Source organism: Sinohyriopsis cumingii, chromosome 3, assembly GCF_028554795.1.
Source record: "Sinohyriopsis cumingii isolate HCF-2022 chromosome 3, ASM2855479v2, whole genome shotgun sequence".
NCBI classification, from domain to species: domain Eukaryota; kingdom Metazoa; phylum Mollusca; class Bivalvia; order Unionida; family Unionidae; genus Sinohyriopsis; species Sinohyriopsis cumingii.
Window position 1 is genome coordinate 119169806 of NC_142963.1, and position 72089 is coordinate 119241894.

Below are 72089 nucleotides of genomic sequence, written 5' to 3' on the forward strand. Positions count from 1 at the left end.
GATTTCAAAGTAACCATACTTTCGTATAAGCGACCGATTGCCACTTTGTACTTTGGAGGCCTTTACACGGGTTATGCGAAGTGTTTGGGATCGGCTCAAGAAATCATAAATAGTATCATCAAGGTTAATGGTATTTCAAACGTTTTGCTATTGTAAGCAAGCTGAGTTTTGCTATTGGTTTGCATTTCCAGCACGTAATCGTAACTCATTAATTGTTCACTCACTATATCGTGTTCGATTACACTGGTCAACAGTGAAATCATTACTGACTTGAAAAGGCCCCAATCTGTAGTATTTTGGTGTGCCGAACACGAATATAACCGTGAAAAATTTGTATTGGCTCTCGTTTTGAAGATATTCATATACCTCATTTTCTATGTTTCACTGTGTAAATTTCTCCAGTAGGACTGCAGCAACATCCGGAATAATGATGTAACATTGCATAATACCATCATGCTCACATCATCCACAGTTGATTGCATCATTTTCTGATGCAATGCAATACTAATGCCATGCGGCTGCTGAAGTAAGTTGACGTCAGCAGTGTACTATACATGTGTAGGCCTATTATACTAATGCCAGGCGGCTGCTGAAGCTGACGTAAGCAGTGTACTATATAAAGCCCAATCAGATAGGTTCAGCATTTAAAATATTTTAGATGTTGTGCGAGACAGTTCAAGCTACTGTTACATAAAACTTATTATTTTATCCATTTACGTACAATAAAGAACAGTAATGCCTCGAAAGTGTGTTAATACCGCGGACAATTTTTGCTATATTTGTGGGGAAGTGACATTTGCCAACCAGAAGAAAAGTATCAATTCTCAAGTGAAGAAGGCATATCATCTTTACTTCGGATGCAAGGTTGGTGACCAAGACAAGCCTTGGGCTCCGCATATATGCTGTGCTACATGTACAACACAGCTTTCACAGTGGTTGAATTGCAAAAGGTCATCAATGCCGTTTGCAGTCCCAATGGTGTGGAGAGAGCCAAGCAACCACCTAAATGACTGTTACTTCTGCTTGGTTCCTCCTCTTTCCGGCGGAATAACGAAGCGAAAGAAGTCGAGAATAGTCTACCCAAACATTCCGTCTGCATTGAGACCAGTTCCACATGGTGAGGGACTTCCTATTCCAGAACCTCCAGCAGAATATTCTCTTGATTCATCTGACGAAGACAAAGGTGAGTCGACCTGTTCTTCTCCTGGTCCATCAGCATGCAGTGATCCAGATTTTCACTGTGGTGCATCATCAACCCCACACAGAATAACACAGGAAGAACTAAATGACCTGATTCGTGATTTGGACTTATCAAAGAACAAGGCAGAATTGCTAGGATCAAGACTCCAACAATGGAATCTTCTAGAAGAAGATGTCACAATTACTGCATATCGAAAGCGCCACCAGCAATTGGAGCCTTTCTTCAGAAAGGAAAGTAATCTGATATTCTGTTCCGATATTGAGGGCCTCATGAATGCTTTAAAAATCACTCATGACCCACAAGAATGGAGACTATTTGTGGACTCTTCGAAACTGAGTCTCAAGGCTGTGCTTTTGCACAATGGAAACATTCTTCCATCTATTCCAGTAGCGTATGCTGTCCACATGAAAGAGACATACGATAACTTAAGGCAGTTACTGAATTCCATTGAGTATAACAAGTACAGCTGGCACCTCTGTGGTGATTTGAAGGTAGTTGCCCTTTTAATGGGACTGCAGCAAGGATATACAAAATACATGTGTTTCTTATGCGAGTGGGATAGCCGAGCAAGGGAAATGCACTACATGAGGAAGGAATGGACTCACAGGCAGAATGTAGCCATTGGAGAGAAGAATATCCAACACCCAGCTCTGGTTGAGGCTCAGAAAATCTTGCTACCACCCCTTCACATCAAACTAGGTTTGATGAAGAACTTCGTGAAAGCCATTGACCGGACTTTGCCAGCATTCCGATACCTGCATGAAAAATTCCCTCGACTCAGCGAAGCAAAGATTAAAGAGGGAGTTTTTGTGGGTCCTCAGATTCGAGAGCTTTTCAAAGATGACCGGTTCAACAACTTGCTGGAAGGTGACGCGAAACAAGCATGGAATGCTTTTCGCCTAGTTTCTACAAACTTCCTCGGAAATGTTAGGGCAGAAAACTATAAGGAACTAGTAGAAGACATGTTGATGAAGTATAAGAAACTTGGCTGCAATATGTCTCTAAAGATTCACTTCCTTCGTTCCCATTTGGATTTCTTTCCTAGCAACTGTGGTATTGTTAGTGATGAACACGGCGAACGTTTTCATCAAGATATCGCAACAATGGAACAAAGATACCAGGGAAAATGGTCCACTACAATGCTGGCTGACTACTGCTGGACACTCCTCAGAGATGCTCCCGAACAGCTGTACAAGAGACAGGCGAAGAAATCTAAGATGTAGTCAATGACTTGATTTTTTATAGGTAGGCTATTACAGTTGACCTTTTACTATTGGAATGCATTTCGTTATGTAAACATTAATTTCTTGCAGATTACAAAAAAACTAGAGCCAATTGTGCAATTTGACTGTCATATTCGTGTTCAGCACATAAAAATTGATAAGAATTGACTAATTTTATTTCAGTAACATGACTTTTGTAAAAATTTGTTGTCCAGTGTTATATTTGTTCTGTGACAGTCATGCAACAAAACGTCTTTGTATGTCATGAAAATCTTAGTCATCCTAATTGAACAGATCATAGTGTCCGTAAGAAATGGTACCGTCTTTAAAAATACCCATAATGTTAACCATAAAGTTGTTGTTGTATCCTTGAATCTCAAAAGGGACAAAAACAATTATCTCACACAATTAATATATTTGAACTTATCTTTAGAAACAATATCTGTAGAGTGTATATAGTTTTAATGTTGCTAGACGTGTACGTGATACATGATGTGTTTGGCTGAGGTATTTATACTTATTCTTATAATACAGTCGGTCCATTACAAATTCGTCCCATACAGTTTAATTAAGAAATTTCTCAATGACATACTCGGCTCAATAAGGAGTCGGCCTAAAGCAAAATCTCGTCCTACCCTTGATCTTTTAAGGATACGTAACACTTGTTGTTATTGAACAACAAATATCACTTGTTTTGATTTTTCTTGTCAAATGTACATACCCGGAGTTAATTAAAGTATATATCTACATAGTCATGTAGGCACATTTAGACTGACTTGAATACTGATAGTTGTTCTATATATATTGATATTAATATATCTTAATGAAATCAATCCAATCCCTACTGTTGAATATTCGGCATCTAAATGTCATAAAAACCGTCACGACGAAAATTGTTCATCCTTTGGATGTTTTACATTATTAAATTGGGTCAAGAAAAGAGGTTGTTGAACATTTACTGCTGGTAAACAAATAACTATATATAAAATATTCAATTACGTTTTGTATTGAGTGAAGGAATAAGACAGGACAAAGACGGACAAAGGTATAAACGTTTATACTGAAAAATCAAAACATTAAAATTTTAAATGTTTGCTTTGTCTGTAAGCTTAACGTTTTTATTTTAAAAAATGATATATATTTAACTTAACTAACATAGCGACTTTACAAGGACAGATGCTTAAACGGATAGTACCGGAAAATATTTTTACTTTTGATACCAAATTTACGTTATGCATATAGGAAGCGAGATTTTAATAAGATTACTCGTTTCAACACATGTTTCTAATCATAAGAACATTTTATACACATTATTATTATGTAAATCATGGACCGCAAGACCTAGTATATAACGGACCGCGTACATAACGACCCGATTACATTATGTGGACTGAGCACACTGTGAGCCGATTTTGGTAGGCCTAGTTCGTTATGGGGTGAGAATGTTAATGGGGTGACTCTGCTATGATACAAGTAGTCCCCGAACCACTCACGTCATGTATTGTACTCGTGCACCGAATGTAACATTTTATACACAAAAACGTGAAATCAAACAGTATTTAACCTATCAGAAATGAGATTAAAACATTGGTGTGTTTTGCTGGATCTCAAAACCACTAATTTTTGTTTATCTTGGTCTTTAAATTTCAATCTTGCTTTCTGGGTGGGTGGATGTGTCAGAGTGGTTAGAATTACATTTAAAACATCATCCAGGTTGTTTCGTTACTGAATCAGCAAATATCCTTGTTCTCTTAATCCTTCATTGCGGTATTTAATGTCTTACCGCTGTATCATTCAAGTTTTCTCTTCCAATGAGTTTCGTGTTTATTCTTATCTTTTCAGTTTCACCGGAATCAGTTAATTTGAACATAAAGGTACTTCTAAATGCTAGACCGTTAATTACTGCTCCTGCTCCTCCAAAGACAACTTCTGCTGATGACATTTTTTTTTTGTCAAGTAATAAAGAATGGAAGCTTTGTTCCTGAAACACATTCTATATATAAGTAATTCACAACTGTAAAATTGTTTACTTTGATTGTTAAAGGACGACAAAATAAATTACTTGTATAGATTAATTGTATACGTATTGTGATGTCTGTTTACCTTAAAAGTGATATGAAAATATTGATGTAATGGAAAGAAAACAAATCGTAATATACAAGTTCAACGTGTATATAATCCGTATCCTTATTTCCTTATTTGAATTTCATATGCTCTTAATCTTCTATTGCATATAATTTGCTTGTTGTTTTGGAGAAATTGATAGACCTTACACAAACGTATATATAGTTTTATGTCCCCCTTTTGATATACAATTCATTCAATACCATGAGGATATTACTGACTTTGTACAATGCAAAAGATTGTAAATCAATTTATATCCAGTCATTAATCGAACACTCATTTCAAGAATCTTTGTACATGAGTCCCTGCTCATTTAAGTTTGGTTGTATCTATGTTTTAACACTTTCAATTTTATTTAGATATGAATAAGTCTGTTACCGTTGCTTCGGTTTCAAGTCATTGAATTATATCATCTTTCATTTTCTATTTCATCAGTAATACCTGGTAATAGTCCAACATTGGTAATCTTTTCTCATTCAACTTACTCATTTGTACATGTGTTTTGGTTGTAGAAACCCTACAAGGCATGTAACTAGTTAAAAAAATTCAGTAAAACTTGCGGCTTACATCGCTCAGATCAGTAATTGATAAATCATAAATTGTCATCATTGCATTCATGGTGCTTTCACTAAAACAAACGGGATCTATATCCTTTTGATTATCCTTGATAAAGTATTGTCATTATTGTGCTAATATGAAGTACATACCCTCGTACTCGAACTCTTTGTCACATAGAGTGCAATGTCTGTACGAACATAAATAATGTACTTGATCTCTGTATGCGCAGCTTCTGCTCATCTAAGTTCCCCTTTTTCTTCTCATCAATGTATCTTGTTTGATCTCACTGACCAACTCAGTTTAATCTCGTTAATGCTTTGCAGTCTCGGATTAATACTGCTTCAGTTGGCGTTGTCGCGGCGTTTAGCCAACAGACAACAACGGCGTCGGATGTAAAGGTGGAGTAATTTGTGTAATGTCTTTCATTTACAAAAAAATATAAAAAGGACATCTTGGACATTGTTTTGAACAATGTTTAGACTCTCTAAATGTTGATAAGTGCATTTTACATATACTGTTACATTGTGTCTTTGGCACACATTGCATTCATCACCGGAGATTGGGTACACCAAAGGTGCAACAGCACGATCTATAGTTTTAATATTTGCTCTTTGATTTGTTTTTTTAAAACAGAAATTCATCTGTCCTTTGAACCATGGCTGTCTTTATTTTGGAAAAATGGACAGCATAATTTACGCCACCCAAACTGAGGACTCACCGAAGAACACCTAAGGTGCAACCATTTATCTGTAAAAATGGGATGATTAGTTTTGCAATTCCTCGAATATAGAATATTTGTTTGCTTCACTTAAGATGTACAGTATTTAAAAGTATTGCTATTTATTTCACTGCAAAAGCTTTGAATACTCTATTGCGCGGAAAAAGTTTATAGGGATCTGGTTGGACAAAGTCTAGCCTTTGCCGTTATATCTAGACAAAGTCGTATCATGTCGTATCATGGTGTCCTTGAGTAACATTTCGAAGATAGATCACTTGAGATTTCATGTTGAATGTCTGAAAATAGATTTAAAAGAGACATCAAAAGCTAAATAGATCTAAAGTAGCAAAGCGATAACAGTAACTAATTATGCAGCTAACACAACTGGATATTTTTTATTATTTTTTTTTCAAATTGAAAATTCAGTTCAAAAGATCAGGAACCTTATGATTATGTGAAAGAACGAGACAGCTCATTAGAAAAGAGGATGAAACAGTAACTGATATATCCATTGCAATATGTTTGACTGTATATTACTTTGCCTATAACAAATGTAAAATATTTAGTATTGGGTGGAGGAGGAACACGTATCGGTAGTGCTCCATACAAGGAAAATATGGTTCGTCCCATGAGGAAATGAAAAAGGGCAGATAATGGTGCTTATGTAATATAATTTGTGAGAAAAAAAAGCCTCAATATCTTTACCCAGTATTAGATTCAAGATTCAATAATGATATAATATTTGCAAAAGCAAACTCTATCAAGTAAAGCTCACGTATACGTTTTATGATAATATTAATTGTTTTAGTGTCTTTTCTACACATCTAATGGTTGATACATAATGCGACTCCGTGAATAACAAACAGATTGTGTGTTGGCATAAAGTCGTAAGATATTTCATGAGATGCATTAGTATAACAAGGATTGTTTGAATAAATGTCTTTTCGATTTTGATATTTTGCAGATATCATGCGACAAATTACTGAGATGAAAACAATTGCACAACCGATATGACGCAGTGGCACTGTTATGTCTACCAGTCTATAAACAGTTTATAACTTGAATGTCTGAATCCGAGAGAGTATAATCGAAATATGTAGTCCTTTGAAAAGACACTTGCACACTTGCAAGATCAATACAAAGCCAAGCCATAGTTAAATAATAACTTTCTCTCACGCGATGCTCATGTAACTCGTTCGTTATCATTTAATAAGTTAAGAACTTTATATCATTCTGCTGGATACATGCTTCAATTCAAACGTAACAATTTACAACAATATATTTAGCACACCTAACAAACTCCCGCTTTCTTAGAAGCAGTGTTCAAACATGGCCTTTGAAAACTTATAAATACATTGCATCGTTCCTAGATGAAAGTGCTATTATATTTATTTCGAACTAATAACGTTTTGTCCTTTTGGGATGTAAAGTAGTTGAAATTCTGAAGATCGTCAAAGTAGTTGTCGTTCTTCAAAAAGCATCAAAGAAGACGACAAAATAGAGGTTCATTAGCCATCACAGCAAGCAAATAAAACAGCTCCTTCGACTATTCGAATGAATATAAATTTTGTTTATTTATTGGTGCTTTGCTTCAACGGTGCAAGACTGCCATGAGCCAACCCGATTGTATAATGTATAAGGATTAAGGATTGTCTGTTGAGTTGTCTGCATCAAGTTTCTTATTTAAATAGTTATATAGTGATTTAAAATTCCAGTGTCACCAAACAAACCCTGGAAAATAGTTTTCTCTAGTTAAGGAATAAAGTGTAAAGTTGGATAAATCTGAATATGGTTCCAGTAGTAACTATTATCATCTACGACCTCCTCGTGGATTTTCTTACTGCAAACTGGTCAGTACTATGCTTAGTTACATCATGTTTATATAATTATTGATATAATTAAATTTATCAATACCAGGTAGAGGTATCGCACAATCTGATAACATTTTTTCAATCAAAATATTAATGAAACTTGTACGCAGATTTAACCAACCTATGTATATTTTCATTTTTAAAGCCAGTACAATATGTTACAACCTGCGGTTACCACCCACGCCACCAAGTGTAATTGCTTCTGACAAAATCTTATTACTCACTGCTTATCTACTTAGAGAATATAAAAATAATTAAGTTTAGCCGTCAAAAACATTCGTGCGTTTTAATGCTGACAATTGCGCTTTAGTGTTAGACACATTTAACTCTTTAAATAGATGTGCAGCACGCGCGTTACCAATAAAGTTTAACATGGTAGCTGGGCATGGATAAGGTGTTGTTATGCTAGTTTTAAATCTGAAATTCGTTTCAGCTGAAATTGGTTTCAATAAGGGAGGTGGCCAATGAATTTTAAGAGGTTATGTTTTTCTTACCAAAAAATGTTTCTTGCCATTTGTACTAACATCAATGAGTACATTTAGAATGCTGTTACATACACTATCTTCAATATCAATGTAATATCTAAGAGAATACTTGAGTAACAAATGAACGGGAAGCCTTCAATATATGTGCATTAAACATGATGCAAATTGGACTATTCTCGTACAAATACATTTAACCTCCATATACTGTTTCTCATTCACAGTAATTCCTTTGCTACTTCCCCCCTCCACTCTCACATTATTATTTCTCCACTGTAATACTATTTTAATTTCGTTTATTGTATTCATTTTGCATATCTTTTTGCTATGCTATTTTCTCTTATCCTTCTCCTCGCTCAGTTGTTCTATGCTGCATTCATAACATTGTATAAATAACTGCACCATTTATTTGCGTGATTTTTAAAAGCAGTAATTATAAGAAAATGATAAATGGTAGTTCTGACAAGAATTTATCTCTATCATCTATATCTCTTCACAAAGGAAACTGTATTGAATTTGATCCAGGTTTTGTTAAATATCTTCCCAAGTCGGTTCATTTTGGTTGTATTTTTATTAAAGGTAAGTTTTATAAATGTGCTAAACTTGTGCAGGGTACTCTGTTGCATCAATTTATTGATGTTTAAATGTTCCCGTATGTACATCAACATTTATATGATTTTCTTTGCCTATTTATTTGTTCATAATCTAATAGACACGCTTGTAGTATTTAACAATGTATCCTTTATTTGATTTTGCAAAAGTTTCTTGGAATCTGTTTCATACTTTTGAATCGATTTTATTTTATTTCATCATTGAAGTCAACGTTTATCCTCAAAGACAATGTCATGTTTGTCATGTGTATCAGTTCTTTTGCAGTGGTGATGTATTTGATTTTAATTTTAATCTTTAACTCTGGTTTCGTGACCTGTGATCAACACAAACTCCATTTTAGATAGAGATATGGGGTCAACAAATTTAGCTCCAAATGTTAACGTGGAACTAGCAAACTTCCACAGGCCTTGCACACAGTTGGATGCTTCCATGGCGCTCGTTGCAAACAAAATGTTGTTCTAGCAATTACAAAGAAACCATACAAGAGAAAGAGTTATGATGTAATGCTCTCCGTGTGCTGATTACCACATATTATTTCAACTGTTATGGAACCGTTTGCATCCCTTTCCCCCTGCAAAGTATATTTTGCAAACCAAGAAACTGAAGTCGCTTACTCGTATACTTTTCATAGCAACATAAATACATTAACATCTCTTTATTTTTATGTATCTCACCAGTTAAAACTCTCCAAACGTTAGTTATATATTCTGCATAATGTGTCTAATTATTATTTTCTGTCTATGTCTTGCATTATGAGCAGAAATGCGGGTGACTTCATACTATGCCCAGAGCTTTTATCTGATTCTTCATTGTGTCATGTAGCAAAATTATTCATAAGCGTAGAGCAACAAAAAGATCTGCAGAACAAAATGTTGTCAAAGAATGAACATAAAACCACATCGTGATGTTTACAGTCATTGGCATATACAACCCTGTCGAGAGTCCTTACTCCCCTAAAAGTATTATGATCATGATTTGACTGTATAAAAAGTGCTTTCGATAAAAGGTCTTTCTTTCTTTACATCAATGGACTCTTTCACATCTATATGACCCGTATATGGCAATTTGTTTTTAGTCTTGATACAAATGTTAATTAGAGAGCTTTAAATCAGTTTTTAAATGGGCTTGAAAACTTGGTCCTCTGTTAGTAAAGGGTCTTAAAACGGACAATAGGAGGCCATGAAACATGTACAATCAATTTTGTTTCAAATGTGAAAGTAGTTAAAGAATATGCCCGCTAGCAGTTAATTGTAAAGTCCTTACTTCAAATGCACTCTGTGGAGATCAGGGCAAAGGTCATCTTATGTAAAATTCAATTAAATGATTCAATTACACGGTTGAGCTCACCTGTCATCTCCTAAGTCAAGGCAGGGATGATCTATGCGCATTCGACAACGGCATCAAACGGACACAAAGTCTTGAGTTTTCTTAAAAAATTCTGACACTTAGTGTAAATGAACAACTATGAGATGTATATAAAAGTTTGTTCAATTCGTATGTGGTTGACTCTTTAATCAAACATAGTTGTTATTTGACGACAGTATTAATTGAGCTAGTTGAACGTCCAAAAGGGACCACTTAACAGCCATCCTGAGGCTTTTGTAATCGTTAATTTCCCTGAAAGAATTGTCATGATATTAAATGGAAATGGTCTCAGTCTGACTACCTTCAAAGATGGTCATTTTCTATTTGACACAACGGTCCTTTTTCCTGATTATTTTGTGACATCACTTAAGGTTAATACATCTTTAATTTCAAAGATCTGATATACAACGTTATTTTAAAAACGTGATATTCCTTATTTTATACTCCTGATTTATGTATCTCTTTTAATAGCTCTCCTATCGATAGTGTTGATCGTCAGCTTCATGACCTTTACTTCTCAGATAAAACTATACTGTATAAACAAAGAGACGTTAGACAGAACAACCTTAGTTCCGTTCAAGGGATTTTTGTTTAAATTTTAATTATAATCCTTTTTTTATTATTTCTAAATGCTCAGATGGACAACATCTGGATCTTCACTGATCATTCATCCACTAAATAGTACGAGCATCACACATCGACGGTTAGAATGCATATTACTTTGAGAATTCCTTGGGGATGGTATCTTTGAAAAGGCCATTTTATTGTAATTCAGATTATGTGTATCATTGACCTAATGCGTCTTGACAAACATTGGCAAATGGCTGAGTAGCCACCATGACTGTCTATTGCAGAGTATTAAAAAATAATGACTGCGAAATTCTACCTTCTGCATCAAACCATAAGCCAGACTCTCAACATAGGTTCCATGCACGGAACCAAAACCTTGTAGGAAAAGTATTTTCTTATTGTTTATACTTTTTGACCGTAATAAACCTCATAGCGCAGACAAATCAATGCTCGTGAAAGCTATGTAAAATTTGGAGTTTAACTGCGTGGAAATACGTTTAACATTAAAAATGTATCTTTTCGCAAACGCATTTTATTTTTAATGCTGTGTTTTTTAATTGGAATCAACTTCACCTGTATAACAATAATATACGTACAGACAATATGTCGCCTTTAATCCGAGTTTTTAATGATGAACTATTTGTGCTAAATATAATAACATAGACAGAAATTTGTTCACATTTTTAATATCACTGCTTCCAAGAAATATATCTGATAGTTTCTTAATGGGTCGAGACATTGACAAATATTTCCATCAGTTGCATTAAAAGGTTGCATGAACAAGACTATATAACGAAACGAATTTTAAATTTCAAAAAACCAGGATTAAACATAAAGTATTGCTGGTTGTAGTCCATTAAAGAAATCGTCTCAAACCACGTGCGAAATATTCTGCAATTTGAACCATCGGCTAAAGATAATAATATGTCCAACAGCGTCTCGTACTGGAATGCTTTCCTTTGCTTTACTCATACATCATTGTTCAGTCGTAGAATCAAGTAGCATTTTAAATTTTCTGGTTTAATTCTGTGTTCGTGTTGCTTTTGATAGATTTTGTCTTCCAGAAAGGATCCGTAGCACCTACAAGCGCTAAGGCTAGTTTAACAATAGCAATGCATGCCTGTATTCCCCCACCCCTCCCTCTCTGTATCTCTCTAACGGTCACTGTCTCTCGTTAAATAATAATGTGTGTATGTGTGTGTTTTATAAACTCTATACCAAGCCATCATTTACAATAATAAGTACAAAACATTCATCCGCTGAGCGAACGTCGAGCAACTGTGATATAACAGATTGCAAGATCTTGACTTTCCGAATACTTTGGCTTGGAATAGTTCGCTTCAGCTATGTACTGAACATTATATCTCGAGTTAAAATTATACTGAAGTGATAAAAGGTTAAGTCTTTGACTGAATCTGTCACTAATCAAAACATATAAGCTCCATTATGAGAACAAGACCGCGGACATGCGTGCATTTTATTTTACAAGTATATGTCAATAAGGTAATATTCATGAGATTGAGCACTGATCGAAAATAAGACATTAGTAAGAACGTTATGGTCACCTCATAGCCATGAATTAACAAATGGATTAAATAAATTCATCAGAAACAGGTGACTCACAGTTATTACAGTACAAATATCAATATTCTTTTCTCAAGATTTTCAAAGAGAAAATGAATATGTATGCTTCTTACATTTAAAGTGTCAGAGCACATGTATTGTGGAATTGTTCAAACAAAATTCAATACTCGCTCTAGCTGCAGGTACTCAAAAGATGCAATAATGCAAATAAACTGGTAGGAAATTTTGCTGATGGCATTGCTTTGTGAAGACTTGTATAACAAATATATCTCTCTCATTTACACATTTACTACATTGAAATGAAATGTATAACTCAGTTTTTATTTCAGTCGGAATGACAAAAAGTCTTTTTTGTGCAGGTACACAAACTAGAGAATCCATTAGCGGCGGAAGCAGTTAATGGATGTATCAGGTATCTGGATGTTTTGTTCTAGTGATTTCATCGTTAAACTCTGCTTTCCTCGAGAAATGAATAGCATTGTTTATCAGGTACTGACTGGTACAATTTAGCTCTCCCGGAAGACTTCATATAACATGCGCTGTATCATTATGTCATTAGGAAGAAATAGATCAGTTTATATCATTTTTCAGCAAGCAGGTCATACGACCTTTTCGGAACGCAAATTGTATGTAATATCATGTCGTTATACGTATGGATCATTATATTTAAATATATAGTTGGAGAAAAATTCGTTATGTAAATAGCAACAACGAACTTAATCGGGTAGCATAGGACCTTAAAACTATGCAATGGCGTTCATCAGTACTGCCTTCGAATAAGACATATGAACATTTAATATTGACATACGACGAAGGAATTTCTTTTAGTAAGAACAAAGCAATTTAGTACAATTACCATACAAGAGAAAGAGTTATGATGTAATGTTCTCCGTGTGCTGACTACCACATATTATTTCAACTGTTATGGAACCGTTTGCATCCCTTTCCCCCTGCAAAGTATATTTTGCAAACCAAGAGATTGAAGTCGCATACTCCTATACTTTTCATAGCAACGTAACTAAAGTAATATCTCTTTTGTTCTGTATCTCACCAGTTAAAACTCTCCAAACTTTAGTTATATATTCTGCATAATATGTCTAATTATTATTTTCTGTCTATGTCTTGCATTATGAGCAGGAACAAAAATGCGGGTGAATACATGTTATGCCCAGAGCTTTTTTCTGATTCGTCAATGTGTCATATAGCACAATTATTCCTACGCGTAGAGCAAAAAAAGTTCTGTAGAACAAAATGGTGTCAAAGAATGTACATAAAACCACATTGTGATATTTACAGTCATTGGCAAATACAACCCTGTCGAGAGTCCTTACTCTTCTAAAAGTATTATGATCATGGTTTGACTGTGTGAAAATGCTTCCGATAAAAGGTCTTTCTTTTTTACTTCAGTGGACTCTTTTCACATCTATATGACCCGTATATGGCAATTTGTTTTTAGTCTTGATACAAATGTTAATTAGAGAACTTTAAATCAGTTTTTAAATGGGCTTGAAACTTTGGTCCTCTGTTAGTAAAGGGTCTTAAAACGGACAATAGGAGGCCATGAAACATGTACAGTCAATTTTGTTTCAAATGTGAAAGTAGTTAAAGAATATGCCCGCTAGCAGTTAATTGTAAAGTCCTTACTTCAAATGCACCCTGTGGAGATCAGGGCAAAGGTCATCTTATGTAGAATTCAATTAAATGATTCAATTACACGGTTGAGCTCACCTGTCATCTCCTAAGTCAAGGCAGGGATGATCTATGCGCATTCGACAACAGCATCAAAAGAAGGCCCTTCTGTAATGGGATTTGCATTTCACATGCACTTTAAACGATTCTCACGGTGCGATTATTTTTGTTTCAAAAGGACACAAAGTCTTGAAGTTTTCTTCAAAAATTCTGACAGTGTAACTGAACTTCTATGATATATATATGTATATGTGTATATATATATATATGTATATATATATAATTATTTTTACCTCAGACTATCGGCACACATCAATGGTTTAAATACACTCGTAAAATTACAAACTGTCATACACTAAAGGTACTGCTTGATATATGAGGATCAATTTTGAGAATTTGCTAAACTCCATTCTTCAAGGGTTACAAGAGTTACAGGTGTACAGCTTTTAAAACCATGCATGTTTTCTTTGCAACATTTGCAATGAATCAACGTGACAAAAACCCGCAGTAAACGTGTCAAACGCGATATAATGAACAAACGTAAAGCTGATGACAACTCAAGAAACCGGGAGCAAACCTTAAAGGGGACGAAAACCCGGACCTGCATAATTTTATTGTAAATAGAAGGATATATAGTAGTTTGTGTATATAATCTATCCCGACTATTTATTTCTTTGCATCTATTGTATTTGCACAAACATTTCACACAAAATAGTGTCCTGTATTACGAGATCAAACGGAAAGAACCTGCCCCGAATTTGTTAGCTCCCTTCCATGCAAGCAGGATGTGATGTCATTTGAGACGATTAACGTATAAGAGTTGTATTCAATTTGTGCAGCGAAGTGTCAAGTAGAAACAAGATGGTTCAATGTGCAGCTCTAAATTGCGTGAATGATAGCAGTTCTGGAACAATCCTTAATTATTTTGCTCCTTTTTTCCATCTTTGAAAAGTAAGAAATTATCTACCAAATGAAATAACATTAAAGAAATGTTTACGCTTTTTCATTCAATGTTTCCAACATCAATTTATGATGCGCGTTTGATTTTGTATGTAACTGCATCGGATGAATATGAATTTTGTCTTCCACACTTACGTTCAAGACTGTTTTCCACTCGTTGTATAATAAACCCCTCCTTCCCATTCTGCATTCATCTTGTTTGTGTAATGTCGATAATAGAAAAATAAATCTATTATAATTGAAAAATCTGTGTGTTCATATAAACTTGTTATATTTCTTATAACTACACACACCGGAGCACCACGATACAATTTTTTAAACAAATGTTACTCTTAACTTTCTTGATTGATAAATCTATTATAGTAACATTATTCATTAATGTGGTAATTACTCTCAAACTCGGACCCGGCTGATTCGGTACAAATCTCTGACTGATTCGGACCATATATCTGGCTGATTCTCCAAACTTCCAAGCTGATTCGGACCATGTGAAATGTTATTCAGTTTAGTCCATGATTTCAATGTAACATTTAAATTTGTTTTTAAAGATGATCTTCTCATTATGTCCCAAGTTCGTTGAGCAGTTCAAATATGCATTTAAAGTAACAAAATCTCGTTAGTACGCGTGATCATGGTATTGTTATATATAATAAAATAACGTAATCATGTTTACTGTGCATCGGCAATTTAGTAGTGAAATATGTTTTAAACTTCTCGTTCAATTTTAAATAGTTTGTTTTATTGAGAAATAATAAAAATACGAACACTGACAAAAAAGAAGAAATAAACTAAAAGATGGGCGTAGTACATGATAGCTTTCAGAAACTGTCCGAATTATGTGCATTAGCCATGATGTTGAACTCAATAGCGACCGGATTTCTTGAGAAGGCGTCAATGATGGTTTTTATCGAGTTCAAGTAACATTCGTCAATGTTAGCAAATCTCAATGAAAAATCAGATTAAATTGTTCAGTTAAAGAGATGATACTATAATCCTTTGGATTATTGATGGCAAGAATTCAGTCGATTTCGGGTTATAGAGGTCCATGCCATAAAGTCGTCTCAGGATGACATTAGTTATTAGGTTGGAGCCCTTCCATGTATAAAACTGCAGTTGTCACATCATGCTTACACACGCTCTTTTTTTCCCATTTGAAATGCATTTAATGATTTGAACAGCATAGCAAAAGGGATAGATGCCACTTCTTTTTTCGTTAAGTACAGAAGCGGAGTTGATCAAATGGAAAAGTTGAAAAGCTGTAAATTTTATAAATTTAATAAGTTATTTAGTTGAAAAAAAAAATAAAAAACCCAATAAATAAAGCCTTAACAAGCAGGGCGAGTTCTCCATAAGTCATGATCAACAATGCCAGTGTGCAGACAGTGTCTCAAATGACGTCACATCCGATATTTTTACAGGGGGAGGGAAGCACGTTGTTCTATTCAAGACGGACCGGGAGAGATGATCGGTTTTTCATAAATTTCTTCGTAACGAGTAAGAATAAAAGGTAAATATTTTCACAAAATGAACCTTATACATATAGCAAATTATATATGAAGTTTGCGCAAATTTCAATTTTGCATGTTGGTCCCCTTTAAGCAGAAGAAACTCAAGTAACGGATAGTAATGGAAGAAGCTTCCTGTCAAAAATTAATCATTTAGGAATGACTAGTCCTTAATGAACACACACACACACACACACACACACACACACACACACACACATACACACACAAAAACCCTTTTAATGAGAACGGGTTGACTCGATTTTGAATATTATCTATTTTAACAATATTGGGGTTGCTAATTTGTCGAGTCTGTATTATCCAAAATTCGAATACTCTTTAATAAATACACAGGTCTTAAGGAACATATTTTTAAATAGCTGATTCGAAAGTGTTGGTTATACTTGTTCTGAACACACAGTAACCTTACTATAAACTGATACGACGGATTTTAACTAAGTTGTCCATTAGTAAAGAGATATAAACTAGATATTTGGGGGTAAAATTACTAATCACTATGCGAGTTTAGGTGTACATGTTACTCAACCATACGATAAAGAATATACCACGAATCTTGAATTTTTTTAATGTACTAGACTGCATATCGACAATCGCTTCGTGCTTTCAACTGTTATATTATCAGCTGAAATGGAATACAAGTAGAGTTTTAAAAAATAAAATATCGAAATTAATAAGGCTATTTTTATATGCTTTCTGTCGACATGTTTTTGATGATTAACAACGAATCTGCGATAGGCCTATATTTACTACATTAATAATAGCAGAATCATATATTTTATAATTTTATATAATATTAAAGTTTTAATTAGGCATAACCTTCTTACATTTTATCATTCTATATAATTAACATTTATTGTTAGCTCAGTTAAAGTCACCATTTGCATTTATTGTTTTATTCTTTCTTTGCGCACATTAGTCAGTTAGGCAACCTTGAGCCAGGATTACTTGTTTATGTTTTGTTCACTCTGAGCAATTTAGATACCCTGATTACTATTCGTGTTCTTATTATAAGACAAGTAATTAGTAACTTTATTTTGGTCAGTTTAAAATTGTTTGTATAACCAATATACTATGAGCAGCATGATATAATACAACTCACGTAGGTCATGTACGCGCCCTGAGACACTTTTCCAGATATATATGTCATTTTCGAGAAATTGATTACGTATAGCATTACATCTTATTTATTCACTTTAATACGTTTATTGTCCATCAAAATTCAGTTGAATATTAGTGTATAAATTCCTTGAGAAATGCTTAATGGCAAATTCATTGATAACGTAAATCGACACTTTCCGACACAGCCACCCAGGTGGGTAATCCCATTTAAACCGGTTTCTGTCGCGCGCGCTTTGCTGTAACAAGGAAATAGCCCGCTGTTTGGAAGAAGTAGTACGACAAACATAAACAGAGACACGACAAAGTCATTTATCAACAAAAGCATAGGAAACACAGACAGGGGGAAAAAACGGCACACAAGTCCAATGAATTGTATGTAATTATATAACTTAGTATATATCTAAAATATGGTATGTCGTGTCTTATAGTTCAATTAGTACCTAATACCTACTTTTCCAATAAAAAACTTCTTTTATACACGTAAAATACAGCAGAAACGCGGCTGTCAATTCGAATTTATTTTAATTAAAATTTTACATTATGCTAAATTGTCATTTTGAAGAAATATCATATGTACAGGTTAAAACTAAAGTGTAATCACAAGAAAATGTATGTTGATCCTCTATCCCATTCATAGTTGAACATCCAAATAGGAGATGAATGAAATTCGTGCGACCTTTTGTTCACGCAACTGCGCTTTCATTCCCCATGAACCAGTAATTGTTCAATCCAATATCAACTTTCTTGACCAAGTAGGATGTTGAACTGTCATTGTAAAAGTCCATAGCGATCGATAATTTTCGTCTGGAAATTGTGTTGTGACAGTTTTGTACAGATCACTAAAACATTCACAATTGAATAAACCTTCTTAGAACTTTATAACAATTAAATGCTCCTACGTGACCCGTGTGACTTCTATTTTAGTGATTGTTTTTGAACTGAGCTGGTGATAGGATTGTAAAGTTATCTTGTTTCAAGGAATAAATGTGACCTTAACCTTTATCCCACATGACAAGGGTAAAACAATGCAAGAAAAAAATTAAACGTTGTCATGCGTTATTTTATATGCTATTTTATAAGATGTCATGAACCTCCTGCACAATAAACCCAATTTTACCCAAAAAAATAAACCGAACTTATTTTCCTGTTTATGAAGCAGATAATAAGTGCTGTAACATTTGGCGCGCACCGTGGAACAATGACAGTTAATGCTTTTGCACAAGACAATCTTTACTAGAGAAAAAGTGTACCTGATGAGAGCTCTTTGTTTTAAAAAATTGCCAATATCTGTATTGCAGATATTAACGAGATTTATTATATTTAAATCCACCGTGCTCGCTATAAGTGGAGTTCAACTGAAAAATGCACAGATTCCAATCAGCGCCGATAGATCTAGGTCTATTCAGTTTTGCTTAGTAATTAATAATACAAACTACATACACCGTGATATACCGGCTCACTGTGCGACGGCACGTCAGGGTCTGTATTTCATGCAGTTGGACTACGCATTTAAGTGAGCACATACGGTATGTCTTTTCACAAAAGTGCTCAACACAATTTTGAACTAGCGTTTAAAGCTACAAATTCAGTATTATACATTTTTTATTTCCATATGGGACACAGGAAGAGGACATGGCAAATCTTGTGCATGACTTAGATGGTTACAGTGGCCGCATTCTTCGGTACGGAACACGAGGAAACATAAGCAATGTGACAGGTCAGCCATAAGGATATGGCTGTTGTGGACAATCTTTTCCAATAATATCTAAGTACATTTTCTTTTGAATCTTCTAATGACATCTGCTTGAATAATTTCGTAATATTTCTGGCATAATAGAATACGATAAGAAGAGCTTGTTTCATTGAATTGACTTTCATTTATCTCCAGCTGAGTTTGAAACTAAACGTAACAGCTGCCTCATGCTTGGAAATTGGATCTTTAATCTGCACTGTTTAGGGCATTTCCTGCATGCTGTTATTTGAAATAACTTCTTGGAGATAAAAACGAAAACCTGATTATGAAAGACAAGGTAAACTAGCTTGTTGCTATAACAGTCTAACTCATCAATTTTGCGAAGACTATAAAGGGTGGAAAAGTACTTTGTGTGGAGATTTACAAAATATTGCAATGTTTAAAACTTTTGTTTTTCATTAGGATTCACAGCATTTTTATTAAATAACGTACATTAAAAAGACATGCCAACTTTGGAGTTTTGCAGCCCAACACATTTGACAGATGGTGCAAAGATGAACTAATTTCTTATCATTCTTCATTTAAAAGGATTAAAATATTATTAATAAGTATTTATTTCATCTAGAATAAGATGGCGTTGAGATGCAGATCTTTGGAACTATTGCAGGTATAATATGGCGTGATTTAATATGAAATGGCGAAATTTCAAAAATAATAGTGGGATTCTTTACGCCTAAACATGTTGCGCAGATTTGTTTATGTATTGTAAAGTTTGCCCAAAATATCTTCTTTTTTATTCAATGTCAGCTTTACATAATTCGATAAATTTTATGCATGTCTCCGTACATGCCACCATGAATAAAAAAGAAAGTATTCGAATCCCCAGCATAATGACACAATTTATTAGTCATGGTATCATGCGTTTTATACAGTCAACTCAAACACACAATGTATCGGTCATAGTATCATGGGTTTGATACAGTCAACTCAAATACACAATGTATTGGTCATAATATCATTGGTTTGATACAATCAACTAAAATACACAATGTATCGGTCATAGTATCATGGGTTTGATACAATCAACTCAAACACACAATGTATCGGTCATAGTATCATTGGTTTGATACAATCGACTAAAATACACAATGTATCGGTCATAGTATCATGGGTTTGGTACAATCAACTAAAATACACAATGCAATGTTCATATTAGTATGGGTTTTATACAATCAACACAAATACACAATGCAATCTTTATAGAATCACGGATTTTATACAGTTGATATGTATAATTGATTTAATTTATATCTGATATAATTGTTTTTAAGTTTTAAAATCTTTCTATTTTTTTTAAATTGTATTACATGTCAAACTAATGTAGTCCTGTTTACTAGGAACTCATACTTTTTCCAGAAAATAGTTTTGCCTTGACTGTTCATTTCTGTAAACATAAGGCTGACCTGGTTCCTGACCTTAATTCAAATTTAGTAACAGTCACGCCAACAAGTTCTTCTTTTTTAAATTTATTTTATTGTGGGAGTAATAAGAGTGATATCGATGCTGTATTGGATACGTGACCCTAGGCTTGTAAATAGTTTTTATGAAGTAAATAACTTTTTTATTTTATTCTTAGAGTACAATGATTGGTTTTATCAAGGTCATACTGTGGCTACGTACTTTTTTTTACGCAAACATGACCACGTGATCCTCTATTTTGTAATTCAGGCATTTCCGAAATTGCCGTTAGTTAGTGTTAATAAGTGAGGCTTAGAGAGAAGTTAATTAAGTCGTCTTCTTCTGATGAAACCATCTCCTTGTTTTCTTTTTTTTTTTAGCTATATGTGAATTTCCTTCAGATTATTTCGATTGAAAATTATAAATTCTTTGTTCCTGGAAATAAACGTGTGCTCATACATAATTCTTGAACAAAGACATTTCTTAACATTTTTATTTGGATTTCCAAAACCGGAGGATTATTTATTGTGTTTTACAAGGAACTGTAGACAACCACAATGTAATAGATACAGCATACGTCATCGCCTTTCATGTTGGATTCTTCGTCGGGACTCGAACTAGAAATAATTAGAACATTTCATTATTAGGACTTCTAAAAAATATCTCTTGGATTATTCTTGGATTATTTTTGGATTTGATTCTTAAAAATGTAAATTTTCACTATTTCTTGTATTACTGTTTATTCGAGCCTAAATACGTAACATAATCAACTCAAACCCACAATGTACTGGTTGTTATATCATGGAATTTATACACCATCAGCTCAAATACAAAATGTATCGGTCATAGTATCATGGGTTGTATACAATCAACTCACATACAAAATGTATCAGTCATAGTAACACGGGTTTTATACAATCAACTTAAACACACAATGTATCTATCGGTCATATTATCATAGGTTTTATACAATCAACACAATTACACAAAGAAGAAACGTCTTGAAATAGAAAAGATAAAATCTGCTTTAACTTTCAACTTAGCAATCTACAGGGGCGCATTAAAGAAAAAAGCTTCCAGTCACTAACATGTAATTCATAATGCTACTATTATTACTGCTGCTCTCTCTCTCTCTCTCTCTCTCTCTCTCTCTCTCTCTCTCGTACATACACTTCACTACGAACAACTGATTATTAAATCTTGGACAACGAAGTGATTAGAAACAAAATATTTTATTGGAAACCCAATGTTTGCAACGTTTTAATGAATATTACCAGTTTCAGCATGAAAACTTCAAATACGCGAAGAGCGATTTGGTAACAGACAAGATTTTATTACACTCAGTTGTCAAGGTTACAACATATGAGGTGTATAAGGAAAAGAACATAGCATTTGATGTTATTACATAATTCTTAACAGATATTACAATATTCGCAAAATACGATCTAGCAACTTCCAAATATTTTAAGAGTCATACATTAACTGTAGTCACTAACTGTTTATGTTTAGAAAGTAATTACAGTATGAAAACCTCAAACACTTGAAGAGGATTTGGTAACAGTATTTACATTATGAAAACCTCAAGCACATGAAGAGTGATTTGGCAGCAGTAGTCAAGGTATGAAAACCTCAAGCAAGTGAAGAGCGGTTTGGTTGCAGTAGTCATAACCTCAAGCACGAGAAGAGCGATTTGGTAGCAGTAGTCACGGTATGAAAAACCTCAAGTACGTGAAGAGCGATTTGGTAGCAGTAGTCACGGTATGAAAACCTCAAGCACGTGAAGAGCGATTTGGTAGCAGTAGTCATAACATCAGGCAAGAGAAGAGCGATTTGGTAGCAGTAATCACGGTATGAAAACATTAAGCACGTGAAGAGCGTTTTTGGTAACATATCAGAGCAGAAGCTCAATGGAGCGGTAGCTTTTATCTTCAAATCTTGAAGACAGTTGCAAAATAATGCCGTGTGGTATCAGAGGAATATAAACATAAAGATGTCGCAGAAATATATTATCGATTTCATAGACGAAAGTTGGAGGTGTTGATGGTAGGAGATATGATATATATATATATATATATATATATATATATATATATATATATATATATATATATATATATATATATATATATATATATATATATATATATATATATATATATCAACACCTGCTATCGTGCTTTGGTTATCGTTGTCTTGGAGATGATGATCCACTACTATGTTAATGCCCGGTCCGAGTAACACTATGTAGTAATTGTTATTTCGTAATTGCTTATGCCTAAAATGTATAGAAAATGGCTTTTATTCCCCACAAACATTGCTTTTGTGACCAGGACATGGATATTTTGAAATGTACCTATTTCCAATGAGAGAACGGGCGAATTTTGTATTTTCTTTAATATAAAACCAGAAGAAGAAAAAAACATGAATCAAAATCAACATGTATTTATACTAAAGTAATACAAAAATGATCACGATATCCTGGTGGAAGCGCTGACCTGGGTACGCTTCCATGTTCTTCTGTAGCCAGTCATTTCTGTGGTTGTGCGCCTTTGTGTCACTGCTTTCCCAAATGCAAATATATCAGGGAAACTTGGTAAAACCGTCTTGAAGACCCATCAGAAATGTCACCATTCTGAAGATGCAATGACCTGCCAGTCGTACTCATCATACTTCAGGGCATCCATCAAGGTCTTGGTGCTGTTGTAATCCTCTTATAGGCACGCTGAGTGAGCCAGGGGAAGAGACTGGTGCTTGTTCCCATTATGGAGCAGCACGGCTTTGAGGCTTCTGGATGAGCTGTCAACGAAGAGGTGCCACTCATTCTAGTTACAAGCGATTCCGATTGCCTCGAACAGACTGGTCACAATGTGACAGAAGCAGAGCCCATCTTGAAGGGCGAAGAAGCTGGAAAAAGCTTGGAGACGCTTTCTCTGATATGTGACTTGTATACTTACATCCTACATGTTCAACTTCTTGAGCCTAGTCGTCAAATGCTCGGCATTGGACTTGGTGAGACCAAGATCTCTGATCAAATCTTTGATGTCTTTTTTTGTTGGGGTAGTATGGGTTTCTCTACTAAGCTGCACCTCTGAAATTGTCATCTGGATTTACAACATCTTTCTCACTCTCTTACTTGCTACTCTCTTCTAAATATGGCTGCAATCTCTCCTGAGAAGTGGGTACGGGGAGGTCGGATGAAGGAAGGTCCGGATACGTGTTAGCAGGTGCATTCTTGCCAGTCCGACGTTTGGAAGGGTCCACCATACAGAAGTAGCAGTTGCTTGACTGGTTAGTGGGTTTCAGTCTGATTCTCAGGAAATCGAACTTCATGTCTCTTTTCCCTATGTACCATCCAGCAAAAATACATTTATTTCACCCATGACAAATGTGTAAGAGATTATTCGCAACATTTTTCATATATGATATATTTTTTTCAATAACATTGAAAATTGTAAAACATTTTAAAATTAAAACTTTAAAATGAAAAAAAAATTTAAGAAATGTTATAACATAAAATTCCGAGCTACAATTGTCCATCTTACCTTCCCGAGTGTTTTTGCAGTGCTCGCAGGTGAAATGAGGTGCACAGGGTTTGTCTTGATCCCTGGCAGGCATGATGAAATATGCCTTGTAGGCCTCACACATCGTAGCAGATGCTTCCATGGAGTGCATGGTTGCTCTTGTCTTAATAAATTGGCCGCAGACATAGCAAAATGAGCCTGCCGGATACTTGCAGCTTCTTGAAGCCATCTCAGAAAAATGCAGATATGTAGCCACTTAAGCAGCTGGAACTAAACTGAACTGGTGGGCTTAAGGCTCCTGTATTTATACTACTATTTATATTACTTTATATTACGGGACAGTTATAGAAAGTTCTAAAAGTTACTCCAAGTTTACTCCGCACAGAATCTATCTGGACTTTTCTAGAAAATATGTATATTTCAAACTATCACTGATCTGGTCACAAAAGTAACTTTTGTGGGGAATAATAGCCATTTTCTTTACGTTTGAGGCATAATCAGTTAGGAAATAGACTTACTACCCATGAACAAAAGAAATTGTTACACGGTGTAATTAATAACATGAAAATATCGAATTAATGGGTGGAATAACAGAGATCTGAGCAAAGATATTGAATAGAACAACATGAGTCCCTTTTACGTAAAACATAACCATTTAATCGCTTACATATGCATACTGAAGTTGAACATGAAATTTTAATGGCATGATTTCTCTTAGAAATAGAATTGCAATATTTATGTGAAATGCAATTAGCTGTTCTGTTATACCGATCAAATTGCACCATCTAATCGAGTGACTGATCGAATTCAAATTTCTGCATGTCAGCAAAACTTGATTGTTTCTGGTCCTTTCCAAGTCACTGTCCGTGACAGGTCCGTGTTGTCGCATCTCTTTCTCTTCTCTCCCCCTTTTTCTCTCCAACATCTTCAGTCATCAACCGTAACTTGGCTGTCTGCTGTATTTTCGCACGATGTGATGCACAAGTATGGAGCTATTTTTTCTTTGACTAAATATAACACGCGACCCAAATATTTGTCTGGTTTTCTTCTCGTGTGATCGAACTATTATCCCACTCATTTGACGACAGATATGGTCTAATCTTAATTCAACAGAACTAGGCTATGGTCAATTCGCAACTTGATACTGATCCGCAAACAACCTATTATCATAAGAGTAATGTCTTTCTCTAGCAGATAGCCGCATTCCTAACTGGGATCATTACATAACTAGACCTTTTGACAACTATTACTCCCCATTGTGGGCCGTAATTTACCATCTGACTAATATTGACCGAAACATGCCGATTTTTCTCGGATAAGAGAATTCACAACTTCTTTTTAATTTTTTAGAAAATTAATTAATGGACTTCAGGTCTTGTCTTGACTAAATTACTTGCTAATTAGCGCTGTGATTCATTGTCATAGACATAGAAAATCAATTCTTAGCATAATGCTACACATCATCTAAGATACGTAAACTACTCCTCACAATCTGCATCAGAGTAATGCATGAAATTCCTGAAATACAAGATTACTATTACACCTGAATGAGGTAATTGAAACAAATCGATATAATACATGAGTCACGCAACATTCGAGATGAAAGAATGAAAACCATTAGCTTCAGAGCCATCGGAAAAATGACATATGAATTCAAAAGGAATTTATTTAATAAATAATTGCAAACTTAAAATCAACGAGTATTACATGTGATTGAGATAATAACTAGAGGAATTATTTATAAATTCGAATCTCTCTCAGGCTCCGGGTATCTCAAATTCTTCCAGACCCACGTTCATTGGAAGATTTATTTAACGAGAGAAAATACTTACCAATTTTACAAAGCTTTAGCATTAAATTTCGTCTGAAAACAATGCCTACTCGTTTAGCTTAGTCAATCAGTATTACATTTCTCTAACCGGCAAAATGTTAAGACTCCCATCGAAATCAGAATAATTCACTCTAGTCCGCCTTTTGTTAACAACTACTCTGGATAATATTATTTTATGACACCAAGTTCAAATGGCCCTAGATTTCCCAAATTTGTCTCTGACTTATCTCAGCCTTGTCATTTCCTACATTGACATATATGTCGGACTGTTATCCTAGCAGGTCCAAATTAAAACTCAATCGTGCTTCCAAACAAGAGAGGTTAACCAAGCTACTAAATTTATTGTGAGCCTAACATTTACCAGTCTTAATGTTTACGTTTCAGGCTGATCATGACAGAATGTACCGCAAAATATTTATGTAAAATAATTGCTCCATAACAGTGGTAGATTTCGACATAACCTAATATTGGCATGTAAGAACTACAGAAAAATAGAAACATACCAAAGACTTACAGAAATGGTATTAGCAGCTGCCCCGCTAGGCGCTTAGCATTAAGAGGTTAGTGTTAGGACTGGTCGGCCTGATGTCAGGAAAATGTGACTGGGTGGGACATCATTCTAAATGTTTGCGGAATGATGTCCCAATGCTAGTTGTCACTGTAAACTGTCACACTGCAGACATCGTAGCTATATGACTGAAAAATTGTAAAGGCTACGTTAAAAAAAAAATCCAAAAGTACAAACAACGAGACGTTCATGTTTAATTTCAAGTCTTTGGTAAACAATCATCCTGTTTCTTTTTTTTTTTCTTTTTATCTTTCAAGATGGAGAACTTTTCTTGAACTCTTGATTGACAAATACTTAATTTTACGCATTCTCTTGAGGCGCGTGTTACAAAAGAATTAAAGTTCTTTAAAATTCTTTTCCAAATCAAGCCCAAATGGTTTTGTAGGCAACATGTTTAATATATCATGTACACATTCATAAAAATTAGGATCGAAAGGACACACAAAAGAGAAACAGGAAATAAAATCCGGATGGCTTTATAGGTAGCATTTTTAATAAATCACCTATATGTACACTTGGATGAAAAAGTCACAATTGAAACTCTGGAAAGAGGTCATAGTTTGAAATTCCTGGCAATTAGGACATAGAAGATGTAAAGAAAAAGGAATATCATCGTGAAGGCATACAATTGTGGCATATATTTTACAAATGTATACGATTAATACCATACATAGACTTTTGTGAATGTTTGAAAATTACAACAAATGAGTGGAAAATGTTTCCTCGCAAAGTTTAGGGTAATTAAAACATACGTCAATGGAAACTTTGGTTTACGTCATTCCATATTTGCAGCAATGTTTTTCATGGTCTGGTGCTTGCCCCTTGCAAGAGGTCGACAAAGGACACGTATTGGAAAGCCAGAAGCGGAAACCCATGCAAGCTGGAGTACAAAGCGGAAACCCGTGCAATCTAATTTTTAATAGGACCAATAAGTCTCCGTAGTTCACACATATCAATTAGTATGCCTACCTATACTGAAATGCTTAAATTGACCACCGCCGTTTTATTTCTTAGATAAACGCAGTTGAAGGAATTTCAGAGAACAACCTCTCAGTTTTGAATTTTATATCCAACTTAGCACTTTGTGCAAAAATCGGATACTCGACATTTTAATGCCGTAAGCGTTTTTATTCTATAATCGGTATAACGATGTCCTTGTCCATTTTGGTATTACATGCAATAACCCGTATTTGTTTTTGTATCGTTCTCTTTTCTTCCCATCTGCCTTAGCAGTATTCAAAAGCCATTGATATGCAAGAACTAGTGGCATAGAAGTTTCATTTAATTCTCTCTTTTGACAGCTAATTAATAACGTACATCCTTACGGTGCAAAGCCATAGATACATTAAGGTGCCTTTTTGAAAGCTTCACTTGTCAACATCTGCTCGGATAAATCACTCCGACACATTAAAGAAAAGATCCTTAGCTTTTCTATGAAGCATGAAAGGCAGCCATCGAATCGATGCCATTTTCTCATTCAATCTTATGTTCTTTTCTCCGGAGAACTGCTGGGCTGAAAGAATAACCCGGCATATATCAGTATCATAGAGAGAGAGACATGGTGCGTAGTGAAGTTTGTTTCTTTGTTTAAGTTTTTGTATCTGTTTTCTTTCTTTCCAAGGCTTTTCCCATGAGTCAACAAATCAATCGAGATATTTATAGAAATTGTTATGATCCTTCTCTCTGTATTTACATACCCCACAACTATATATATTACATTTTATATTTATCTATTTTACTCTGCGTTTGGTAAGATTTCAAAGCTACTGAGCTAAGAACTAATAACGAAATCTACAGTCATCCCCAGGAAATAAAAAAAACAAAACCTTAAAAAAAAATGAAATTAAAAAAGAAAACATAACATCAACAAAGCAAAAACATTCAAGAAAAAACAAATAGTATGTTCGCTAAAAAGGCAAACAATTGTTTAATCTAATTCTGTATATGCCAGATCCATTAGAAAGAAATAACTGATCATAAGGCGCGTGGGCTGGATTACGTAATAGCCAAGTACAGAGGTCCAGCACATAAAATACTAGTGATCTAAACTTCCTACATTTACTACTGATAATACTTTGTCCATTCCTAATTGTCCTAACCGAATCACATGTATCATAGAGATGGTGTACTTATTTGTTACATAATTATGTATTATCTTTGAATTTATTATATAATATTTATTTAAATCGTTTGAAACTCTGATGTTACATTGTATGTCCTTTAATTCAATGTTAACAATATCGTAAAAGAACTTGTATACTCACTCCGTAATAAGAGTCCCATTCATGATAAGGTAGATCTAAGGTTAAATTAACAACTAAGCAGGTCAGGAATGGCACACAAGTACTGAATGTCGGCCTGCCACTGTATCTGTGTGCAGGGTAAACTTCTTTTTGTGTGCTTATTCATAGAGCATGTAAACTGATGAGTTAAAATTATTTGAATTCAGCGTATTTTCCTTTCTTCTAATTCCGCTTAATTTCTTTTCACAGTATATTGATATACGTTTGTCATTCGCTATTTTCAGGTTGTTAGTAAGAAATATATTAAAAGATGTTCTTTGTCTGCCACTGCAACGACATAAAAATATTCAGATAATTCCATGTGCCTAATAAACTGTTGTTAGGTTTTATCAACAGCCTACGATGTGTGTAAAACAGGTACTGCTTTTTCGGACATTTGCGACTTTTCTTTAATTGTTTTAAATGTTTCAATTATTCATATTTAAAGCAAATATATACATACCTATGTTGATTCTCAAAAGAACTGCTATTTTACGTATTGCGTTGACATATAATATTGTATATCTGATTTATTCTGCATAAATTTCTCCCTTGTTTTGTTCAATCGTTCTAGATTGACATCAAGTTCATAAAGTCATCGACTTATATTTTAAATTTTAACCAAATACCAGCTTGAGTATGTATCGATATCAAATAGGTAATTTATTCTTCTTCAAACTGTACCGTTTTAATGAACTTTTTTAAGCGCTATTACTAGGTTTTAGAATGTCACAATCATTGAAATCTGCTTCGTCTCTGAAACATTAAAGTGTTTCTTTTGATGTTTTAAATCAATAAATTAAAACCGGTAGTCGCGTAAATGTTGATCTTCAACAAAATTAGGTTTGATAGCGAATATGTAAACAAAAGAAATTATTACTAGATATCGACATTTTTGCTTTCGTATTAACTCGCCTGAACTTTCGTGTACTTTACTATTAATATTCCACCCGCTACAGCTGTCAGTCTGCAAAGGGATTACACATTACGAGAAAGTATTTTATTTAGAAATCGCATCATGCACAATATAAAGATGATGAAGCAAGAAAAAAAAATAATACTGGGAAAGGATTTATATTACAGGTTTGTTGAGAATGACAAATAAGAAAAAAAAACATTTAATTTGTGACAGTCAATTTGAATTTTAAAGCCATCTTGCATAATTCAAACCAATTTACTAGTCTTATGGTAGCATGTTCCATGGCATGTCAAGGATGTGCTTTGGAGACTTATTATCTTTTAATGCCAGCTATATCAACATAAGTCAGATACATAGAGTCCGGAGTCCGGCTGTTTCAATGTGTTTGTTAGTTACCAGTTGTCGCGGCCTAGTGGTAAGAGTATCCGCCTCGGATGCGTGAGGTCGCGAGTTCGAACCCGGCGGAGTCATATTAAAGACATAAAATTGGTACATACAGCTGCCTCGCTAGGCGCTAAGCTTTAAGAGCTTAGCGTTAGAACTGGTCGGCCTGGTGTCAGAATAATGTGACTGAATGGGACATCATGCCACATGTCTGCGTCAAAGAAAAGCTTTTTATAGAATATCAGAGAGATTTCTTTTTCTGCTTTCCTTCAAACACATAAGTCAGAGAGAGAGAGAGAGATTGTGGAATATATTATATTTTAGGGTTTTTTTTATTCACCATGTGTGAGTCTCACATTTAAACAAATATGTAGACAGCAATTTACATATTCTTGTAGGAATTTATTATCTTATATAATATGTTCCAGAACCGGGACTGAAATACAGGAGCGGAGGATCTAAGAACAAAATACAAATCACAGTCTTTTCAGTCAAGAACTGTATGCTAACGATATATTACTGAGCAATAATTTTACTTATTATTTTTAATTGAAACAATATTAATGTAACAACTATGTAGGTATGTGCTATTTGTATTTACATCTCTTTTTTTATTGTTATTCTAGATTTTAATAATTATTTTTTGATGATGGGAAATCAGATTTCTCCGACCTTGTAATTAGCCAATAGATTTCATAACACGAAATTAATGCAAAACTGATTATGTTCTATTGCTATGGAGAGATGATGCATCTCTCGTCTTATTCCGAATGATGGCAGGTTTGAATAAACGTGGAAGAAACAAAACTTCATGATTGGATATATTTAAATTATTCGGTAAATGCTGTAGCGCTCCGATGTAGTTGAAACTTATATAAACTAATCTTTTAAGCTTTTTAATAATTTGGGAATCTGAAATATTTCAGTTCTTTTCCATGTGAATAACAATTAACATAGATACAGTCCCGTAGTTGCGCTATCAAGCAAATAGTTCTATATTATGCCTAATTTAAACTAAAACTTTGACTAGGAGTAGAGCATCATACCACCGTATGTACTCGCTTAAAAGACAAGTCAAACCGCAAACAACAAAGATCCTGTAGCATTATGCACCTGCAGACGATTACTCCTAAGAAACTGCACAGACCCAGATCTGCCAGCGCATTATGAGACGTCATATCTGATTCTGAGTAGGTTATATTTGTATTTGTCTTTTAAGCGAGTACATACCATTTTTTTAAAAATATAAAATATTGAATGTCCGCATACAAAACTTTATTAGCAATTACGAATTCGGTATATGATTTGTGGCTTTTATTACCGCTTGATCACATCGATGCATCATGTAGAATGTAATGTTCGCGGTTGTCAAGTAGGAATTATACCTGAGGGTACTGTTTTTCCACCAGACAATGTTAACCCTGTTCAGTGTATGAAGCCTTTACATGTTTGAAAGCGGATCTAATTTCATACTCTAGGCACTGAACTAGATGGACCTCGGCAAAAAGAAATTAAGAGACAGATACTATTTCTGACGAGCCAACCCATCTCTAATTTTGCCAAGCAACGTCCATTAAAATAAATGCAACCATAGACCATGAGTTTCTACCCAAGAATAAAAAAGCCCAGTTAATAAGAGCGTTATCGGATCATTGTCAGTCTGTGGTTCTAGAATAAACTATCTTCCTAAATGTCAAATAATGTTACTTGGAAATATTCCTGCTTTTAAATGTAATGCATTCTACACGAATGAATTTTTATTATGGGAATACATGAACTGGTAATGACTTGTATAAATTGGTATTGATCATGAAGCTGCATTTGCTGATTACTGAAATGCTGTCTTTTCTGAAACGTCAGCATCCATGAATTCAAGACATCATGTCACTCTCATCTTTCTGTTGTGCCATATAACTGGTTCATGTCCTAATGCACAGACTTTCCTTGCTGTAAATAAGCTAATTGCCTTCGTATTAGTTCTCTTATTTATTTTTACATTATCTTGCACAGGCTTTATGAGAGATTGCGGTTTATTCGGAGGAAAAAAAAATAATTATCACAGATATTTTACGTAGAAAATCCAGTATTCACAGTCCAGCATAAAACTGATCAAATTCGTTTCAAGCATTCATTGAAAGAGCAAATGATACCATTTTTATTGTCTTTGCAGGGCGGCATACAATATCATTAATAAATCTGGAACAATTTCATCAGCGGAATACGGCCTGATGCCCCTTATCATTAGGAAGCCAGACAAACAATGATTCAGTTGCGTTTTATAGGTGATTGTTGTTCAATGGCCGGGATTTAATACATTCCATTTTCTCAAGAACAGCTCAAACTAGCTTCATGATCACAACTATTGGCCTGATCGTCAGTACGATCACAACTGAGATCTCGGATATAACGGAGATTGGGCAAGCACTGATACAACTTCATGTTCTAGTGACCTTGAAAGTTCCCTATTTGTTTAATTTTAGTAGCTCACCAGATAAAGCTTTGATGCCTTGCTGGGAGAGTTATCGTAAGCAACGATATGTTCCGAATGACGCTTTTGACTTTCAGGGGTGTGAAAGTTGTAATTTGATTGGTATATCAAAAGATGACCAGAATATGACCAGTGCATGTCAGACTGCATGTACTGACTGACAAGAAGATCTCAGTTTTAATCAGACAACCAGATCGTCAAACTGCTTCCATAAAGGATTCATTTAGTTTTGTTTTCTAATTGCACGCTGTGCCACAAAGCTTTAATGAGCTAGCTTGTCTGTTTGGTATAAGCGGCTTTGGATTAGTCTGCCGCTGGTAAGTTTTAATATGAGCAAATTATTAGGATGACATGAAATGTCAAGTATTAAAGGCGATACGGTCACGATTCTCCTGACTTTTAGTCATAAGTGCAATATGGTCAGGGATTCTTCTGAAGGGCAGTCACAAAATCGATACTGTCACGATTCTCCTCTCCTTTAGCCACAAAGGCGATAAGGTCATGCGTCTCTTGACTTTCAGTCAGAAAGACGAAAAGGCCAAGAGTATCTCCTCTTTTAGTCACAAAGCCGATACGGTCATGAGTCTCCTCTCTTTCAGTCACATAGGCGATACGGTCATGGAGTGTCCTGACTGGTAGTCATGGATATGGGATATATTACATTAAGATTTCGTACATTGAACATACACTCTAGTATAAGAAACATTAATAAAATTAAAGAAATGTTTTCTGTCATCACGGTATCCAAAAATAATCTGCTAATGTTGCTTTTATTCACAAGTAAATGTATTTTTAACGATTTATCAATTTTTTTATATAAAAACATTCATTTAAATTTATTTCATATATTTGTATGTTCACTAATACGACTTTCTCTATGTTTTGAATGCATTTTTCATGTTTAATTGATATATTTGGTTGAAAATAGTTGTCATGTGAATTCACCAATGTCTTGATATATATGCACTCCAAAGTGCAATGCATAGTGACAAACCTTGCTGAGTAAACATTTTCGACTTTAATTGTAGACAGTTTATTGACCTTTTCGAAATGAATAAAGAAACTATATATCGAAAAACATGAAGCTCAAACAAAGATTAAAACATATTTCCTTTGTTCGATCAAAATCCTCGCATCGTCCAGGAAACTACACACAAAACAAGTGTTCAAAAATGTGCAAGTATTGATGAGCTTCGGTGTGCGAAGCTGGCATTATGTCTCAAAAATTTTATAACTTTATTACGATATGTGCAGGTCAACACAGAAGCAATAAATTTCTAGCGCCGACATGCAATTATAATTATTTCCAGTTTGCACCGGGATACACCAATTCATTATTCTATGATGGACCATTTGTGTTTATATGCGTGGTTTTCTACCAAATCCGCTGAGGCGATATTTTTTCTCTTACTAATTAAATGTATTAAACTTGCTGTATATTTACCGTTTACGCACGCATCTGAGAACTCTATGGCTATATACTCATTGGATCCAACGTAATCACCCCAAATACTAAAGTTTAATTGATTATAAACCATTTCCTCCACCACCAGAAACTAGCCTATAATATTCCAGAATCGGATTGATTGTAATGTAATGTGAAGAACTATTTTACAGCCATACAGATTTGTATATTTTTAGCTTTCTTTGAAAAAATCATACTCGTTTTGGGATTTTGTAAATAGCATTCAAATGTTAATTAGATACTGATCAGAAGTTTTCTTTTTCTCCCTCCCTTGATGGCTTAAGTTTTAATTCATACGTGTAGCACAACATGGAAACTATACTACCCTTTATGTGTATCACAAGATGGAAACGATACTAACCTATAAGTGTATCACAGCATGGAAACCATACTAACCTATACATGTATCACAACATGGAAACTATACTAACCTATATGTGTATCACAACATGGACACTAGACTAACCTATAAGTGTATCACAGCATGGAAACCATACTAACCTATACATGTATCACAACATGGAAACTATACTAACCTATACGTTTACCACTCCATGGCATTCATTTTTTATATGGAACTCATTTGCCGTGTTTGTCAATTTCCCAAATGGATTAGCTGGCATCTACTATCGGGTATGACGGCTGAAAATGAAGCTTTAGCATGTGCATGCCAAGCAAATATAATTTGTTTTTTCTTGCACAGACCATTACATCTCATCTGTACATTGAACGAAATCTTTCTTGTTGCTGGAATCCGTTTCTGTGAAAAATATTAACTTAGTTTCTTTACGGACCAATTCATTCATAAACATCAAAATTGTTATTTTCAAAGTAATATGTTTCTTTCAGATTCTTTAAGTTCCTTAATATCTTCCGCTTTTCTTTGGAAGTTCTTACACATAAGACTTTGACTCTCAGATAATCTGAGAAAGTGCATTTTACCAAACAGTTAAGAAAACATTATTAAATGCACAGCTTTTTATAGGTTTAATCATGATAAAACGTGTTTCTAAGCCCATAAAGTAATATACACTCGGTCTCCAGTCACAAATGTCTACATGCTTTTTCAATATATATGAGAACTACATTGGTCAAAAAGCGTGCACCTTTTCAGTTAAAAAATATTTTTTAGATGGTAGCTCACTTTCTTAACTTTCAAACTAATGCGTAATGATTAATAATGACAAATGTAAGTAACACGTTACAAAATCTGCATATTATTAATGGGCATAAATACTTCTTGGAATAAACAAAATCCTAATTTAAAAATCTATAACACCCATCAGTCCGCAAGTTTAGTTGCAGCAAAACGTATGTGTACAGTCAAAACATATGTCGCGTGTGCTATACAAAAAAGTGTAGTCTGCAATCAAAACATATGTGTACAATCAAAATGTATGTGTACGATCTCATATAGCTGGGTACCTTACGTGCATATTCCCTATACGGGCTTTCTAAGGTTAAGGTGTTGCTGGCTACATTCCGTACACATGCCTGCCCCTCTCTCTGTTTCGCTGTCTCTCTCCAAACGTAATAGGCATGCGTCCTATAATTTGCATACACCGAAACTTCTTCCTTGCATTTTCCTACTACTTCTTCTTTGCATTTTCTTATAAAAGACCTGAATTTAATAGCACGATATATGGTCCCGCTTTTTGTCTTAACGACCTTTATTTCCTCCTTAAGTCCTTTAAGATGGACACTGATCCCTTCTGACCGAATTGCATTGTGCATACGAATAAACATCTGCGTGTTTGATGACAAATCCCCTGGAGAAACCAAGATGGAATCACAGGTCGACAATTATAACCAACCGACTAGTGTTGCTATGAGAAACCGATGGAGACTGCTGTCTTTGAAGGAGCTATTTAATTTTCTTTGTGCCTTTTTGTGTATTTGATTTGATCTCACTAGGCAAATACTGGCACAAGCTCTGATCACTTAGTTTGTCGAAACAGTTTATGGTCACACTGTCATTTTGTCTCATCTTTATAACATCAGAGCAAAAGACAAATGAAATATGTATTTTCACCCGTATGAGACAGACCTCCCTTTTAAGAATTAGACAAATTAATTTTTGCAAAGTATCTTGTTTATGCATGCTCGTGAGGTACATAGAGCTGTTGCTAGATATACTCGCAGCATAAATAGAGGATATGTTCCTGAAATAATAATGGAATAAACATGAGACATATTTCTCTTTGAAGTGGATATATTAAGGTAACAGTAAAGAATCCATTGTGACATATATACATATTCCCGTTTCACAACTGAGACCAACGGAGTACGTTTATTTTTGGTTTGTTTGTTTGTTGTTCATTTCGTTTAAATTTTATTTTTGTATTCATATCAGCAACGGATAGCATGTATTTTTGTCTTTTTCTTTATCGTTTACAGCTAGCCTATGTTGACATGAAATTGAGCTTAAATGAAGATGGCAGGAGTTTATGATTTGACTTATTACACGCTAATGTGAAACGACAGTACACGTAGCATATGCAATTATATCAATTTCACATGGTTATACCTTTCACTTCAATAATCTTCTGTATTCTATGACCTCCATTAATACAACTTTAGGTGTTGAAGGGGCAGTTCAAAGTAATTGATAATTTAGAACACACTCGAGATTGAATGTGTGGTTTACACACTTTTACCCTCATGTTTACCTGACCTAGTATTCATGAAAATTCAGAACGTAAGTGTACACTAAAATTCACATTTTGGTAGCAGATAATAAATAGATTGATATACAAGTGATTCGAAATAGTAGTACGTTTAGATACAGATGTATGTTAAATATGCATAATTTATTTAAGTAGTTTAAGATAATGTAAGACTTATGACAAAGATAACCTTGAGTTTGAGTGAACTCTAAGGTTGAGGATCTAAACAATTTCTCCAATAACAATTTTTCATCATTTCTAATAGATGGGACTAGCCTCCCTTTAACTGAATCAGTGGATTCATTTTCATGGCATGATATTAATTAGAACGGTTTAGTTAAGAATCACTTTACGTATGATACATTAGTGGTAGTGACGATAATTATGGTGTTGATGACAACGACGATGACGATAACGCTGCTACTGAAGATAATGAATTCAAAGAGTTTAGCACTACGAAAAAATGTGCACTTGATCAATAATAAACAACATATGGAAATGAATATATTTCTTCAGTTCTTCTGAAACGTGTAAATATATATCGTAACTTTTATTTAATTATTAACGCAGCTTAAATATGTGGCACGTTTTTGAGTAGATGTCATAAGTCGATTTTACTCTGCGGGGAATGGGTTTTACGGTCAATTCATCCAACTAACAAGCACCAAGGACGTCGATATTAGTCTCTGAAAAATCATCAAAGTGTGTTTTATTTCAGTGAGAAATAGCCTAAAAACAGACTCTCGCTGTTCGATTCCAAATTTATAACCGACAGCCATCATACTGGGTTGAATGCCAGTTGGCACGCTTCTTAAAGAATACAAGCTATGGTAATTATTGCTTCCCAAAATATCCGATTCAGCAGTGAGGGGGAGGGACAGGCACGGGTAATTTCCTTAAATCAGAAAATAATGGGACTCACCCACATATTAGTCCTCCCAGATGGTGTATGCGAACGTTTTGTTGCCTGCTTAACTCAGTAGAACCTTCTGAAACCTATAGTCGGTCCAAACAATGCTAAACAAAACAATAGGCGGATGCCATCTAGTCAGGTCTCACTGGATGTTTATCTGGTGAATTTTCATTTACAATGATCTATCGCAGAAAAATAAGAATAATTTTACACTGTCGATACAAATAAAAACAAACTAATAAATTTTTGTTGAAAGCATGCATGTGAGATTTTGACAGCGGTCATCAGGTTATTTCCTTATACAACTGGTGGCTTTTATACTGAACCAACACTGCCACCATCCCCTCTTTTTAAATTCATTTTTGACTGCAAAGGTCTATATTGAATATTGTCCTGTGACAAGGCAGGTAAAATAATCGATATGTGACTTATGCATGAATAAGGTTCATTAGTACTATAACAAATGAGCATACTTTTCATCACCCTCAATCATTTCGATTTTTAGATATTTACCTATGTAGCAGACATACTCTTGTGTCACTTGTTTAGACTCAAATAAACAGTAACACAAAAATGTGAAAACAACAAGCCTTGAAAAATATACAATAATTTATTTCCCTGGAAAAATTCTGTAAAAATGGAGAAACAAAATATAAACTTGCAGTTTTATAGAATCAAATCCAAAAATAATCCAAAAATAATCCAAGAATGAAATTTTAGTGTCCTAATAACAAAATGTTCAACTGATTTCACGTTCGAATCCCGACGAAGAATCCAAGATGGAAGACGATGACGTATGCTGCAATGTGTTATGTTGGAGTCTACATTTCCTTGTAGAAATAAGAATTATCACTCAGGTTTCTGATAGTTGAATAAATGTTTAAAAAACTGTTCTTGTTCCACAATATTCCAGAAAAATAACATAACTAATCCTTTTAAATCCAATTAATCTGAAATAACTCTAAACCGAGTAATTTGAAATAACTCCAAACAACACAACACACAACTAACCGTTAAACAGCCCAGCTTCTATTGAGATTAATTGTCCAAAACATGTGCTATATGGTCTTTCTTAAACGTAAACAAGGGGTTTACGTGATCATCTTCTGGAAGGTTATATAAGCAAGTACTTGTTACAGATCACGTTTACCCAGTGTGACCCTGAAGAAAACCAATCACTTTTACTCGAAGAAATTAAAAACAAAAAATTGTTTACATCTTAAAGACAAAGACCCATCATGACCTAGGAAACAACCAATCGTTTTAAAATAAAAGAGAACTTGTTGACAAAGGTTGCTATAAATTCTGAAACAAAGTCAGGATTTAGATCAGCAATTGGTTTTTATAAACTAACAATCAAAGTCAAACTATTTTCTAAAAAGAAGCATCATCTCTCGTGAATAAATCTACATTACACTATCATGTAATGAAAAATAAAAACAATTTAAAACTGACAAACAATTAAGTTGAAATATATATAATTAAATCAGATATAATTAAATCAAATATACATAACAATACGTAAATATATAAGCAAAGTTGGTCGTTCATTTGCAGCCCAAGTTAAGCATTTGATCACCAGTGCTAGTCTAACTCTGACAATCAGTCACCAATCAAGTCAACCTATTTTCAAGCCAAACTCACAAAGTAAATCTAAACCACATTACATATTTAACTTCTGTGTAAATTTATAAATGCTAGGCTTATCATAATTAGGTTAATGCCTTCTTCCTTAAAAATTAGGGTGGTGACAAAATATGAAACTATCCAGTGAGACCTGAGAGACGAAAGTGATAGTGACCATATTTACCGTATATACCCTGTTTTTTTAAGCTCCATCACACTTCAAACAGTTACCTCCTTTATTTGTTAATTGAACATATCCGTTTCCAGAACGTTTATATTCTAACTCTTGGGTAATGGAACGACCAAGAGCCATTACAGTGCAAACTGAACACTTTTTATAATTACGGCCACCATTATAATGTAACTTTAACTAGCTGAATATGAACACATTGTATAATTACGGCCACCATCGGAACATATTGTCCCTCTGTCAGTCTCTTCTGCCATCTGTCTTTCCGTCCCTTTTTATATACAACCAACATAGTTTAGCAACCCTTTCGTATAATGAAATGTAGATGAATCGCCGTAAACATGAACATGTGTATTTTACAAGTATATACATCCGCCTTTAAATGATAATATATTTTCATTTCCAATTTTTGCAGAGTAGCCATCATTGTTCGAACAATTATGCCATCTTTAGGTTAGAAACCATTGTCGTATCCTGATGTTTATTGCCTTGAAAATTCTATGTTAGATTTCGTTGTATCTACTTCGACTCCATTTATGACACTGTTATGAACTTTATCAGTCGATCTTAGAATTTCACATTGCCGTTAAAACCCTATTGGTAGCAACGTATTCTTGTAACGTTTGGTACACGATCAGCCTTCTTAGTTACACAGTTGTCTTTTCTGCTTTATTTTGTAAAGAGTTACTGTTCCTTTTTAAAATGTTATTCAGCGTTTGGCTTTTGTGGTTTTTAATCTTGTTTTTATTCTGTTGTAGCTTAAAATATGGTACTTTAAGCTAAACCATTCCACACAAATATTTTTTACAGCTCTCTCTCTCTCTCTCTCTCTCTCTCTCTCTCGTCTGGTAATAACTATTGCTCTGAATCTCGCAAGCACACGGTGAATGAGGCATATCGAAAGTTATCATCCTTATACTTCGTCCTGAGTATCTGGAAGTGGCACAGGGTGAACAATTAAGACTTATCATGACGACATACAGAACTGCATTATGGGACCCAATGGCAGGCTGTGCCAATTTCCCTCTTGAAGGATGATAAATAGATTTTACGTGTATAGTATTGAAATGCGATAACCAGTAAGAGATAGAGGCAGGAAAATAGACCACGGATACCTTTCAGAGAAGGGAATCTAGTATCAGCGGGACCGCTCCGCTTGCCTAGTGTTTAGAGCGTCCGCCTAGGATGCGGGGGTCGTGGATTCGATCCCCGGCCGAGTCATATCAAAGACTTACAAAAATGATACTAACAGCTGCCTCGCTTGGCGCTCAGCATTAAGAGGTTAGTGTTAGGACTGGTCGTCCTGGTGCCACGATAATGTGACTGGGTGGGACATCATGCTACATGTCTGCGGCATGATGCCCCAGTGCTAGACATCACTATAAACTGCGACATTACAGACATCGTAGCGATATGACTGCAAAACTGTTAAAGTTACGTGAAAAATCCAAATCACATCACATCACAGTATCAGCGGAGATATCACGCGTTGTTTCTGGCCTTTGACGTCGACTCAGACCCAGTACTACAGAGTAATTGTAGTATTCGTTTGAGATCGGTATTGCTACGGTATAGGTCAGAGTCTTAAAATGTCAGAGTATTTCTTACATCTCCGTAAAGTTACATGTAAATAAGGTATCGCGTCACAAACCCTAACATAACTGGGGTAATGAATGATTACGAACGTCGCACTCTTGTCTGAGAAACTTGTAACAACAGTTTTCAATGCCGCAGAACGTGCTAATTTTTCTATTTATATACCCTCTTAGCATTTTTATGGTTGGGAGCTGGTGGGCGGTATACGAAAGGTAGCCTGTTAACCCATCTGCTTGGTTTGTTTTCTTTTTATTTTGCTTCATATCTGGACGTTTATTGTAGGAAATACCATTATTATACATCATGATTAAGAACTAGTAAGAAAAGGGAAGTAACTGCCAATTTTTTTCTACCCAATGATTATCTGATTAAATCAAACCAAAAAATCGTGTTTCAGTTTATTTCTAACCATTACTTAACAAATTATTAAGTAACGTGAGGTACCAAACCTACCCTTCAATTTTACAGACAAAATTTTCTATGCCTAGCTCTACTTTATCCAGCATATCAGTATAAGATATTCAAATGGTTTACTAGACTTTCCCAAGGTAACAAAGGAAATGCGTTTAAAGATATGAAACTTTATTACACAGAAAATAACTATTTTACATCCAGACAAGTCAACCGTTTCTTAAATGTACTGTAAACCTTGATAGTGATAATATAGTTAACATATATAAACCATGGTGTGCTATGAAATTCTGATAATATTTATTAAACTTGGGAATATGGATGGCATCCTCAAGATGTGGAATATCATGTTTCCACTTATCCGATATAGGTATAACAGAATTATTATAAAAAAAAAATATTTAGATTTTTCACATATAGTTTCTGATTTAAACCAAAAACAATCAGACACGAGTTTCGGACGGACGCTGCAATGAGCGAAAAGAATTTCAGTTCAAGATAAGACCATTTCATCCTTTTAACTGGTGAGTGCTGAAACAACCTTTGATTTTCTTCAGCGATAATACAATTTTCAAATCAACTCCTATGGCGCGATTATTGGATGCCAGTTTGGAACCATTTTCATTTAAACACACTAGATATCATTTGAAAGCATTTCTGTCAAATCTTCATGTCATAATGATCATTCATTCAGGCTGAGTAATGCCAACAAGACTTTCAACAGTCATAATGGCAGCCGTATTGTTGGTACATCTGGAACCATTTTCATTTAGGACCAACTAGGTATCATCATAAATCTACTGGCAAATTCCCTATGCATATATAGCCATCCATTTGGGACGAGTAGGGCCATATTATATGTCATATCAGCACTATATTTATTACGGACAAGCTGATACATCATGAGAAGTCTTTCAGTGAAAAAGCCACGCCAGTATTACCAATGCAAGAGAATTAGTGATAACTATATATTCAAGGTGGCTAACGTGACAGCCATACTGGACGTCCAGTTAGTACCATTTTTATTCAGGTCCAACTAGACATTATAAGTCGCCCTTTGGTGAAAATGCCATGTTGATATGCCAGCCGTTTAGGGGGAATAGGAATACATGTAACAACATTTTTAAATTGGTTGCAATCGAGGGAATATAGAAAAAACATCAATAATAATAACAATGTCTCTAAATTTATTTTGTAAATCTGTCAAATGTCCACTTATTTGTACTGTTTTACTTGGATAAGTGTTCAATATTTCTTAACTTTGATTTCAATATATTTGGCATTGCTTATATATATTTTATTTAATCGGTTTTTATGAATTGCAACGTCTGATTGCATTGACATTACGTTGGGATTGACTACAATAACAGCAGTTACCTTTTAATTTATGTTCTTGTAGGCTACATACTCAGGTAACAGTAGCCTATTTCAAATTCTGCTTTTAGTTGACCATTTTGGTTAACAAGAGTGTCTCTAATATCGCTTATAACTTCTTCCAAGTCTGCATCATCATAAATTCTTAAAAGGCCCGCGCCTTGGATGAAGCTTTACATAGTTTCTTTAGGAATTAGCTTTCATCTCTTTGTGTAACTATGCAATTAGCTGTTTGCATTTTATTATATTACTGTTTGGAGAAATACGTATTATTTTTCTGTTCACTCACATCTGCTTTTGATGTGTAAATGAGGCTTAGTTGTAATATACTGATCTTCATCAATGTTTATGACATTTCAGTTTATTCATCGACAATATTTAGAACTGGCTGTTGATGAGTCTGAGACCTCTCGTTAGATCAGTTGAAAGATTAATGTTCATCAATTACTGCATCCGTCGTTTGTTCTTCATATTCATCGTTAGGCCAAAGATCACCCCAAAAGTTATAAAATAATCCAAATCCTTTGCATCGGCTTTCTCCATTTTACACTATTAAATGGATCAAACGTAACTTGAAAAATAATTGGGTTTTGTAGAAGATAGTGAGAACAGCTTATGAAGCAAACACATTTATTACACGAGCTGCAACAAAAGAAAACACAAAGCTACATTTTTTTTATAATGACAGGACTTAAAACTTTGTATATCAAATTGAACGTTCAAGGAAACAACTAGTAAGCATGTACCAGACAAGCATTTTAAAAAAGATGATAAATAAATTAATAAACCCTACACAAGTTTTGTAAATGCGAGATCAGCTAAATCGTCCAAGGGATAGTCGGATGCAGTCGTACCATGAGTCCCATTTCTAATAGGTAAAGTACTTCCAAATTGAACGAATTACAAACATGGTTCATGAACACTATATTACAACATATTGAAACAGATATTTAACTGCGTTTCTCTCATTTAGGTTACAATTTACTCCTTCAGCATGAAGCCCAAGTTTATTAACATTTAAATACATTATAAACAATACTAAGTTAAGAAATAATATATCAACGAAGCGAAAATATTTATAAAGAGGAAACCCAAAACATAGAAAATGAATGTTTACTTGTGTTAAGGACTCGATGCATTTGCAATACTAGCACTGACTGTAAGAGATCGCTCAGATGCAAAATAGTTGGAAACAATAGCATACTAGTATTCATTAAAACAATTGTAAGATTCACTCTCATTGGATGTTTCTCGAAATGCTGCGGGATGCTGAATCTTTAGTATTGAAGAGTACAAAATGTACAAAAGTCATGGCGTGCAAGATGTTTAGTATTTTTCGTAGACCTAGTAATTGGCCTAGACGGCGTTGTTTTATAGCTGAAACTGTTATACAAGAGGCTTTAAATGCATCGAGGTAGGTAGATTTATATTATATTTTTAATATTCGCATACCCTCCCGATTGTTTGTAAGCCCTCTGTCCATTTCTGATTTCTAGAATAGTCTATTTCAGTAGTAGCATCGTCCTACATGTAAGACATCGACCCTGATATTTATGTTGTAGGCGTCATAACACTAAAACAGAAACAACATGTGCTATGTCTTACATTGTAGGACTAAGTAGAAGCCGTGTCGTCTGCGTCCAATATGTGCAATGTTTTGTTCTAATATCTCTAGAACAATTTGAACAAATAAATAGAAGGAATTATTGTATAAACGTCTTCAAAGAGATGTAGATGCCAAATTTATGGAATTACTGCGATTTTCAAAGACAGTATATTTCAATCACAACTGCGCTAGAAAACAGAAGCTGGCCCAAGCAAAAATGGCGACCATGTTGCTAAAGAAGATCCCTTTTGATTCAAAAAAAAGTCAGCAGTGTTTGGGGCCCCCTGGTGGCAATCAGTTTAGAACTCATAAATCGGTGAATGCAATGGCTAAGTTTTGTGCATTTTTATATCTTTTATTCTTTCTGTTTTTCAAATCAGTAGGGTGGTACAAAAAAATGGTATGGTGTGAGAATAATTTAGTAGTTCATAACCAATCAGCAGCATGACAGGCAGTTACTTGTATGATGTAATGCACAGGTCAGGGATATTGTTGCTTACAATTTACTCTTCAAATCATTTATTTATTATTATATAGTACATATAATATTTACAGGAAAAGTTAGTCTCAGGCTCTGCTCCGTTTTGAGAGAACATGCCACTAGCTTCCCATCGGTCCGTGGTTTTTCCCAGTGGTTTTCCAGGTTCTTCCTCCACCAGATATATTTGCTGTTGTGTAGCATTAAAAATGGCCTTTAGCTAATCCTAACAGTCAGTATAAGACATCAACCCTGATATTTATGTTTTGGGGATTTAGGTCTTACTGTAGTGAGTTCCAGTGTTGACTAACATCAGAATAAGAAGTCAAATTTTCATGAATATCTCATACTCTTGGCAGCCGGTCTCAACATGTTTCTACAAATTAAAGTAATAAAGTTTTATCAGACTTTACTTACTGTGATGTCTTTTTTCTAATTAATTCAAATTCTCAAACAAGCATGTGGACATGTTTTCAAGTTCGTTGGTCAACATTTCAGTTGGCTGGAATGCATTGGTAGTCAGAAATTCCAAAATTGGTTAAAAGGATGAGAAGTATCTTGAATGAAACGAAGCTATCTAAGCACTTTCTTAAGTATTAATATATTTTTTTCATTTCATTAGAGAAATATACTTCAGCTTTATCCGATTTCAGCATTACCAAAATGATGTACATAATGTACGTATGGCAAGAACAGTATATGCCTAAATACTGTGTTCTCAACACATTGAACAATTTCTCTCCAGGACATTAGTCATTTTGATTGTTAAAATATAAAAATTCACGTCTTAACTATAAATCTGCAGTAGCATGGAATAAATTGATACAAGTTGTACTCTTTAGAATTAGATTAATCAGCCATGCAACTGTGAGAGTAATGTATGTAACTCAAAATTGTATGAAGTTTTTCTGGTGGCAAAATTAAATTATTTTTGTATTTTCAGCACTGTATACCTCTTTTTTGTGCTTGAGACGACCTGTCAGAGAAACCATCTGGTGTCACAGCAGATAGGTAAATACCACACCCAAATAGGAAACCGGAGCTGAAACTACAATGACCACAAACCATAGTAGGAGGTATAGCGTGACCACTCTTTTTTATTGTATGTATAATGACGCATTATAATTTTATTTTACATGTATCAGTAAGTCACACCAGTAGAAGTATCATCGTGTTTTTTTGCAACATAAGTCTTTTTTCAGGTAGACAACTGTTTACCTCTGGATTTTTCAGCGTGACATAAATGGTTCTTAAACTAGATTTGATTGTCGCATTGTGCCCTGTAGCAAGCATTATGTCATAGTTTAAGCCATGTAAAAAGGAAGTTTTACACGTGCATGTTAAAAATACAGCCTACCTAGAAAAACCAAAACGGCTAATTCCCTGCTTGGTTCATCTTCTTTTGTTCCGCAAATACTGGCCGCTGATACTGATGAAGACAATGATTTCTGTTATTATGAAGCATAACTGATTATTGGAGCTGGGAAAGTGTTAATGGAGATACCAGTGACTGATTTTGAGACCCAAAATGGTATTAAATACGAGTCCGATGTACATGCTGAATGAACAAAATAGTTTGTCCAGTCCCTCCCCTTGCGCGGTATATCAAAATTTAATGTAAAGCAGACATAATACCAAGCCTAATTAAATTACAGACAATTTAAAATTAGAGTGCACTTTTCATTTCTTTTCTTAAACAATTTAGCCCTGCTCGATCATGTGCTTCAAAGCTATAAAGCCTTCAAGGGTTAAGATCGGTTGAATAAATAAGAATAAAAATTGATAATAAGAAATACAGTTATATATTTGGTCAAAATACCTGTCGGAGCAAGCAAACTATGGCATTTATGTACCTAAAACCCTAATACAGCATTAAAGAACAGATAATAAATCTGTCAGTAGTGTGTGTATGTGTGTGTGTGTGATTTGTATTTTTAATGTAGCTTTAAACAAACTGAGTCATATTGCTATGACGCCTGCAGTGTGGCAGTTTATAGTGATGGCTAGCAATTGGGCATCATGCTACAGACATGATGCATAATGTCCCACCCAGTCACATTAACCTGACACCTGGCCAACCAGTCCTAAAAATAACATCTTAATGTTGAGCGCCAAGTGAGGTAGCTGTAAGTACCATTTTTGTAAGAATTTTGTATGACTCAGCCGAGGTTCGAACCTGCGACCTCCCACATCCAAGGCGATGCTATAACCACCTAGGCTAACCAGAGCAGTCTAATCATAGCAGTCACTAAAGTACTAAGTTGTGAAAGTGAAACATTGGCACAGCTTATGTTTGTTAAAAATTCTGTTTTGGAGCAGAAGTATCCAAACTATAAAATATAATACCTTTGAGCACTAGAAAATTGTACTTAACTACTATAAACAACCATTGGCTATCTATATGTGTCTTTAGACATCATACTATGAAAGTAAGGGTCTCAGAGAGGAGATTCAAAACACAAGTTATCTGAGCGAAATAAGGAGTTAATCAATTGGTAATTAAATATTAACCATAATCATTGTCGAAAATGGAAAATCACATATTCTGACAGCTGCATAAAAAATGGAATATGTGTTATTTTGAAATAAATTCTCTTTGTTATTTTAAATATTTATAATTTTAAAAGATAAATTTCTCTAAACTTATATAATCAATGTGATATTAAAAGATTTGTTGTGAATAATGACATATTTACTGGGTGGAGTAACCTATTCTTTAAACATGCCACAATTTGTATTCAACATGTCATTTTCAATTAAACAGCTTATTTTTTTCATTTTTCAGTTTCTTGGTTTTAAACAGTGATAAAATTGATAAAGTGATGGGTCACTTTTTACTACATATTCAGATGCAAGTGTCATCATTGCTTGAATATACGTTATGTAGAAAGACTGGCTTTCTCAATTTTATTTTAACCTATAGACTGATAAACTAATGACTGATTAGTTCTATTGCAGAGAATATAGAATATTTTTTTCTATTTTGTGCATTATCAGATTTGATATGAGGACTTTTAATATTTATTTGAGATCACACTAACTTGTTGTGCTTACTGTACAGACAGAAGTTACATTATGACGAAGTAAACAATATTTTCCCAAATTTGAATTAAGAATATGTGATTTCATCATGACTTTAAATAAGATAAAAGCTGTCAACATTGCGTAGAGATTTTTTACTTACTGATTATGGATTTTTATATTGTTACAGGAGACATAACTTTTAAAGAGATTTTAAAAATAATTTTGGGTTAAGACTATCAGAGTATTATTATCTTTATTGTTAAGACTCTTTTTCTTCAGAATGGGTTTATTAATTTTGCAAGAGAGGATAAAGAGGAATCTGGGACTTCCTTATTTTTAATAAACATTTTCTATATTAAAATGAAGTTAATAACAGTAAATTTGTCATATACTAGGTTGGAATTAAAGTTTGAACAGAAAGAATATTAAGATATACTGTTTTTATTAACTTGAAAACAGAAGCCAACTTTTAATGCCTTATAGTCTCATGTAGAATATATTTTGATTCACCTCAAGTTAATATCAGACATTACTTGTTTTCAGTGATATTTGTGTTATGAATCATTCATGATGTGGGCTAATACAAGATGTAATATTTGTTCCTGCAAACCATAATACCTGCAGAAGGAACACATATTGGGACTTGGTATTTCTGTGTATCCACCTATTGAAATGATAACTTGCTACAATTACTTGAACTTATTTCCCTAGCTACTGACAAGTCTTTGTATTTCTGAAGAAAAAAAAAAGCCAGAACATGTAACTATATTTTGACTAATCCGACCTTTATTCATCTTCGTTGTGACTTAAACTAGGCTCCAAACAATCATATCTTGCATAAACTCAAATATTTAAAAGCCATTTTCACCCATTAAGCACGTCAACTTCATAACAACAAAGTAAGGTTCACTTATTGTTATGTAGGATAATCAAAGACATCATTTCAGGCCCGTTTGGCTTGATGCATACATTATCATTTCATTCTAGAGAGAGGTGTTGTTTGCCAATAATATCCTACACGTTGTTTTTCATGACATTATTGCAATCTTGTGGATTTTTAAACCTGTACAGTAATGCAGTTCTCAAAATGAATAGGAGATAAGTTTGCCAAACAGATTATTAAGAAATTAATCTGAACAATGGCAGTCTAAAATATCTCCCATTGCAGTAAACAATATGCTTATGCCAGGCTGGATCAGGTCCAGTGTTGGGGGAATGGGGTTGTTCCAAAATTTTCAAAGGGCCCTGACTTCCTTGAAAGGGTACCAAAGCCAAAGTGTGAAAACTACCCAATAAACATGTGCAAGAATAAAAGGATGGTGAAATTTAAAGTGACAAGTGACTGTACATTTGTGTGCGTATGTGTTTTTTTTTTTTTTAAGCGGGAGTGGGTGCAGGCCAGACCACACACAGACACACACACTTCTGGCTATGTTGATGCGAAGTGTTTTAATGCAAAACTTTGCAAAAACATATTGGACAAAGTACAGTTGTTTCACATGCAAATGATATGGGTTCCATTATTGACTAAAGGAATAAGTTTGCTAACATTCTCTATGGAAAACTAACTTGCTATCTTCAAGGCATATCATGTATTTGCATCAATACCTATTAATTTGTCTTTGCAGTATTTTACATATAACTGAATAGCTTGTAAACAAATCTTCATATTTGCATTACTTGTTATTTACAGTAATTCAGTGAAATAATGACAGTTAAATTAGCCTTAATGTTCTAGTGTCTTATATCCATAAATATTGTTGAAATTTGTCATACTAAAACAGTTTGATTATTACAAATTTAATTTCTAAGTAAACGTGACAAAAGTCTTAGGGTAGTGTATGAAATCATTTTTTAATTTTTTTATATCTTTGTTGCCTTTGATTTAATTTGACCGATTATTTATCATTATAGGTTTCATATTTAATAAAAGCAATAAGCTTGTTTCAAAATATCATGTTTTGTCTTTCTTATTACAGACTGTTGTACTGAATAAACTGGAAACTTACCATGATAATGAAAAGATGAAGTCATTATAGTGATAATTAAACAATTATGGTAAATGCAAATAGATCAAATTATGTTACTAACATAGGCATGATAATAAATGTAAGACCGAATAAAATGCCAATATAATCTGGTTGATATACTGTACCTACTCAAAGATACAAAGAGCAGTCTGTTTCGGACAGTAATGAACAATGATCTGAATATGGCAGATGTTGTAAACATTAACAAAATGATCTGTACTTATGTTAATTCTTTAATCAATTGATCTGATTATAATCATCAAGTATTGGATCAGTTTTTCTGTCCATCCATATGTTCATCTGCAACTAAATGTCCTCTTAATCCACTGGATAGAACACTATTTATCTTCATTAACAGTATATGAAATAAATTGCAGATCGTAACATATATGTATGCGGTCTGCTTTTCTCTTAACTCATGACTTATAGTGATTGTGAATTGATTTAATGTAAAGATTAATATTCATGTGTTCTTTTGTTATAATCTCTGATATTCTCTGGTTCCGTTGACAATTACTTATTGGTTCTATTTTACTTTGAAAGACACAATACAGCACAAATTGATCGTATGGTTAATTTTGTTAGTTTATACAAATAAGAGCAGAATTATTTGCAGGTATTATAGCCAGTATATTATCTGTATTACTGCATTATCTTTCGTGTTCTTGCAATGAGCATTCCGAATAAAAAATAATTCTGCCACTTTTTACAAAGTATTTGTTAAACCTTTACTAACTTTAGATGATATTAATTTCGACAAATCCTATATTCCACAAATCCTATATTTCACAATAATAGCAATCGTTTCCATTAAATACAGTTAGTATATCTACGTGGGTGTCTTTTTCTCTTTCTGTCATTGTAACCGGTTTCATTAATTTGTCTACTGCTTCGTTAACATTAAAAGAGATATTAACTTGATTTTCAATTTTGTTATGTCTTGTATATTTATTTGACATTTCTTAAACCATTGCTTATATTTGTTAAGGTTGTATTTTGTGGCCATAACGGATTACTTTTTTGTAGGTATATCATATATTATATGGCATGTAAATATTTATTGTCCTTATTTTGAACAATAAGGTACATTTTGTTCAATTTGTTTCGATTATGATAAATCTATGCAAGAGTATTTCAATATCGATATTTATGTAATTTCTTCGTACAAAAAATATAATCATGGCTTATTTCTTAAGTACAGTTTGTATTTAATTTACAAAACGTTATTTGAACTTTAATTTCCATTTCGTTTTCGCTCATTATGTTTACAGGCAATGCTCTATCACATAATCCATATTATGCAATATGGTATGTTCTCTCACTCTTTGCTTAAGTCAACTGACCCTAAAACTAGACTCAACAACTTACAAAAGAAAACACATTCGCGCTTCAAACTTCAACTCTTATATATTAAATGTGTCTCATAGCCTACTGGTGTCAACTTTACCTCTAGTTTGATAATTTGTCTTATTTCTTTCCTGCTTTCCTATTTCTAAGACCAATAGGAGGACGCCTTCGTCTTCTTCTTTCAGATTGTCATATTGTTGTGTCGTACAACATTTACACCATTTATTACGGATCTTTTGTTCTCGATTAATAACTAATCATGTGTTTTACATTGTTCGATTGGACGATGAGTTTTTGAATCATATTTTCCACATACGCAAGTATTTACTTTTCTGGTTTCGTCATTTCTTGAACTATAATAACTTTCAGCTTTAATCATTTCGACAGTATGTACACGCTTTGTAGACTGTGCTGACATTCCATTTGGTCAACATGTTCGTTTTAGCGATACTTGTAACATGTTATAATATCATCCATTTATATTACTTTAATTGTTTGCATAGGAATCTGACAATGATTTTGTTTGTCTCAAAACATGTGTTCTATACATACCATTGAAAGGGTTTTAGACCATCAGCCGATACCTTTATTTCCTGCATGTTCCGATTCATTACAACATACACTGGTATGTTCCTGAACCTATTTTCAGCAACATATTTCATAATGTCCCTTCCCCAGTTTATCACTCTCTGCTTGCCTATTCCTGAGCAGGCGTATCTAGTACTGGTTGCGATATCTTGTTACGCACCATCAAATAGCGGAGATTATTTTAAAGAAATAATTTAATTATGCAACATGTCGTACTATCTATCCTTCAGACTAATTTGTTTGCAGTTCGGAGCAACGAATTTGATGTTTCATTTATTCCAGCGATATATTAAGCTCTGATTGGGCTCATAAATATTAAACAAATCACGATATCCTTACCACTGTGCTAGCACATACTTTGTTGCTGATGATTGTATTCATTTAAAAATTATATTCTACCCGGAAAAAGTTGTGGTTTTTTTGGGTTTTTTTTTTTGTTTTTTTGATTCTCGTACGATATCCCCTTGATATTCAGTCGTTTTGAATCTTCCAATTTATATACAGTACGGTCACCTATTAGTACAGTAGCATCTTTAAGTACAGATGTACATTTTGAGATCCTAGCTTTTAACCTATTTTACAGTTAGAGGTTGTCAAATAGCCAAAGACTTTAATCCATGATTTTGATCTATTTTAGGGTCAGCAGCATTAACTCGTAGCATTTATATTATATGTATTAGTGATATTATATTATAGATCCATCAGTAAGGATAAGCAAACATCTTCCCATTTTCAGCATTTGTTTCTTAAATAATTATCTGCCTGTTTGTGCATAAAATGTTTCCCTTCCTCGAATGCTATTTATTCAGGTTTTCGTTCATTGCAAATATCTTTGAAAGCTTATTGTATGTCCTCTGCCGTTTTAATTGCAATTATTGTTGTGCTAAATTATATATTGAGAAGACATTTATACACATTTGTATCCATTGCAGTATATTTCATACTCTTGCATGGCAACACTGTCTGATTGCCGCTGGTCATCCACATGAATTGCATGGACTCTAAAGTATATAACTCTTTTTCTAGGTTGTTTAGCCAATTTGTATTTGGGTTGTTCAGTTAACCAGTCATTCGGTTTTGAGCATTTTGTTCTCTTGTTATGTAATGTAAATTTTGCTTATCACAATTGATAGATATATATATAAGAAACAGTGTTTTCTACTCGTGGTAAAGATGTCTTACATACCCTTCTCAGTAGTTATTTAAGATCGGTATTACATTTTAGATGTTTAGATTACAAGATGTCAGAACATGGTGCATGAAGATGGTCTCGAAAAATAGCATTAATAATTTCATTCTTTTTAATCGTCCTATTTGTGAAGATAAATATTAATGTATGCTTTATAAAGGCTGGAGACAGGCTATTAAATTTAGACAAACTGACATTAGAATCACTGACTCTAATTTTCATATAATTTTCTGAAAAAGTAATAATTTTGACTACAGTATAACCATTGAAACATGCTCTTTGTCACTGAGCCACATAACCGTTTATTTTCTTTTTTTATTCTTTAAATATTATTATTTATACAATAAAGTAATCTTAGTATTTACTAATGAGTCATCGTAATCGCATACATTACTGAACGGGTCCTTAACTGCATTATAATAGAGCTTCTCAAATCTAAATCATGACACTTGTCTCACATTTCGTTGCTCTTTCATACCATTGTAATGGGCAGGAAAACGAAAGATAATTTTTATCTACATTTCTCTTTAAGACTTTGAAAGCTTTCTATTTAGAAGAGCAACGGCCTTTTAATGTCATCAAAGCTACCTGAAAGTCACACGAAGAACGTCAGTAATTTCACAACTTGTGATCACGCAGTATGAAAGCAATTAAAAATTTAATTGAATAAGCCAGTAAAATATATAATGTAAATAATCAACTGTATCAATACATTTTACAGATTAAATATATAATGTAAATAATCAACTGTATCAATACGTTTTACAGATCAATAATGACGGTCAGAGTTCAAACACTGGACAGGAAAATAAAACGTACGAATGAGTTTAACGTTAAAGAAACAAAAATCAAATTTAACTAGAATTAACTTGGTCACATATTATATAATAAAGTAGATGCAAAAAAACGGTGTATGAATACATTCATTGGTTACCGGGTTACGCACTTGAAACAGAAAAGTGTATATTGGCATACATATGACAAGTGCAGATATAAGTATCGAACGTACGGTCAAATTTCGTGTATAGGCTGAGTGCCGGGACTTGAAGGTTTAACTGCTGCTCATTAAATAATAGGCCAACACCTTGATCATACACAGTCACTAATAGCGATAACTTTCCATGGAGACCTTGATGGCACATTTCGCAATAGGATTGTTTTCCTTGTTCATTTTTTTCAATAGTCGCAGATTCAGACAACAATCAGCCATTTCTGAATCAAAAGTCAATAACCACCCCTTCCTATAATACAAAATGACTTTTCAAGAGTAGAGTCCGTTGCGCATGGCTGGCACAAAACTTAGCTCAAATTCATGCTCAAACAGTTTTATGACCTCTGGGCTCAAAGAGGGCAACACCATTATATAGAAAAGTCATTCATATATACTGATTTGTCTTTTAAATACAGCAATAAGAGATGTTTTTGAAGACATTATCAGTGATTGTATTTTTTTTTATATCAATCTTCATTTATGAAGATTTTGAAAATACCCAATTATATATCTGACAAAAATTAACAGTCCGCTGCTGGTGGTGGTTCTGCTGCTGATGTTGCTATCGATTCTGCTGGTGACTTTGTGTCCTACTATTGTGTAAACATGACACGCAGTAGTTAAATTTCTTTATTAAGTGTATTGCTTCTATTAGGAACATCATTGTTTTTTGTACCGTCACATTTGCGGTAATATATTGGGTTCCATCAATTCCGCCTTGGTCGCGTTCGTTTCCAGAATAGTAGCAGAAAATACTGAAAGGGAGGCAGCACATATCAAAATCAATGTTCTGCAATTTTGAACAGGTAACACTAAAGTTATTTTTTTAGCAGTCTCATATTTGGCTCTTGAATACAGTGTAAGTGACAGAAAATTCAGTAATTTTGGATCACATAAAAGTCGGCAGATTATTATGTCACCAATATCTCCACGACAGGGTTATTAAGGCTTGTAATGTCCCCAACATATACACGACAGGGTTATTAAGGCTTGTAATGTCCCCAATATATCCACGACAGGTTTGTCAATGATGTTAAGAATTGTTTCTTTTTTTTCCCCTGAAAAAGAGGCTGTTTAGCCCGAAACGTTGGAAACTGTTGTATTTTCGCCGTCAACACCCTCTCTCTCTCCCTCTCTCTCCCTCTCTCTCTCTCTCTCTCTCTCTCATATATATGTATAAAGTTAAAAATAGGGAATGAATAAGTTTGCAGAATCATAGTGTTTAAAATTTGTACGATTTCTTTGTATCCAATAACATTACAAGATCTCATTTAAATTGCACAAGTCACAGTCATGTAAATTGCATATGGGTAGAACTTAAATTAAATATGGCCATTTCTGTAAAGTTTTAAAACAAGTTGGAAGCGATTATTAACGGCTAGATTCCAAACAAAGTGTACATATGTCACTGTCAGAACAGTAATACATGTCTGTTGTCAATAGTTTGCTTGGAAAACTAAAATGACCTCGATTCTTTTCCACTATTAAACGTTTCAGATATGAGTCTTAAAGAAAATATACTTTGGTCTGTTTCGGTATTCGAACTTAACACAGGTGGGGGGTAATTTGCTGCCATAATTGTTGGCAGCAACATTTCTGTCATAGGCCAATAATTCTAGATAATGGCGCTAGCTTAAGTCCAGGTGGATTTAACAGGAAAAACAACCTTACAGTCCAAATAGCCAGTTCCGATAAAAAAAATCCTACGCCCGTATTCTTACATCGGGTCATGTTAAGGCTTCAGTTTCACTGTCAGATCAGGTAATGGTGGATTAAAGCAGTTAAGGGGACATAAAAATATCACCAAAATTAAAAGTGATTAAAAAGCTTTTGATTATAGCATTGATTTCACATCTTTTGTATATACTTGAAAGGCCTTTACATTTTAACAAGAGGTTTAAATTACTTCGTATGTACTAATAATTACCAATGCACTGGTCCCGCTGAGGTCACAGGTCGATTAAAAAGGTGTGTTCCACACACAGCCACATTTAAGCAATAATGATTGAAATTAGAAACCATATACAACAAGTATACAGTGAATATTTAGACCAGAAATTCTCATCTTTGAAATGGTTTAAATGCCTGCTATAAAATCTATATAAATGGGATAACATCAGTAATTATGTTTACGGATTACAGTGCTGTCTTTGACCCTATTCCTATCCACAGGTCCATCGCATATCCAGCTTGATGAACACTCAACGGCCACAAAGACCATGACAAATTTGGGAAATCTGGGATATTTATGCGGGGATAGGGGAGAAAATGGTCTGATATTGTTTAAAAGTCAATTCAATAGCTTATAACAACGAACAGTATTGCAATCTTGTCGGAATTTAATGTTGATTTAAGCTTTAAAAAATGTTTGGGTAAATGATGACTGTAGTTTTGAACTGCATTTGCCTCCTGTTCTTTTCTATTCAGAGAGAAAATTAAAATAAAGAATGACACAGAGTTATTACCACCAACAATCTCTCCTTGTATTTAAAAAATATTGAAAAGTTTAAGATTTAACGTTGAAGAAACAATGTCATATAGTGATAAGAACTATTTTGGTGGGCCTGTGATATACCGTTAAACATTATTATCATATCAGAAATGGCGATACAAACCTAAATGTATAACGAATTGAAGTTAACGTCGAATAATGTCTAAACCGTTCATGAGCATAAATTGTGCTTTACTGCTCATGTATAGCAGGGATATAATGGGGTATAGCAGGGATATAATGTGTGTGTGTGTGTGTGTGTGTATGTGTGTGTGTGTTTTAGATTTTTAACTTAGCTTTAACAATTTTTCAGTCATGACAGTTTATGTGATGTCTAGCACTGGGACATCATGTCCCAGACATGTAGCATGATGTCCCACCCAGTCACATTATTCTGACACCAGACCAATCAGTTCTAACACTAACTTCTTAATGCTGAGCGCCAAGCGAGGCAGCAATTAGTACCATTTTTGTAAGTCTTTGGTATTACTCAGCCGGGGTTCGAACCCGCGACATCCCGCATCTGAGGCGGATGCTCTAACCACTAGGCCATCGGAACGGTCGGATATAATTTGATAGATTCAACAATTATATGACAAAGAAAGGAAACTGTTGGTTAGAGTCCATCAACAGCAAAGACTAGAATGTTGAATTACAGTTTTCAAAGCCCCTTGTATAAACATGATAATAGCAAATGCAATATTTTATAAAACACCGCCATCCATACTTAGTTTTGAAGATCTAATCCTATTGGATCAGAGATCAACCTTCCAGATCTTTATCTAACATACTTACACGCAAAAGAGACTATATAAAATGTTACAGATAGAACGAAATGCGACAGTGCTTTCGTGAGTATCATTATTAATGCAAGCATTATAAACAAAACTATATTCTCATTAACCTTGATATGAAACATTACTTTATGCCAGAATGATTACCAGTCGGAATATTATTTGATCAAATATGCTCGGCGTCCTTTTTTAGTCTGTTCTGGGTGTGATCGAACATATCTACGAAACCGATTTAGAGTGCACATAACTAACAGCTGCAAACAAACCCGTTGGAGAAAAATGACACAAAATTCCTCTAAACCATTCATGGAACGTAATTTTCCTGAATCAGTGAATTATATACTTCATCAATAGAGATTCCTATAATAAATCATTAGTATGGACTTTTAACCAAATGTTTCATCTCAGCAGCATTCGGAATTCAATGTTTGTTGAGAAAAGCATTTTATTCTTTTATTAGCTGAAGTTTGTCAAGATGAATATCGGGTAGCCAAATTGAAATCAATCAATGTCCAAAAGTGAATATAATTCCACGGTGTCACAAGTTCCAAAGAGACATGAAAAGACCAAAACAGACTAACCATAATTTTTCGACGCAGTCTTAATATGCACCATAGCTGTCCACGAAGATGTGTAATAAAACATAATGCAATTTTGATGTTTAATTTTAAAATATAATCATTTTGGCGAATACATTTTCAAAATCATATCGAGCAAAGAATAATTAACTTCAGATCACCCAAACGCTTAACGCTCAAATGTCACGATAAGGCCCAGATAAAATAAAATAAGGAAGAAACATCTCAAATACGTGATAAACATGCAATTATCATAAAGAGGTAACTACGGTTCGTTTGTTAGATAAGAGTTAATATCAAGGGTGGTTCTGAAGTGATATTTGGAATAAATGTCTGCTTCATTTCAAACCACTACTCGAGACATTTACACATCATCAGGATAGAAGAAATGAATTACTGAAGACTGATGGTAAAATGTAACAAGGAACACCGAAAGCAATTGCTAGCCAGACTGATGTTAAAATGTAACAAGGAACACCGAAAGCAATTTCTAGCCAGACAGATGTTAAAATGTAACAAGGAACACCGAAAGCAATTTCTAGCCAGACTGATGTTAAAATGTAACAAGGAACACCGAAAGTAATTTCTAGCCAGACTGATGTTAAAATGTAACAAGGAACACCGAAACCATTTTCTAGCCAGACTGATGGTAAAATGTAATAGGAACACCGAAAGTAATTTCTAGCCAGACTGATGTTAAAATGTAACAAGGAACACCGAAAGTAATTTCTAGCCAGACTGATGGTAAAATGTAACAAGGAACACCGAAAGCAATTTCTCGCCAGACTGATGTTAAAATGAAACAAGGAACACCGAAAGTAATTTCTAGCCAGACTGATGGTAAAATGTAACAAGGAACACCGAAAGCAATTTCTCGCCAGACTGATGTTAAAATGAAACAAGGAACACCGAAAGTAATTTCTAGCCAGACTGATGGTAAAATGTAACAAGGAACACCGAAAGTAATTTCTAGCCAGACTGATGTTAAAATGTAACAAGGAACACCGAAAGTAATGTCTAGCCAGACTGATGGTAACATGTAACAAGGAACACCGAAAGTAATTTCTAGCCAGACTGATGGTAAAATGTAACAAGGACCACTGTAACTGGTAAGACGTCTGTGCAAACTTGCTGGAAAAATGCAGTGGCCTAATATTTTTCACTGGAAATGATATTATGCCATTTTCCAGTGCAGTTTTAGCATTTTGAAAAGTTACAACGAGCAATATTATGGACGGAGGGTTTATTAAAGGTATTTTATTTAACATAATTGTTTAGCATCACTGATTTACTTGAACTTAGTGTATATTACTTTTTTCCATCCGACTGCTGGGTCAAAATTTAGTCCTCGCTGGCGTAAACTTTTATCACTGCATCACAGCTGTAAGCAATTTAAGGCTTCCATTTCTTCTTGAAAATATATATTGTGACCAACAACCCATACATCGATCTGCAACATCCATAATCTTCAATTTGATCATTTATATGATTTGGAAATGTGATATTAACACAAACAGAGGATAAAATAACATTAATTTATATCTCCCGAGACGTTGATAGCGTTCGTACTTGATTTTAAGTCGAGTCCAACTGCAGACTGTACAGACCCAGATCTGCTGGCTCATTCTGTTTTGTGCAGTTTGAAAGGAGTAATCAGTAGAGCAAACAACATAGACCCTGATCTGCATAAGCATTATGCTACGGTAGATCAGGATCTATGTTGTGTGCATTTTTAATCGACTTATAAGTGAGTACTACAGTACTGCCGTCCTAGCAGGGATATTGGAAAATTAACAGTAATTAATGTTCTCGGGAACGCAGATGATTCAGTTAATTGATGTTTTACAATAATAACATCCTTCACATAACTATTTTGAAAAGGAGGAATACAAAAACATTATAGCGTACACTTAAACGGAGACATACATATACGTTTAGGCGTACATCAAAATGGAGATATAAAGATATATTTAGGCAGACATCAAAATGGAGACATAAAGATACATTTAGGCTTACATAAAAACAGAGCCATACAAATACAATTAGGCGTACACTAAAACGGAGGCATACATATACATCTAGGCGTACACTAAAACGGAGGCATATAGATACATTTAGGCGTACACGAAAACGAAGACATACAGATATATTTAGGCGTACATCAAAACAGAGACATAAAGATACATTTAGGAATTATGAAGTGAATCCAAATTAATCCTGATAAAGGTCTATGTAAGTAAAAAGAATGAAAAATTCATATAAATTTCAAAACCGGAAATGTGCTGATCCGCCAAGAATCGTGACGTTGTCAAGATGGCTTCGTCCAGAACTCCTTTAAATAATTCAAAACAGTTACAGAATAATATTATAGTCAAAATAATGAGCACCTTCTACTTCCACTGAACAGTCCAAACAAATATTTTCCTCTCGAATAATATCAAAGTACAACATAAAACACGTCTGCAGACTTACAACATTAATAAAAGAAATGAGGATGACACCAATATCGTATTGAATCTGATTGCACAGTTCTTCAATTCTATACGCCTTTTACTGCGACTATATTTCACTAAATACCTATCGTGGCGGATCTTACAAATCATTTTGCCTCGGAATTCTCTATCTATGCGACCTAGTCCAACCAATGGTAAGTTACTGACTTATTCTAGAACCATCCAAGCCCCATCAGCCAATAAGAAATTAATCCAAAGGCCCCATTAAGTCTTATTGTTAGTAATTGTCAACACACATACGTAATAATCTGTAGATTCTTTGTAATTTTACGATTTAACATATCCTTTGTCACGTAGACAAAACCTAACTAAATATATTCTGTACAAATTACAGATATGAATAAACAAATTAAAAAATTGAATAAAATCATGTACAGGAGTTATAAAAAATATAGATATGCACCAAAATATTGATAAAATGAATACAAGACACACTTATGATTTAAACTTGAAAGATGGTTTAAATGAAGAAAGTAGAGTACTACAAACACGGCCATTCACTTATTGGCGATTGTATTGAAACGAACATGGAATATATACTAAGCGAAACGACAAAATCAGCAAGATCTAATTAAACATTTAAATGCATATACAGCTGATCTAAGTCATTGTTATGTACTAAATAACACTGACACCAACCATAACATTGGTTTTGGCGTACATTTCTCTCTTTCCCCTTTTTAGCTGGTCAGTTGAATTGTAACGTTTACCATCATCCTCAGGTCAAGAAACATCGTCACATGGCACAGGCGAAAATTCGCTAAGCTGCTTTATTCGGGTATTTTAGTTCATGTCGTACTACGATCGTCGAAAGAGAGAGAGAGAGAGAGAGAGAGAGAGAGAGAGGTGCGGCCATCGGACATTTTAATTTGTAGAGCCTTATTATAGGTTTTAAAGAAAACAAAACAAAATCGATTACAATTTGTCTGTGCCTTCTGAACAATGAATTTACTGTTTAGTGTCAACAGACTATTGCAACTTTGTATAGTTGTTATTGTGAACACTGTAAATGAATCCTATGTAAAGTGTACACATACCGTTACGACAACCCGTGTTCTTGTAAGTTACTTGGTGTAAGTTCAGTTTATTTTTCCCTTTCACTCAACGGGTTTCCGCATATTTTCCCCCGTTATGCATGAGAGAGAGAGAGAGAGAGAGAGAGAGAGAGAGAGAGAGAGAGAGAAGGGGGGAAACCAGCAAGGACTTCGATGAAGTTGTGTAACATTTTCAATTTATGTATACAGTAGGGATTATTAAGATTTTTATTTATTTATTTCTTACAAAAACGAATGATTAATCAGTGAAAAGTCATCACTGATCTATATAATCAATGGCCTACTGTTGAAACAGTGTTTATATATGCGTATTATTGCGCCATGGGTGGATCACAAATTTATATACCAACAGTATTGGTATATCAAAATGCTTTATACCAACGCCTTAATATATGTATTGATCTAACGATTTTCATACAGTCTTTTGTTACCAACTTTTTATCTTAAATTACTGGTCTCTTTTATTGGATATAAAAATGCTGAAACGAGAAAACCTATGTCTTCCGCAGTAGCTTTCTTGGCAGAACGTCGGACTCGTCATGAAGAGAAATGGGATCCAAGTGCGTTTCCCAAAGTACCGCTGAAATATACCTTAATTATTCGCCTGGTGCTGGGTAGGCATGTCATAATCTGGATCTAAGTCGTATGAGTACACGGACAAAACTTATGTACAAGATTATGAAAGCACCAATATATGTCTCTGAAAGTTTAAACAGCTTATTATTATTCGTAGAACAGATCTCGAAGAACTAATCACAGTATCAAGTGTTATCCTACTTTGAGATTGGTACCCCACCCAATTATAAGTTAATTGGCCTAGTCCTGTAAAATAAAAAAGAATGGCTGCCATCGTCTACCATTTGTCAACTTACAAGGTGAGCAGAGATATTAAATTCTAGAAATTTATGAAAAGTCGAATCCCAAAATCTGTTCCAGACTTCATCCTCCCAAAAATGGCAAGCACGTGCGCTATCGCATTATGCACTCTTCTTTCAACTGTAAACTGTGGTAATTGTTACACAAATTTTATATTGAAGTCGTATTAGTTGTACAGGGTAGGACAGTGTTTGGCTGTAACGAGACGGGGATGAGACTGACTTGACATATTATTTAATTAGTAATGCAAGAATCTCATATTATCAGTGTTCACTTCAAGGTCTTGTCGGATGCAAATTATTATTTCACTACATATGACAAATATTGGAATGGACGTATTCACTAAACGAGAAAAACAAAAGCACTGATCATGATTATTTTCACTTCCACATAATAAATTGAACTTAAACCAATTAGGGCGAAATCTAACCAGACTCTATTTCCTTTAAAGCTTCGACCTATGTTCAACGAACATATGGAATGAGTTGAACATGAATTTGTATGTCAGTTAGTGAAAGAAGATAAAATCGTTTACAAATTCATTCCTGTATATGGATACCGTATGAAGTTATATCAGACCTGCTAAAATTTACTGAATAGCTAATTTTTGTGTAATTTGTTCCACCTAGAGTAATGCATATGCATTTAAGAAATCCAAATCAAGGTCACTGTCTTGCATATATTCTTCCCGGTGAACTCAGTTGACCTATTTTCTACATCACAAATATATATATATATATATATATATATATATATATATATATATATATATATATATATATATATATATATATATATATATATATATATATATATATATATGAAATAGTCTAACGCCACTAAAAGTGGAGATAATAGTCAATTCATAGATATCTCAAATACAAACCAATAAGAATCAAACCCGTCAACATCAATAACAGTGTGAAGGGGCAAATTTCTGGCGATCTATGAAGAACACATTAGTCGAGACCATAGAACGATTAATTAGATTTATGGGGACAGGCGTGCCATACTGCCATGTTCGGTAATGTCTTTTCGAGGGGGAATTTCATTCTTAATTAAGCATTTGTTTGTGCAGCAGCCAGACGGACTATTAGGGACACGGTAAACTTTGATTTCATGCTAAAACTGTCCCAAACTGAAAATTTCCAGTAACCCGTATTCGCAACGTAGAAGGTCAAGTTGACCCCAGACTTTGGGTTGCTCTGGAAAAATGGCGGCAGATATATTTGATTCTGATTGGTGACGCTAAATAAGGGGCGTGTTTCCCACACTAAATTTCCTAGTTTTAATATCGCCACATCGAAAATTGTAATCAGTCTAAGCTTTTCTGCAAAAGAAAACAAACCAAGAGTACTCCGGCAGAATTTGGAAGAAATTCTCTCGTAAAACTGTCGTCGTGAAAAACCGACGAACAAATTTGGCGGTAGAAGCGAGGAACGCTGGAAGCAAAAAGGGAGAAAATAGCTCCTGCGATGTATGGTGCGACGGATTAATTATGCGACGTAATATTAATTCTGAGACGAATTATGTTGTTGTTGTTGTTGTTCTTGTGGGGTTTGACGCCATTGTTCTGTACATGATAGGCTATGCATGGCGGCCAGTATTAATGGTGGAGGAAGAACCCCGGGAAAACCCCGGGAAGAACCACCGACCCACGAGAAACTACTGACAAGCTTTCTCACATACCCACATTGGCCGAATCCAAGAGACGAATTCTGAGACGTATCCTGTGACGTATCTGTGAATCCACGTGCTACGCACAGAGTGAGGACCGAGAGAGGCAAGACCGACAAAAGTCGAAGAACAGCTACAGTGGAAGTGGAGTGAACGCCGAAACAGGTTATGCAATTGCACAAGGCATTGACTTCGATTGTTCACTCGATCATATGATGAACTAAATATATCAGTAAACAGATCGGCATTTTTATTTAAATATATTTGTTTTATTTTCTTTACTGTATTTCGGTGAAAATTTTATATCTAAAAACATAATATATTCCTGATGTAATGAATTCTCACAGTTGTTTTATGTAATTGATTAAATTGTTGTTTACATTTACGGGGGCTCGTGTTGGTTTGTTCTTTATATCTACTCAAATCTCTTTCTATTCCACCTATAAGTTTCACCACTTATATTTATATTTACTCGAACCGGGCAATAATATCGAGGGCGGTCAACCTCTAGATAACGAAAACCAAATTAAGCGTGACACCAGTGCCTTACAAACAGCAACAGCAACAATTCGGCGTGCAGTGACACATAACAAGGACAAACTGACCATTATCACTCAAGCTTAAACATGTGGTAATTCTACAACTTGTCCAAGTGGAGAATTCTAAATGTTTATGATCGTTTTGTTTGGCTAAAGTGTGGAAAATAAAATTGCTAAAAAGAGTCTAGTCCTAACAGTTTTGCAGCTTTAAGTTTTGTACAAGCCTTGCTTCACCTATATGCGTATGATATGCCATTGAAACTTCGGAGATATGGTGAAATTACTCTATCAAAAGAAACTTACGGCAAATTACATTTAATAATAAACACGGCTTTACAAATTATTATAGAACACTTTCACGAAGGCATGCAAAATACCAAAACCACCCAACTGCATAAAAATAGATTGAATATTTTAAACTGAAATACCTTATATGTTCCCTATGTTGTAATTAATTAGTTTGAAGAGGAAAAATGGTAGCATAAATTCTATTATATCACGCGATGTTTCTGGATTAAAGAAGTCAGATGCATCGAGCTAAATCAAGGCCAATCACTCAGATAAGCGTATTTATCACTTCTTCAATTACAGGATATGATCTCCTTTATGCCTTTCAATTGTCCTTATCGACTCATTAAAAACATATCAAATCTCCTGATTCTTACGGCTGATAAGTAAACTAATTTTTGAAACATTATGAGAATATGCATACGAAACCTACGGCAATAATCTTTCCAAAGACTGATTTTTAAGGCCTGCACTTAAAATTTATCGCCAAGAAATTGCCAGAAAACAATACCATTGATGTTTTCTTTTCTCAAAAGAGACATAGAGCTACACATGATACGCTCTGAGGTATTATAGTTTGCAAAATTTTTATGGTACGCACTTTACCATATTAGTATACGTCCTGATTTTATATGGAACAAGAAATGAAAATGACACAAGGAATATTTCGTCATCCACAACAGCATGAGATGATGGCATATATCGATGATTTTTACAAACTCAGTATCATTTTTATGTATACAAAAACTGAAACAAAACAAACACGCACACGAACATGCTCATTAAAGCCGAGCACAAAAGGGCATGAATGTCATGGTTTCATTCAATAACAAATTACTACACCAACTAAAGACTGAACCTAACCGTTTTCATTTTCGATAACGTAGCCAAGTATACACTGCACGGGGTACAAAGGTAATGTCTCGCACGAGGCTAATATAGATTATGTATATCTAGTTTTGACTCAGCAGTCACGGCCTGTGCCTATCTTTTTAACAGGTGTAATTCTATTTGGTCGCTGACTGAAAGTATAGGTGATTCAATATATATATATATATATATATATATATATATATATATATATATATATATATATATATATATATAATATATATATATATATATATATATATATATATATATATATATATATATATATATATATATATATATATATATATAACTTGTAGAAAGTAACATCTTCACATGCGTATAAGTCAAGTCAAATTGCAAACTATTGCATCTTATGATCACTTGAAACAAAATGCACAGAATCATCATCAATACCAGTGCATTATGCGACGAATGTGACAAGAAAAGGGCGGTAGTGGAGGGAGGTAAACCGTCTAAGGTGAACAAAATGAGATGCAAACATTAAAACGAATTTGAAGTACTCATAGAACCACCTTCAACTACCATGCATATCATCAGTCGGGTCCAACTACAAACAACTCATCTGGGATTTACCGCTGCATAATGCGCCGTCAGATCAGGGTCTACAATGATATCTACTGTTTAAGCCTAATAAATAACATATATGCAGATCCAGGTTTGTACAGAAATCTGCAGTTAGTTTATTTGGTGCTCAATCGTGAAGAAGAAATGACCTTACCAAATGAAGGTATAACCAATAACGACAGGGGCTGTAGCAGCGCTTGTATAATATAAAATACATAGATAATTAAAACCTAGGAGAAATAATGATGCGTATCAGTTATAAATTATCTTGCATGGCTATCTAGCTACCTTATGTACTGGCTTATAAAAGTCGAGGCTAAGTGCAAACACTAAAGATCCTGATCTGCTGTAGCATAATGTGCAGTCAGATCAGGGTCTGCATTGTTTGTTCTACTGATTACTCCTATCAAACTGCACAGACGCAGATTATGCGATGGCAGATCTAAAGTCTGTACAGTTAGTAGTTGTACTCGGTTTATAAGCGAGTACATACGGTATCAGCAATTTGTCGTGCCGCGAAATGCAATAACTGATTCCATGGTAACGTGTAAATCAGTTTCTCACATGTGATGAATGTATGCATCATGTAAAAACAAACAAAAAAACGAAAAAAAAGACAACAAAAAAAAAAGAATATGTTTGGGAAATTACAGGTTCCGTTCTCTGGAAGATGGTTTCTGTCAAAAAAAAAGTATTAAACAAACTCTTCATGCAATAGCTTACCTGACGCATATTTAATAAAAACAGAAAAAATTACATGCATGTCAATGAAGATTCGTGCCCAACTACGAACGACTTCTCTTACTCTTTATCTTGTGATTAAATAATTTTTTGCGTTATTCTCCTTCACATAGCTAACTTGAATACCATCATTGAGGAATAAATGCGTGTAATAGATACCGTCTGTACTCGCTTATAAGTCGTGTCCAACTGCAAACAACAAAGATCCTGATCTGCCATAGCTATCAGATCAGGGTGTAAGATGTTTGTTCTACTGATTAGTCCCAGCAAAGTGCGCAGACCCAGATCTGCCGGCTCATTATTTGACGGCAGATCTGAATTTGTGCAGTTTGCAGATGGACTCGACTTATAGACGAGTGAAAACTGTATGCTTTAACAATATATGCAGAATTATATTTCTTGATCACCTGAACTGTACGAAGATAACAGTAACAGTAAACCTGAATAAAAATACGGTATTAATGCTTTTCCTTTTTGCCATTCGTCGTTACATGGAACTCACCCTGTAGAAACCGCACGTGTCCCGATGTGACTTCTACAATCGCGGTGATAGATCTTCATTCTCGAGTTGAAATTACTAATGAATTTGTTATATATTTAGCCAATTAAACGCAGTCCTATTATTAGACATTTTAGAGCCATTGCATCACAAAAGTCAGTCCCTGACAAGTCTCAGTCCTCAACAGACTGGTCTCTGTACCAGATATGTAAAACCTACAGCAGAGTTCTATGTTCAGGATCTCAATATGTTGGTTATATACAAAAATACAAAATAGGAACGAATATTTATTTTTATTTTTACACAACCTAGGCTCACCTCTTTTGTAAATCACCCAACATGTATCATTTTGTTTTAACATTTTAGCCGCGTTTGAAAGAAACTATTTTACAAAGAGATTTTTTAAACATGAAACTTATGTGTTTACGTTTTATCCAAAGTAAACATGGGTATAGTCGAAGTAATACAGATTTCATTTAGGGATGAAAAACACCTCCGTAAAAGAATGACACATATTGAGTTACTATGATATTTAATACCAGTAAGTAATGTTAGGCAAATTTAAATTCCAGCCATGCAACTCTCCTACTTGAGAAGTTTGAAGCATTACTTTTATGCAGATTTGTACCCGCTAAAGTATTCTAAATTATAATTTGAACCCACTGCATTGATTCTGTAGAGAAAGTTATAAAATAAAATTTGGTCAAAGGGGAAAAGATATGTAATCCATCTTCGGCAATGTGGTCATATGGATGTGTGTGTGTGTGTGTGTGTGTGTGAGAGAGAGAGAGAGAGAGAGAGAGAGAGAGAGAGAGAGAGAGAGAGATCTGGATTTTTACCGTAGCTTTAACTATTTTTCAGTCATATCGATACAGTGTAACAGTTTATAGTGATGTCTAGCACTGGGGCATCCGCAACCGAGGCGGACGCTCTAACCACTATTCCACCGGAGCGGTCGTGGTCATATTTCTGAGCATATTTCGATATATGTTCTTAGACTCTTACCCATAACAAATAACATGTATTTGTTAATGCTCCGTGAACACCACACGATACTCACATGAAAGTTAACTACACCCTTAATATGCTCCTTATAGCCTGGTTGTCATTTTAGAAAAGGTGATTTGAGAGGACTATATCTTTAGGTGCAATACCTCTTTCTCTTCATTACCTTCGTGCCAACAGAACTTGAAAAGATATCCATGCTGATGGAACAATGTTAACCTGAATGTCTTTAGATTTGCTCCAACGGACATTTTACTGTTAAAACACGGTAAAATATGTAATCCTTTAGTTGGAACTCCTATCCAATCTTTAAGGGTCACAGCAGTGTGATGAACTTTAACCCAACTGTTTAAGACAATAGGCTATTAAGGACCGACTGACTGCCAAATTGAGGACTTACCCCCTCCACGCCATAATTCATGATTTCAACAATTAGGCCTACTCATCATATTTCGCGTCATACGATTTCTTAGAATGGTCTTGTTTTTCAGATTAGGTTGAATCTGATATTCAGTGGATTGTTTGCTGGCAATGCCAACTGTGATTCATTTTATTATACCACGTATATTGCAGTATGAGAAATATACTGATGCATTCTTTCCTTATAACGGAGCCGTTATATATAGAAACATGCAACGTGTATCTGGCAGTTCAATGTATTCCAATGATTATCTGTGTCGATAATGCTATATGATGACTGAACTGAAATAGCTTTCACACAGCGCCTAGCTTTGTTTCCTTTATTAGTTTGTTCAAACGATGTTATTATAATGAAACTGTAGCAATGATAAAAGTTTCGTTTCAAAGACATATTTGGTATTTTTATTTTATCTCTAATGGATGAAATGTTCGGCTGTTTTGCTGTGTGATTTTTCCCCCTCAATTTATTGGCTTTAGTAATCTCTACAACAGGGCTTAAATGAATGATGTGCAGTCCCTACCAGCAGACACACACACACACACACACACACATACATACATACACACATACACATCCATGCATACATACATCCATGCATACATACATACATGCATGCATGCATGCACGCACGCACGGAAGCACGCACGCACGCGCGCGCACGCAAACACACACACACACACACACACACACAGACATACATACATACATACATACATACATACACAGTTTTCCCCTAGATAATGCTGCCAGCTGTTGCCAGATTTGTTGCAATACAGAGTACTCATCACATATTGAAATCGAATATAAGTACTACATAGGAATACCCTATTAAAAAGTGTATTGGCTATACATGGGAATCCGGTATTAAAATCGTATATTAGCAGTACATGGGAATCCCATATTAAAATCATGTATTAGCAGTACATGAGAATCCCATATTCAAATCGTATATTAGCTTTACATGGGAATCCAATACTAAAATCATATATTAGCAATACATAGGAATCTCATATTAAAATCATGTATTAGCAGTAGATGAGAATCCCATATTAAAATCGTATATTAATAGTACATAGGAAGTAGATAATTGCCATGTGCAGTTTGACTGTACTTTGACAAGGCCTCCCACGCAGGGCCGTAGAGAGCGATCACGGACCATGGGCTAAGAAACACCCGGGCCTCTCCCAGTTCTTGTTCAAACAAAAATTTTCTTTTACAAAATCAAAAAGTGTTTTTCGGCCCAGGACCAGGGGATTTATCCCCAATTGCCCTCCCCCTTTGTTGGCCCTGCTCTCACAAAGTCAGTTTGTCTAATCAAAACAGAAATTGTTCTGCACCATCACTTCCGTAAGTCAATATCGTACTGCACAGAGATTCCCAAACTTACTCTTTTCCCTGACTTAATACTGAGAATAAATATGATAAATATGGGATTTTCAACCTTACATGACGACGTATCGCAATCAATGAAACTCCTGCTTTTCCAAGATAATGCGTCAAATTCTACTATGCCACCGTTTCCTGTCAAATCCTCCATATCCACGATCATTTGTTCCCAAAACAGCTTGTCTGATAGCTTGATTCCACAATAATGTATATTTTTAATAACATTTATATGTATTATATATATGATCTACGTTCACGCCAGCGTCAAAAGTGTAATACGGCAGCTGGCATAAACTAAATTATATGTAACAGTCGGCAAATTGTGAGCGTGTGCAATTTGTCAATATAAGTTTTCGCTTGCGAAAAGAGACTACTTAACACAGATAATGTACATTCGGCTGAAGAATTAGTATCCATTCTATTTGCTGCATACTAAAATAAATGCTATCAGATGAGTTCGCTAATTGATGGACTTTACAGGATCATTAATGTTACCATCTTTATTTTATATACCATTATTTGTCCGGATCATGTTTTAATTGCCTATTAACTTCCATTTTTGTCCTCTTTCCCAGATGGGAAATGTTAGGGGCTCACGTTATTTCTCATTAATATAGCTATCAGCCATATATTTCGTACATCAAAGGTAGTTTCTGTTAAAAGTTTGTAATACTGCTTTTAACAGTCCTTAACTACAAAGATTAATATTAGCAATGTTTCAGGTATCTAAAAATTTATGTACAAAATGTACCACGCAAGTATATATATATATATATATATATATATATATATATATATATATATATATATATATATATATATATATATATATATATATATACAGTAACAAGAAAAGAGCGAAGACAACAAGCTTTGTAAAATTAAATAAATAATTTATTACCCTATAAAAACACGGTAAAAATGTCCAAAAAGAACTTACGGTTTTAAGAATCAAATCCAAGAATAATCCAAGAAATATAAATCATTAGTCATAGTAAAAAAATGTTCTAATGAATCTGAGTTCGAATCTCGACTCAAATCTAAAATGGAAGGTTATGACGTTAACTGTAGGCAGTATAGGACTGATGTGTCAACAGTTCTTTGTTGATCCACAAGCAATAATATCCCGGTGTTTGAATTCCGAATAAAATTTAAATGATTGTCAGTATCCACGAATTCTGGATGAACACTTAAATATTCTCCAGGGAGAAGAAGTATTCTCTTAGAATTCAAATAATTTGAAGAAATATTAAAATGTATCTCCAACTTGTTACAACAGAAAGAAACACCTTAATATCTAAGTGTTTAAAAGCCTAGCTGAGATTATTTCTCGAAACATCGGTATTAAACCTAACTACTGCGCAAATCAGATGCCCGATTGAGGGTCTAGTGATCACTTTCCAGAACGAGGTAGAAGCTTTACATCACGTACTCCCAGGTCAGCCTCAATTTCACTACTTAAATCACACAATAAGAATGAATTTAAAAAAGGTTTTTACTCAACTGTTACTAATTTTAAATAAGGGTC